The sequence below is a fragment of the Jaculus jaculus genome, chromosome 6, assembly GCF_020740685.1.
Source record: "Jaculus jaculus isolate mJacJac1 chromosome 6, mJacJac1.mat.Y.cur, whole genome shotgun sequence".
NCBI lineage: Eukaryota > Metazoa > Chordata > Mammalia > Rodentia > Dipodidae > Jaculus > Jaculus jaculus.
Genome location: NC_059107.1, coordinates 159,740,635 through 159,803,957, shown reverse-complemented (window position 1 = coordinate 159,803,957; position 63,323 = coordinate 159,740,635). Strand labels below are relative to the sequence as shown.

At 49.3% G+C, this 63,323-nt stretch overlaps 3 protein-coding genes and 1 non-coding gene across 4 annotated transcripts; 2 read left to right on the top strand and 2 right to left on the bottom strand.

The window, feature by feature from the left end:
- Positions 1-1,722: 1,722 nt before the first annotated feature.
- Positions 1,723-1,873, bottom strand: LOC123461759. Its single transcript, XR_006637831.1, has one exon. It is a non-coding gene; the product is annotated as a U12 minor spliceosomal RNA (small nuclear RNA).
- Positions 1,874-2,234: 361 nt separating this feature from the next.
- On the top strand, positions 2,235-29,604 carry Poldip3 (DNA polymerase delta interacting protein 3). The gene is made up of 9 exons (XM_004650363.2): positions 2,235-2,342; positions 11,811-12,201; positions 13,369-13,455; positions 16,646-16,741; positions 19,791-19,970; positions 22,744-22,821; positions 24,450-24,579; positions 26,809-26,875; positions 28,210-29,604. Exons 1-9 carry the CDS (start codon positions 2,284-2,286, stop codon positions 28,385-28,387), a joined length of 1,266 nt encoding a protein of 421 aa, XP_004650420.1. The 5' UTR covers positions 2,235-2,283; the 3' UTR covers positions 28,388-29,604.
- Positions 29,605-33,292: 3,688 nt separating this feature from the next.
- Rrp7a (ribosomal RNA processing 7 homolog A) lies at positions 33,293-43,257 on the top strand. The gene is made up of 7 exons (XM_004650362.2): positions 33,293-33,408; positions 33,905-34,047; positions 39,137-39,262; positions 39,812-39,929; positions 40,279-40,376; positions 40,667-40,865; positions 42,209-43,257. Exons 1-7 carry the CDS (start codon positions 33,336-33,338, stop codon positions 42,292-42,294), a joined length of 843 nt encoding a protein of 280 aa, XP_004650419.2. The 5' UTR covers positions 33,293-33,335; the 3' UTR covers positions 42,295-43,257.
- Serhl2 (serine hydrolase like 2) lies at positions 42,539-62,902 on the bottom strand. Its single transcript, XM_045153468.1, has 12 exons — positions 62,873-62,902; positions 61,534-61,683; positions 61,305-61,418; positions 60,971-61,012; positions 60,568-60,587; positions 59,986-60,060; positions 59,254-59,363; positions 58,478-58,557; positions 49,954-49,988; positions 45,362-45,444; positions 43,395-43,491; positions 42,539-42,913 (listed from the first exon to the last, which is right to left on the bottom strand). Exons 1-12 carry the CDS (start codon positions 62,874-62,876, stop codon positions 42,818-42,820), a joined length of 906 nt encoding a protein of 301 aa, XP_045009403.1. The 5' UTR covers positions 62,877-62,902; the 3' UTR covers positions 42,539-42,817.
- Positions 62,903-63,323: the final 421 nt, after the last annotated feature.

Here is a 63,323-nt window from a genome sequence, read left to right as displayed (position 1 = left end):
ACACTGACCAGCCTGCAGCCATATTTTCCTCTAGTTTCTCAGGACACCTTTATCATCAGGACTAGGCCATGCCCTGCCCTGCCAGTCTAAGCTACTGGAATTCAAGTTCTCCGTTCTGAGGACCCTCACCATGCCAGCAGTTGTCCCCTGGCCCACATCTGCGCCTACACACCACAGGACAGACAGACCGACCTGCACACACTCCCAGTGCATTATGAAGGCATGAGGAAAAGGAATTTGCAATACAGTGTATTCCTGCCCGTTAGAATTGTGCCCAAGTCCCACCGGGAGAGTGTCCCTAGCAGGGTCCCCTGGGGCAGGACCCCAGCTCTGCTCAGGGCACGGTTTCTGGTAAGGAAGGCATCCATCGGTGGGCCTCGTGGGAAGGAATTCCTTGGGCAACTACTCGGCAGCTTTGCTGCAAATCCCACTGTGTTCACAGCAGGCAGAAAGTCCTGCCTGTCTACAGGGGAGGCAGGGCACAGCCCCATTCATCAGCGACCCTGGGAGGCCTCACCCTGAGCAGCCCCGCTCAGTCCCATGCCCCAGGTCCCCGTCGTCTCCTCCAATGCCCACCGAAGTCAGAAATGCTCTGGTGGCCGGGCGGGAGGCAGAGGTTGGAGGATCGCTGAGTTCCGGGCCAGCCTCACTCTAGAGTGAGTTCCAGGTTCCAGGTCAGCCTGGGCTACAGTGATACTCCACTTGGAAAACAAAAGTAAACTAAAACTAAAAGAACCATTCCACAGTGAGATGATCTTGTGAACTGGAATAAAACACATGCGCACGCATGACACTTAGCTTCTCAGGGTCTCCTGCCTCTCTGGCTGGCCCCAGCCCTGAAGTCCAAGCCCTTGATCCTCCATGGTTCCTCCCTGCGCCTCTTACACACCTGGAGGCGGTGAGCGGTGCTGTGGTCCCGTTTCCCAGGAAAGTCAAGACCCAAGCTTGGGTGTGTGTCGGGGTCATGAGTGCCCCTCCAGGCTCTTGTGTGGTTTCTCCACGGAGTGCCTGATGCACATTTCTTTAAAATTATTTATTTATTTACGGGGGGGGGGGCAGATACAGAGAGAGCATGGGCGTGCCAAAGGCCTCCAGCCACTGCAAATGAATTCCAAACACATGCACCACCATGTACATCTGGTTTACGTGGGTACTGGGGAACTGAGCCTGGGTCCTTAGGCTTCGCATGCCACCACCTTAACCGTTAAGCCATCTCTCCAGGCAAAATTAAATATATATATATATATATATATAATATATATATATATATTTTTACTTATCTATTTGCAAGTAAAGAGAGAAATACAAGAGCTGGGCATGGTAGCACACACCTTTAATGCCCACAGAGGTCGGAGGATCGCTTGGAGTTGAAAGCCACCCTGAGACTACATAGTGAATTTCCAGGTTAGCCTGGTCTAGAGTGAGACCCTACCTCCTCCAGCCATTGCAAATGAACTCCAGACGCATCTTGACAGGCGCAGGAAGCTGCCTGTCGTTCGCTGGCGACTGAAGGGACCTGGTTCGATTCCCCGGTTGGTTCCCTCGTTATATCCGTTTGCAGGGGTCCTGCGCGTGCCTAATTGCTTATATGGGAAGGGCTACCCCCAGCGCACGCATGCCTATCGTGAGATCCGCTAGAAATGTCGTCATGTAACAGAACACTGCGGCTCAGCGATGGAAAGCTGCGCTCTTCTCTCAGTCTGTTTTTGGATCGTACGGGGACGGGCAGATCGCGACACCTAGGCATCCCACAAAGTAGGCGGGTCGCTCTTAGGGGCGACCTTTACCCGCTCAAAAATTCGTCTCACATTAGCAGTGAGGACTCGGGCGTCACCCCGAATCGTTATTTTCCTTACTCATAAGTTTAAGGCATAAAGACGTAGCCCTCTCTTCCGGTGGGTAATGAGTTCCAGACTTATTTCAGCTATGGTGAATACCAGGTAAACCCACCAAATTGACAACCTATACTGTCCAGATTTACTTTGTTTTATTCTTTCTTTTTTTTACTTATTCTGTCATTTCTCATATTGCCGTTTAGGGCAAGAAACAAAGAGTCTACGGCGCTCCCAAGCGCCGTATGCAAATAAGCGTGCGTCGCAAAGGTTCACGGGGAGCGTCCCCGCCCCTTCCGGTCGCTGCTGCGCGCGTCGAGCTGTCGCGAGACTTGGTTGGCCGCGCGCCGGAAGCTGCCTGTGTTCGCTGGTGGCTGAAGGGGCCGGGCGGGCGGGAGGGCGGGCGAGCTGAGGGCTTCCGAGCCGCCCTCGGTTGGCTTCGCGGCGCAAGATGGCGGACATCTCCTTGGACGAGCTCATCCGGAAGCGCGGGGCGGCGACGAAAGGGCGGTAAGCGGTCTGTGTTCCCCCCGGGTGTGAGTGTGTGTGTGTGGCGGGAGCGGGGGGGTCGCTGCTCATTGGGGTTCCGGGCGGAGCAGGGCGCCGCCGCGGCCGGGTGGGGGGCTGTGCGCTCCCGCCCGCGGCCGTCGGGCCGGGCGCGGGGCGATCGCCGTGGCCCCACTGTCCTCCGGCCGCCTGGTCTCCCCGCGTCTCCGAGTTCGCACGGCGGAAGTTCGGCGGGGTGTGTTTATGTTTTGGGGGGTCACGGGGCTCTCACGTAACCCACAGCGGAGACTGGCCTTGAACTCCTGTCTCCACCTCCCCAGCCCCGGGAATTTCCAGGCCGTGTCTCCACGCCAGGCTCGTTTGTTCTGTTTCCAGATGCTGAGTCGCACCGTGTGTGTGTGTGCTTGGGGGGCGGGCGGGGGGGGGCAGGCTGATTTCGAACTTGTGAGCTCAAGCGAGCCTCCTGTCTCAGCCTCGCGGGACTGCTGGTTAATAATGGGATCCGCATCTCGTCAGCGGGAAAGAAAACTGGAGGCAGACGGAAGTGGAGCGACTTCCATGAGGCCACAGGGAGCTCTCAGTGAGCTTTATTTATTACCATTATTATTATTTGTTTGTTAGTTTTGTTTTTCTCGAGTAGGGTCTCACTCAAGCCCGGGCTGACTTGAAATTCACCATGTAGTCTCAGGGTGGCCTCGAACGCACAGTGATCTCTTCCTCCCGAGTACTGGGATTAAAGGCGAGCTTTATTTTATTTATTTATTTATTTGCATGCCAGGGCTTCTCGCCTCTGCAGACAAACTCCAGCCACTTCGTGCTTTTGACTTTACCTGGGTGCTAGTGAATACAAACCCAGGCCTTTAGGCTTTGCGAGCAAGCGCCTTACCCGCTCAGCCATCTCTCCAGCCCTTCTCAGTGAGCTTTAATTGCTGATTGAGTGTCAGGGACAGAGAAACAGGGTGTATTGGCCCTTCCCTTTAGCAGCTGGGTGAGGCATCTTGGGGAGGAGTTGGAACTATGTGCCCCACACTTTCAGTAGACTTTATATTGTTAAATGTTTTCACGTTCATGAGTTTGGAAGTGGGATCTTGGCCAGTAGTTTTCCAACACACACAAATTAGTATTTGTAAACAACCAGGCTGTAGCGATGTTGGCGAGACATTCACCCAGCAGATGTTAGTCATCTCTCCTCGGCCCTAGAAAATAAGTGCTCTCCCATAACTATCTGAAGTGTGCTCCTCTCTGGCACCCAACTCATCCACCAGTGCTCCCACCACCACTCAGTAGGCCAGCTGACTCTTTCCTGTGCCTTCTGGATCATAGCACCCTCAGTCAGTGGGTTGTTTCCTGTGAATGACCCTCTGCCAGGTCTTCCCTCTATCTAGTAAATGATGTGAGGCATGGGTTTGGTGCTCTGTTCCCCACAGCTTTCCAGGCTTCAGACACACACATAATTTTTTGTTGTTGTTGTTTTGTTTTTTCAAGGTAAGAGGTAAGGTCTGGCTTTAGCCCAGGCTGACCTGGAGTTCACTATGTAGTCCCAGGGTGGCCTTTAACACACAGCAGTCCTACCTCTGCCACCCTGAATGCTGGGATTAATGACATGCATCCCACGCCTGGCTTTTTTTTTTTTTTTTTAGCTTCTTTAGCTCAGGCTGACTTAGAATTCACTATTTGGTCTGAGGGCAGCATCGAACTCATGGCAATCTTCCTACCTCTGCCTCTTGAGTGCTGGGTTTAAAGGTGTTTGCCACCACACTTGGCCCAAAATATTTTTAAATTTATATGTTTATTCATTTGAGAGAGAGGGAGAGTGGGTGCACTCCAGATCCTTCTGCTGCTGCAAGCTCCAGATGCATGTGCCACTTTACATGGGTACTGGGAAATTGAACCTGGGCCAGCAGGCTTTGCCAGCAAGTACCTTTAACTGCTGAGCCATCTCTCTACTTCAAGATGCATCCTTTAAAGGCACACTTCCACTGACTGACTGACTTCTTCCTAGGCCCCACTTCCTAATGGTGCATTTAGCTATGAACTTATCATTGGAGTAATGCATTGGTCGGGTTCATCTTTTGGGATTCAGTCACCTCTCAATAGCATCATCAGCTGGAGTCCAAGCTTTCAGTATGAATTCTTGGAGGACATTCCAGATGCAAACTGTAGCGTTTCATTTTAAAGTTTGTACCATGTTAGAGCTGGGCACTGTGGTGCACACTTATAACCCTGCATGAGGAAGACTGAGATAGAAGGATGTCGGCTTCCAAGCCAGCTGCATAGGCTCTGTCTCAACAGGCAAAGTTTATGCCGTGTACTAAGAGTTCCATAGATTGTGACAGCTACCATGAGCAGGAAACAGCATGGAGAAAGAATGGGTAAGATGGCACTCTATAGTCAGATTGCCAAGGTTCAGTTCACTGCTCCTCCCACTTTCCAAACTGTTAGTTCCTTCACATTGCTGGGAAAAAATACCTCACAAAAATCAATTTAGCTGGGTGTGGTGGTGCACGCCTTTAATCCCAGTACTTTTCGAGTCCACTCTGAGATCACATAGTAAATTCCAGATCATCCTGGGCAAGAATGCGAACCTCTGCGGGGGGGGGGGGGATCAGTTTAAGGAAGAAAGGGTTTATTTCAGCTTACAGTTACAGAGTACAGGCCACTGTGGTGGGGAACGCATGGCAGCCATAGCTCGTCATGTTCAATCCACAGTGAGGAAGGAGAGAGCAGTGAACGTTATACGGTCCAGGTGGATCTTCCCACCTCTGCTAACCTAATCACATGCTTGCCCGGAGTCTAGATAAACCCTACTGCTGATTCCTGGACCTGTCAAGTTGACAGTCATAAACTATCACACATACGTTCTTGTACAAGTTGCTTAACTTAATCTGTCTTTCCTGATGTATAAAATGTGGGCAGTTCCCCACAGGGAGGGTCCTTGCAGAGGGGGGAGGACAGGGAGGAGGATAACAATGGTACCAACTTGACTGAATACATTGAGTACAAAACTAATAAAAAAAAATGTGGGCAATAGCTATTTTGGCAAGATTTCTTGAAAAATTACCTAGGGTGCTTTGAAAAAAGCCTAAGTGCCAGTGATGCTCAGCTTCGCTCATTGTCATTGTTGAAGCTTTAAGTAAAGAAGTAACAGAAGCCTTGCGGGATGGACTGTGTTCGGGCCAGGGCTCTAAACCTGGCACTCCTTGTTATTTCCCTTTTGAGACAAAGGAAATGTAGCTTAAACACCGAAAGGAAGGAATGGGTTTTTACATAAGTCAGAGAGGAAGAATGAGGTTTTCAAGTGAAACATCTGCAGAAGATCCCACAGTACAGGAATAGCACACCTTGTCATGATTTGAGCTAAACTGTTTTCTCCACATACACGCTAATCAATACACACGCTAATTTAGCAGCCACATGGATTCAAATCCATTCATGTAATCCAGGGCCCCTCCATGGGCCTAGATCTTTTGGATTAGACATCAAATCCTCCCTCCACAGAACCAGAAGAAAGAGGCATTCATAACCCCACAAGACCTGACAGGGGGAGAGAGAACTTGGGCCCTGTTTGCCCTCTCATTGCCCTGGAGCACTTCCCAGGATTCTGTGGATCTGGAAGCTGCTACAGAAGTGTACTGAGGGCCTTGTTGCTGGGGTGGAATAGTTAGGAGACTTGTCAGAAGCCCTGCTCCCCCTCCCAAACAGTTACAAAGACAAGTGCAGAATGTTGGGGAGCATCAGTAGTTCCTGCAGTGGGAGGTGAGGCTGCAGCAGAAGTGCTCCCCTAGGGGAGGGCTTTGGCAGGGGCCTCCAGCAGTTTAGGGACAGTAGGATAACATGATTGACTAGGGTTTAAAGACTTACCCCTAGCAGGAGTGTTTATTTGAAAAATTCCTGATGACTAATGCCTGCCTCATAACCAGCGCTGCTGCCTGCTGGGCTGAATAGCTGTCTTTTCAAGTAGGAATGGGAGACGTCATTATAAAAAGCCTGAGTGCTGAAGCCCCCTAAAGCTGTTCATGAAAGAACTGGTATAATCAGGAAATGAGAAGCAGCTCCTCCACCAAGAGCAGCTCCTGCGTGTGTCACTGGCGGCACCTCCCTCCCGCAAATGCACCTTTGGTGGTGGTCACAAAAGGTCTGCAGAAAGTCCATGAAGAGTGGTCCCAGGAATATATCATTTAGTGAGGCCGGGCTAGAGTCTTGAGTATGTCACCCACCTCTCAGGCTTTATGGTACATGTCCAACAGCCTACTGCCAGATGTCCTTGGTGTGCATTCTCACCCTCTGGTCACTAGAGTACTCTGCCCTGGGCAAGATTGGAATCCTAAGAATTTGCTCCACCTGGGGACATTAGTCACCCTTTTAAAAAATTGTGTGTGTGTGTGTGTGTGTGTGTGTGTTTATTTAAGCCGGCAGCACACACCTATAATCCTAGAATTTGGGAGGCAAAGGTGGGAGAATCACGGTGAGTTTGAGGTCACCCTAAGACTACATAGTGAATTCCAGGTCAGCCTGGGCCAGAGTGAGACCCTACCTTGAAAAGCCAGAAAATCTATTTATTTATTTGAGAGAGAGAAAAATTGTGAGTATGGATACACCAGGGCTTCTTGCCACTGCAAATGAACTCCAGAAGCACCCACCACTTTGGGCATCTGGCTTTACATGGGTACAAAGGTAGGACCTCCATACCTTCCAAGGGTGGTCTCAGCGTAGCCCCAGGTTTCTGGGTAACCCCACTGTAGCCTGTTGGCTTTGCTGGTGAGGTGGATGTTGTCTGCCTCAGTTCTTTCCTTCCTAATTGCCCACGCAGGTCCTCTCCACATGCCATTCCTTGAACTCTGCTTTCTCTAATACCTCCATTTTTTTAAGATTTTATTTTTATTTATTTGTTAGAGAGAGAGAGAGAGAGAAAGAAAGAATGGGCGTACTAGGGCCTCTAGCCACTGCAAACGAACTCCAGACATATGCTCCCCCTTGTACATCTGACTTAACTTGGTACCTGGAGAATTGAACCAGGGTCCTTTGGCTTCACAGGCATGCGCCTTAACTGCTAAGCCATCTCTCCAGCCCTATTACCTCCATTTTTTAAAAAATTAATTTTTATTTATTTTACTATTTTTTGTTTTAGAGGGAAAAAGAGAGAGAGAATGGGTGTGCCAGGACCTTCAGGCTGCTGTGAACAAACTCCAGCCGTGTGGTGCATGTGTGACATTGCGTGCTTGTGCTGCTGTGCATCTGGCTACAGGGGACCTGGAAATTTGAACATGAGTTTTTAGACTTTGTAGGCAAGCGCCTTAACCTGCTAAGCCATCTATCTCTGCCCACCTCCCCCTTTTTTTTTTTAGGTTTTTCAAGGTAGAGTCTCACTCTAGTCCAGGCTGATCTGGAATTCACTGTGTAGTCTCAGGGTGGCCTTGAACTCACAGCAATCCTCCTCCTCTGCCTCCCGAGTGCCGGGATTAAAAGCATGTGCCACCATGCCCACCTCCAGCACCATCCTTTAAAAATTATGTTGGGTGTGGTAGCACACTCCTTTAAACCCAGCACTCGGGAGGCAGAGATAGGAGGATCATTGTGAGTTCAGAGCCACTCTGAGACTATTCCAGATCAGCCTGGGCTAGAATGAGACCTTACCTTAAAAAATAGGGAAAATTATTTATTTATTTATTTGCAAGCAGAGAGAGGCAGACAGATTGGGCATCCCAGGGCCTCTTGCCTCTGCAAATGAACTCCAGACACATGTGCCACTTTGTGCATCTGGCTTTATGTGGGTACTGGGGAATCAAACCCAGGTCATTTGGCTTTGTAGGCAAGCACCTTAGCTGTTGAGCCATCTCTCCAGCCCCTCATTGAGTCTCTATTTCCCCCTGCGGTGCTGGAGGTTCAACCAGGACTTGCTTGTGCTAGACAAGTGTTCTACCACTGAGCTGTGCTTCCAGCCTGATCTCATACAGTCTTCACCTGAAAAAAACCAAGCCTTCACCTTCCCTCTTACCCTACTTTGGTAACCCTCTCATCCACCCAGCTCTTGTATGAATCCACTGGAGCAAATCCTTCTCCTAGGCTTTTTGAGATAGTCTTTCTATGCAGCCCAGACTATCTTTGGACTCACTATCTGGAAGTACAGTGTGCAGCCCCGAGCCTGCTGGTATTGGTACCAGGTAGACCCACCACTGGGTGACTTCTGCTGTTCGTTAGCAGAGGAGCAGCTGGACAGTTTGACTCACTCGAGGAAGACTGAGGTAGTGGGAGGGTCCTGGTGGCTTGCCAGGAGGAGGAGGCCACCTGGGAGGTCCTGGCCCTGAGGTTGGAAATAGTAGGGAAACCTGTTTGCTCAGCACAGTTTACCTTCTAACATGCACTTAGATAGAGATTCTCAGCATAGCTTTTCTGAGGTTTACCTGGGGAGTTACAGATGCAGGTGCCCAGGCTTTGCCAGGTTTGGGCTTTAGTAGGTCTGGGGTAGGATTGCGGCTGTGAGTTTCAGAAGCACCACAGGGGCTGAAGAAATGCCTAAGTGGTTAAGATGCTTGAACCTGAGTTCGAGTTCCCAGTACCCACGTAAAGCCGAATGTGCAAAGGGCACATGTATCTGGAGTTGGTTTGCAGTGGCTGGAGGCCTGGCATGCCCATTCTCTGCCATCTCCCCTCCTTGCAAATAAAAAAATATAGGGGAGGGGGCACTGGATGCACGCCTTTAATCCCCGCAGAGATAGGAGGATCACTGAGTTCAAAGCCAGCCTGCGACTGTATAGTGAATTCCAGGTCAGCCTGGGCTAGAGTGAGACCCTACCTGGGGGTGGGCAAAGGAAGAAGTGCCACAGGAGTTTCAGAGGCTCTGCCAGCACTCAACACTTTTAGGGTACTGGGCTGTGAAAAAGCAATGGCCCTTCATTTCCTTCCCTTCTAGCTCCTAAGCTGGGAGAGAGAAAATGACACTGATGATGTAATAATAGACACAAATTGTTGTGGACAAATCCAGGAGGGTTTCCCAGAAAGGAGATGCTCATCCAGGAATCCCCAGGCAGGGTACCCGACTAATGAGGGGAGGCTTGTGGATGGTTGGGTGAAGCAGGAGAAACCTGAGCCCCCAGAAAGGACCTTGAGCATTGCTTTCGGGAGGTTCAGTATTTTACTTCAGCCACAGAAGGCCAGAGGGAGCTGGGGTCTGCATTTTTTTGTTTGTTTTGTTTTTCGAGGTAGGGTCTCACTCTGGCTCAGGCTGACCTGGAATTCACTATGTAGTCTCAGGGTGGCCTCGAACTCACAGTGATCCTCCTACGTCTGCCTCCCAAGTGCTGGGATTAAAGGCATGCGCCACCATGTCCAGCGGGCCTGTATTTTTTATTGCTGTAGTTTTCCAGGTAAGGTCTTGCTCTAGCTCAGGCTGATCTGGAATTCACAATGGAGTCTTGGCCTCCAGAATGCTGGGATTGAAGGCATGCGTCACCATGCCTGGACTTACTGTTTGTTTGTTTTTTTTTAATAAAAAGTATACTTAAGACACTCCTTTACCCCAACCCAATTTTGCTGAGGGTCCTCTTTGGTGGGGTTATTAGTATTGTGGGGACCAAGAGGCCTAAGTCTCTGGTGTTGGGGGAGAGATACAGTGCCTTGGGCTATTTCCACCCACTCTGAAGCTCCTAGAATCTTTCTGAAATATTCCTTGAGCTTTGGCTGGCAAGATAGGCATCTGATTTAGTGTTGCTTTCTCTGTAGGCTCTGGATCTGTTTTGATAAGGTTTGAGTGACCACAGGGTCTGTCATCATCTCCCTGGAACTGGTTTTCAGGCCAGCCATGAGAACAGTATTTGTGTCACTGCTTCCTCTATAGAGACTTATGGGGCTGGGCAGATGAGATAGAGGTGACCCATATCATAGTAGGCAGTCGACTCTATTCTTGATGTATTGATGTATCCGGGTTCTCCTAAGTATTTTCCACCCTTTGTAAGAAAGAGCAGATTCTGTACCCCACAGGCTGGAACAGGTGCCTCTCTGAGAATGGGCATGTGAGGCCCTTCAGTCACAGCAGATGAACTCCAGACTCTTGCACCACCTTGTACATCTGGTTTACTTGGATCCTGAGGAATTGGACCTGGGTCCTCTGGCTTTTCAAACACATGCCTTAACTGCTAAGCCATCTCACCAACCCTTAATTCATTTTTTAAATCTTAATTTCTGAATTGTACATTTTTAGAGTTTATTTTAGTATAATGTATTTATTAGAGACAAAGAGAGAGAGAATGGGTACGCCAGGGTGTTCAGCCACTGCAAATGAACTCCAGACACATGTACCCCTCATGCATTTGGCTTATCTGGATCCTGGGGAATCAAACCTGGACCCTTTGGTTTTTCAGGCAAATGCCTTAACCACTAAGCTATCTCTCCAGCCCCATTCTGAGTTTTGAAAATACTTATTTTACTTATTTTTATGTTTTAATTTTCTTTATTTTTATTTATTTATTTGAGAATGACAGAGAGAGAAAGAGGCAGATAGAGAGAATGGATGTGCTAGGGTCTTGAGCCACTGCAAACGAACTCCAGATGCAAACATCTGGCTAACGTGGGGCCTGGGGAATCAAGCCTTGAACTGGGGTCCTTAGGCTTCACAGGCAAGCGCTTAACCACTAAACCATCTCTCCATCCCTTTATTTTTTATTTATATATGAGAGAGAGAAAGAGAAAACATAGGTCTCCTGTCACTGCCAATCAACTGTAGACGCATGCGCCACTTTGTGCATCTGGCTTTATGTGGGTACTGAGGAACTAAACCTGGGCTACAAGGCTTTACAAGCATGTGCCTTAACCACTGACCCATCTCCAGCCCAACTTCTTATTTTGAGATGGGTCTTGCTATGCAGCTCCATCTGATCGTGAACTCAGTAATCTACCTCAGCCTCCCAAGTGCTGGATTCCACGCATGCGTCATCACACCCAGTCTTAATCTTATTTGTTAGTGTTTCAGCTTTAAGACCCATATGTTGGCTGTCTTGGTCTTAGCCTAGTAAGAGGCGTCTGCCTGCTTTAGAGGCACTCTTTGTTAATCAGGCAACTGCACAAGACCTGTGCCTCGCTATAAAGGCATAGTAGGTTTCCTTCAGCATCCTGGGAGGGTTGATTGAGAGCTGAACTGTGAAAAGCTTTGGGAATAAGTTGATTTTCAGATTCTATTTGGTGATGTGTTTGTTCTATTTGATTGGCATTGTTTGGAGTTTATTGACCATAATGGTATCTCAGACACATGGTCTGGGGAGCAAAACAGTCTTGATGGTAACGGAACTCTCCAAGTCCTCCTCAGTTCTGTTTGTGATGCAAAGTTAATCACCATGAGGCAGGAAGGAGAGAAGTCTTTTTTTCAGTTGTTTATTCAGGTGCAAGCAGGGTTCTGATGTTTTCCAGTGTTCCCACAGCTCATCTACGTGGGCTGCTGGTGACATTCAGGTCCATTTACTATGGCCTTGGTATTTGCAGGCTTAACACCAGACCAGGAGTTGGAGGAATCCGATCTCGAGTTGGGATTCAGCAGAGCCTCCTCAGCCAGCCAGCGCACACAGCCACCTTCCAGCAGAGATTTGATGCTCGGCAGAAGATTGGCCTCGCTGATGCCCGGCTCAAGCTGGGAGTCAAAGATGCCCGGGAGAAGCTTTTGCAGAAGGATGCTCGCTTTCGGATCAAAGGGAAAGTGCAGGATGCCAGAGAGATGCTAAACTCTCGCAAGCAGCAAAGCACAGTGCCCCAGAAACCCCGCCAGGTGGCTGATGCCCGGGAAAAAATCAGCCTGAAGAGGAGGCCCCCTGCTGCCTTCCCAAGCCCACCCGTTGGCACGGTGACCCCGGCTCTGAAGCTCACCAAAACCATCCAGGTAGGCTGTGGCTCCTGTGGGTTTCCAGAAGGCAAGGAAGAAAGGTAGATGTAGTCAGGAAAATTGGGGAGTGGGCAGGAGTATTTGGGCAAAACTGCAATTCATTCTCCCAGTTGTTACTACAGCATTTTCTTCCAAAAGCTTTGAGTACTTTATAGCCAAGTAACCATATGGGGACAGCAAGATGCTGTCCTTTATGTGAAGGAGACTGACTTCTTAACAAAGTGAGGCAGTCATGGAGGAAAAGGAGGGTAGGCAAAGCATGTTGAACACTTTGCCAACCATTTGTGATTTTATTTGTTCATCCAACTAGAATTGTCACTTCAGTGTTATAGAAAAGCATCTGCAGTCTGGGCTACAGAGTGAGACCTTGTCTCAAAAAAAAAAAAAAATTCTGAATGTCGGTGATGGGGAATAATGTGTAACATTTCATAGCTGGTCAATGGGAAGACTATGGTAAAGGGCTCAGTCAGGTCTGACTGGTTGTCTCTTGCCCTGGCCATGCCATACAACCCACCCTTCCAGAAGGAAAGTTTAGTAGTTTTTCTCATTGCCGGGGCAAAGCACCTGACCAGAAACAGTCTGTGGTAGAACGGGTTTGTTTTGAGTTAGGGTTTTGAGAGGAGAGTTCATCATGGTGGGGAGGAAGCTCTGCAGAGGGCTAGAGTACAAAATCCCAGGGCTCACCCCCAGGGATACCCCTTCTCCATCAAGGGTCTATCACCAGGGTCAAATATGAGGCTATGAGGGACATTGTCCATTCAAATCACCATATAAAGCGAATCGTATTTAACCCGTGCGTTAGCTTTGGTAGCAGGAGAGTAGCAGCAGATGTTGACTGGGCCAAGTTTATTTATTTTGGGGGACACTCCAGGGCCTCTAGCCACTGCATACAAACTCCAGATGCATGGCCACCTTGTGCTCATGTGGATACTGGGGATGGAACCTGGGCCCCTAGACTTCATAGGCAAGCACCTTAACTGCTAAGCTATCTCTCCAGTCCTGGGCCAAGTTTGTTAAGCCCCACAGGTACGTTTTTGTATGGTCTTTGGGACCGGATGCTTTCTTGCTTAGTAAGTAACTCTAGTTCCATTTCATCAAAGGTCCAGACTACATGCCAATGTATTCCAACTTCAGTGACCCTTTGTGACCCCTGACTGTTTGTAGGTTCCACAACAAAAGACCATGGTGCCACTTCATGCCCATCCTGCTGGAATGAGGATCAATGTTGTCAATAACCACCAGGCCAAACAGGTAGAATGAATATGTGTGCGTGTACCCACGCAAGTGTGTATGCATGCATGTGTTTTGGCGAGGTCTACTTGGGTGGATTGGCTGAGGGCTGGCCTACAGCTCCCAGTTTAAAGTGTTAGAGGAGGGATTATGTTTCACTTTGTTTTTTGTTTTTTCAGGGTAGATTTTCACTCTAGTCCACACTGACCTTTCAGGGTGGCCTTGAAGTCACAGCGATCCTCCTACCTCTGTCGGGATTAAAGGTGTGCGCCATTACACCTGGCATGTTTCACTTTAGAAATTTAAAGTTTTAAGAAGAAATTTCTTGCCAGGCACACTAGCTCACATCTGTAATCCTAGTAGTCATGTCGGCAGGAGTATTCCCTTGAGTTCAGGGTCAGTCTGAACTACATATTAAGTTCACAGGGAGGCCTGGGCTACAGTCAAACCCTGTTAAAAAGAAAAGAAACAAAGAAACTTCTTAAAGCTATGTGTGTTGGCCCATGCTGTAAGCCCAGCACTCAGGAGCAACCTTGGCTATAAAGCAAGGCCTTGTTTCAAAAAAGAAAGCAAATTTACTTCTCTGTATTCTTTTTTTTTTCCCTCCCACACTCCCTCCCTTTCTTTTTTTTTTAAATTAATTTTTATTTTTTTGAGAGGGAGAGACGTATTTTTATTGAAAAGAGAGAATGGGCACTCCAGGGCCTCCAGCCACTACAAATGAATTTCAGAAGTGTGTGCTCCCTTGTGCATCTGGCCTATGTGGGTCCTGGGGAATCGAACTGAGGTCCTTTGGCTTTGCAGGCAAGCGCTTTAACCACTAAGCCATCTGTCCAGCCCCCCCTTTTTTAAAGATTTTACTTTTACTTATTTGAGTGAGTGAATGAGAATGGGCATACCAGGGCCTTAGCCACTGCAAAGGAACTCCAGACACATGCACCCCAATGTACATCTGGCTTACTTGGGACATGGAGAATCGAATCGGAGTCCTTAGGCTTTGTAGGCATGAGCCTTAACCGCTAAGCTATCTCTCCTGCCACCACCCCCCCCCCCCCCGCCTTTGAGACAAGGGGTCATATAGCCCTGTCTGGCCTCAAACTTCTTTAGCTAAGGATGACTTTGAACTTTTGGTCCTTCTGCCTCTACCTCAGAAGAGTTCTGGAATTGAGCCATGGGGCTTTGTATCTGTTTGGCAGCAGTATACCAACTAAGCTGTATCCTCAACCCAAAGAAGAAATGTGTGAATGGTGAGGGAGACAGTAAAGAACAGAAGCAAATTAAACTGATTTTATTGTTTTGGTTTTTTAAGGTAGGGTCTCATTCTGGTCCAGGCTAACCTGGAATTAACTATGTAGTCTCAGGGTGTCCTTGAACTCTCAGCAATTCTCCTTCCTCTGCCTCCCGAGTGCTGGGATTAGAGGCATGTGCCACCACGCCCAGCAATGTTTTTAATTTTGCAAGGTAGAGTTTCACTCTAGCCCAGGCTGACCTGGAATTCACTATGTAGTCTCAGGGTTGCCTCAGACTCACAGTGATCCTCCTACCTCTGCCTCCTGAGTGCTGGGATTAAAGGCCTGGCTTGCAAATTAGACTGTTTATTAATTTATTATGAAAGTTACATGTGTGTAGTGTAGAAAATGTGGAGGAAAAAAAATCCCAAACTCTTCATATGCCTGCTCTAAGCCAAACCTGAAATTTGTCTTATCTCTTTCCTAACCAACCCCCCCCCACCCCAGATAAGGTCTCACTCTAGCCCAGGCTGCCCTGAAACTCACTGTATAGTCCTGGGCTAGCCTTATACAGCAATCCTCCTACCTTTGCCTCCTAAGTGCTAGGGTTAAAGGTATGTGCTACCACCCCCAGCTTTTATTTATTTATTTTTTAAGAGAAAGAGAGTAGTAGAGAGAGCGAGCAAGCAAACTAGAGTATGGTATACTGAGGCTGTTTTTTGTTTTTTGTTTTTTTCTGAGGTAGGCTCTCACTCTGGCTCAGGCTGACCTGGAATTCACTATGGAGTCTCAGGGTGGTCTCGAACTCATGTTGATCCTCCTACCTCTGCCTCCCCAGTTTGCTGGGATTAAAGGTGTGTGCCACCATGCCCGGCCTGTACCAAGGCTTCTTGAAACTGCACACAGACTTCAGATGCATGCACTACTTTGTGTAATTGGCTTTACATGGGTACTGAAGAACCCAGGTTGGCAGGTCTTGCCTTTAACTGCTGAGTCATTTCCCTGGGCCCTGAGGTTATGTTACTAACTTTGTTTTGTGCCATTCTTTTTTTACTCCAGCATTTTTTGATGTTTCACTTTTAAAAATTTTTACAGAGAGAATTGGTGCACCAGGGCCTTAGCCACTGTAATCAAACTCCAGATGCTTGGGCCACTTAATACGCATGTGTGACCTTGTGCTAGCATCACTTTGTCTGGCTTATGTGGGATCTGGAGAGATCAAAAATGGGTCCTTACTTCCAGGTCAGGCTGTGCTAGAGTGAAACCCTACCTCGAAAAACCAAAAAAAAGGTGTGGGGGGGGTGTTTCACATTTTAAAGAACTGGTTAATGCACTGAGTTGACATTCCAGTTTTTTTAAACCCTTTTTCTTGTTAAAAATCCTTTGGTATAGAATACTCTGTAGGGTTTACATTCACTTTTGTAAACCAGACTTGGGATGGACTTTGCAGCCAAATGACATGTAACTGCGCTGAGCTCAGTGGCAGGTGGTGTGTACCCCCTAGCCTGGATGTGTGCTGGTTTTACCATTCAGGGTTTGAGTAAGTATGCTCTGACGTTCACACCATGAAATGCTTAGAATAGATCTTTTTGACACTTGACTATAAGATACTTTAGAGACTCTTGACCAGTGTTTCCTATGAACAAAAATGTATTTCTGGCCAGGTAAATGGAGTTTGAGGCCAGCTTGGGCACATAGAGAACCATGTTTCAAAAAAAGCAAAAATCAGGCATTTGTGAACCTGGAGTTCCCAGGTTCTATAGATCGGAGTCACCTATTAGGACTTGAGCCCATCTGTGGTCATTCATTCCAGTAGCCACTTCCCTGTTCTTGGTCCAGATGTCTGTTGAGGGTCTATTTGCCACATTAGCATTTATTTATTTAGTGGTGATATGGATAAAATCCCTGGCTTCATGCATGGTAGGAAAGCACTGTGCCACTGAGCTCCACCTCCAGCCCAGCTTACGTTTCTTTATTCTCAGAACTTATACGATCTAGATGAAGAGGAGGATGTTGTAGCACCCATTCCTACTAAGCAGATGAAGTTTGCAGCCACAGGCAGCCTTCTCCACCACATGGTATGGCATTTTTCGTCTGCGTTCACTGTATGCATCTGACAGGTAGAGGGGAGAGCTTGTCGAGGACAGGCCTTCATTGTTGGGGTTGGATGGTTTTCAGAGCTGGAACTCCTTGGTTCTTTTATAATTGGTGGGACTGAGTGTCTAGAAATTTGCTAAAGGTCCCATGACAAGTGAAATGCAGAGCTGCGGCTTCCAGGTGCTCTGTTTGAGACTCCTAAGGGAAAATGTGAGTGACTTAATCCATTTTCTGCTTTTAGCAGAATAGCACAAGGCTATTCTGCTTGGTGCTTCTGGGTGATGGGAAGTCAAGGTGATGGGGGCTACATCTGGAGAGGGCCTTGTCACTGAATCATAATAAGGGAAGGGCAAGTGAGCATGTGCAAGTGACAGAAACCAGCCAAAAACATCCTTTCATCAGGAACCTGCTCCGGAGATAAGGGGACTAACCCACTCCTATGGTGACCTTACTCACTCGTGGGGCGGGTGTCCTGATTACTAAAAGAACTATTAAAGGTTTCACTTCCTAATACCGTTACTGTGGAAATTAAATGTCAGCATCAGTTTTAGAGAAATCATTCAAACCATAATAATGGGGAAGAATTCCACAGGAGGGAATCCTGTTTTGTGTGTGACAGACATTCTGTCTGCTCCTTGACTCAATATGGTCAGTAGCTCTGTCCCCTCTCTCAGATCCTATTCCTTGAGAGCTTAGTAGTAAACTTTATCTGAGCTCTAACAGGCCTAGCATGTATGTAGGAAAAGCTCACAGTGAGAGTGCTGGTCAGATGTCCTCAGAAGAAGTAAGGCAAGCAGCATCTGGGAATATCAAGAAGGCCCCACTGCAAGGAGTCGTTTTCGGTCACCATCTTGCAGACCCGTCCAGGTCCCTAATTCTTTTTTTTAAAGTAGGGTCTCATTCTAGCACAGGCTGACTTGGATTTCTCTATGTAGTCTCAGGTAGCCTTGAATTCAGTGATCCTCCTACTTCTGCCTCCCAGTTGCTGAGATTAAAGGCATGTGCCACCATGTCCACTCTAATAAAGTTCTTTTTTTAAAAAAAAAAATTATTGCCTGAGAGAGTGGGACAGAGAAAGAGACGGAGAATGGGCATACCAGGGCCTCTAGCCCCTGTAGACTAACTCCACACACATGCACCACTTTGTGCTTATGTGGGTACTGGAGAATTGGACCTGGGTCTTTCCAGACAAGCCCCTTAACATCTCTCCAATCCCTCCCGTTTTTTTTTTTTTTTTTTTTTTTTTTGTTGTTGTTTGTTTGTTTGTTTTTTCAGGTAGGGTCTAGCTCAGGCTGATCCAGACTTCACTATGGAGTCTCAGGGTGGCCTTGAACTCAGAGATCCTCCTACCTCTGCCTCCTGAGTGCTGCAATTAAAGGTGTGCGCCACCACACTCAGCTTTCCAACCCTTTTTAAAATATTTTTTATTTTTATTTATTTATTTGAGAGCTACAGAGAGAGAGAGGGAGGGAGGGAGGGAGAGAATGGGCGTGCCAGGGCATCCAGCCACTGCAAACGAACTCCAGATGTGTGCTCCCCCTTGTGCATCTGGCTAACGTGGGTCCTGGGGGATTGATCCTTGAACTTGGTCCTTAGGCTTCACAGGCAAGCACTTAATCACTAAGCCATCTCTCCAGCCCCCAACCCTTTTTTTAAGTTTTTTTTTTTTTTTTTTTTTGAGGTAGGGTCTCACTCTGGCCCAGGCTGACCTGGAATTCACTATGTAGTCTCAGTGGCCTCGAACTCATGGCAATCCTCCTACCTCTGCCTCCCGAGTGCTGGGATTAAAGGTGTGCACCACCACACTTGGCTGTAACAGTTTTGTTTTGTTTTTTTGAGTTAGGGTCTCACTCTATCCCAGTCTACCTGGAATTCACTCTGTATTCTCAGGATAGCCTTGAACTCACGGGGATCCTCCTACCTCTCCCTCCTTTGTGCTGGGATTAAAGGCGTGGGCCACCATTTCTGGCTGGCAGCAGACTTCTAATAATTAGGGTCTGTCACCAGGGGAGCTAATTATCAAACAGTATAGTGACTTATGTAAGCTTTCCCCTTCTCCCTCCCTGTGCTGTGGGGATGATTACACTTGATAAGGAAGTAGGCACAGAGAATATAAATAAAGGTGTTCAATGTCATCTAGTTTTTAACCAACAGATTGGGTTGTTGAGCCAAAGTCAGTCTGGTTCCCAGGGCCATGTGGGTAACCACTACACTGTTCTGGCTCTTGAGATGCAGGAAGTGGCTTGAAATGTGGAATCCGGCATGGGGGAGGATGCTTCCCCAGACTTGGACAAGCCTGATGACTTGACCCTACCCCATACTCTGATCTACCTCTTTGGCTGTGGCATCCTTCCTTTCTTCCTGGTCAGTGCCAACAACCTTTGTCCTGAATGGAAAGACCACCTTCAGTTTTCAGTGTCATGCATCTTTTCAGACACGTTAATACAGGAAATTTATGGTTCCAAGGGACCACATTCTCTGTTGAGAATGCAACTTTTTCTGGTCTGTGCATGCCAACTCTGCCAGCCTGTTCTTGACAGTCTGGAAGCTAAGGAGTCCAGGGCTGTGCATGGTGCCTTTGCATTGTCAAGTCAGAGACCAAAAGCTAGGAGTTCTCCACCTACTTAAGAGAGTTTCTGAGCCAAGCCAGCCTGCAGCTGGTGATCATTGCATTGTGGAGGAACGAACTTGACCTCAAGCTTTTGGCCTTCTGACTGGCTCAAATTGTAGGGTTTTTGTTAGGTCTGAGTGGTGTGGGCGAGCTGTTTTTGACTACAGCCTGTAGAAGCTTCTGCCAAGGGCGCTAGGGACGTGGCTTCTCTGCTTGCTCCGTGTGCTTCTCTCCCTCCTTGCTCCTCCCTAGGGGATGGCATTAATGGCCAGCTGCTTTACTTTTATTTTTAGTTTTTGCCGCTAATGGCCTTGAGCTGGGAGGCCTCAAAGGTTCTTGCATTCAGCCAGTCGTTAGCCCCTAAGATAGCAGAATATGCATCTCTGACTTCTCATGTTTCTTTCGGCCTGTTTTTGTAGACTGGGCTGAGCAGTCCCAAGCTCTCCATGTCCAAGGCCCTTCCTCTTACAAAAGTGGTTCAGAATGATGCATACACTGCTCCTGCTCTGCCGTCCTCCATTCGAACAAAAGCTTTGACCAACATGTCCCGGACGCTGGTGAACAAAGAAGAGTCCCCTAAAGAGATGCTGCCTGCTGAGGTGAGGGAAAAGGACCACCCCTGTGAAGAGTCAGCTTGTATTGGGTAGGAAGCATGCTCTAAGGACCCCAGCTGAGCAATGTGCTTTCTTGTCAGTGGGGATGCCAGACCTGTGGGCAGTCATTCCTGTGTAGTGACCACTGTAGAAGATTGTCCAGAGAGGCTGTTGGAAGCCTGGAGGCTTTAGGAAGGATGTGCAGCTGAGGCTGTCTGGATGTGTGGAGAACATTCCATGCAGAGGCCTCCAGGGCCTATGTATTTGGGAAATGTTGGAGTTGGGTTAGTGGGTCTAGGGTTCTCGTGATTTAGTATAATGAGCTCTACATGGGGTTTCTATCTTGGTCACATGTCTGGAGTGAATTTTGTATGAGTGTGTGCCTTTTTTTTTTTTCCTTTGGTTTTTCGAGGTAGGGTCTCACTCTAGCCCAGGCTGATCTGGAATTCACTATGTAGTCTCAGGGTGGCCTCGAACTCATGGTGATCCTCCTATCTCTGCCTCCCGAATGCTGGGATTAAAGGCGTGCGCCTCCACGCCCGGCCCAGCTAAATTTTTATTGACAGCTTCCATAAGTATAGACAATAAACCATGATAGTACCCTCCCTCTACTCCCATTCTTCCCCCCTCAAATTCACCCTCAATTGAATCCCCTCCCCCTTCTAATTATTATCTCTTTTATTTTGATGTCATCTTTTCTTCCTTTTTTAAAACATTTAAAGCTCATTTTGTGTTTTTTTTAAACATTTAAAAAATATTTTATTTCTTTATTTGAGAGAGAGAATGGGCATGCCAGGGCCTCCAGCCACTGTAGACAAACTCCAGACACATATGCCCCCCTGTACATCTGGCTTACGTGGGTCCTGGGGAACTGAACCAGGGTCCTTAGGCTTTGCAGGCAGATGCCTTAACCGTTAGGCCATTTCTCTAGCCCAGTTTTGTTTTTTTTTTTTAATTCAGCTGAGGATGACACTTTTAATATTGTTTTGTTCATTTTTATTTATTTATTTGAGAGCAACAAACACAGGGAGAAAGACAGATAGAGGGAGTGAGAGAGAATGGGCGCGCCAGGGCTTCCAGCCACTGCAAACGAACTCCAGACACGTGCGCCCCCTATGCAACTGGCTAACGTGGGACCTGAGGAACCGAGCCTCTAACCGGGGTCCTTAGGCTTCACAGGCAAGCGCTTAACCGCTAAGCCATCTCTCTAGCCCTAGCCCAGTGTTTTTAAAATTCATTTTTATTTGAGAATGGCGAGAGAGGGAGAGAGGGAGGGAAAATGGGTATTCCAAGGCCTATTCTAGCTACTGCAAACAAATTCCAAATGCATGTGCCACCATGTGCATCTGGCTTACATGGGACCTGGAGAATATAACCTGGATCCTTAGGCTTTGCAGGCAAGTTCCTTAACCATTAAGCCATCTCTCTAGTCCTTTTCCTCCTATTATGAAGGTCTTGTGTAGGTAGTATCAGACACTGTGAGGTCATGGATATCCGGGCCATTTTGTGAGTGGAAGAGTGCATTGTAAGCAGTTTTACCCTTCCTTTGGCTCTTACATTCTTTCTACCACTTCTTTTGCAGTGGATCCTGAGTCTTGGAGGGTATGATAGAGATGTCTCAGTGCTGAACACTCCACTGTCATTTCTCAGCAGTATGGTGACTTCTGAGTCATACCACTGGTTACTGTCATCTGAAAAGAAGCTTTTTAAAAAAAAATTATTAAGGTTTTATTTATTACTTCTTTGAGAGAGAGACAGACAGACAGACAGACAGAGAATGGGCACAGCCAGGGCCTCCAGCCACTGTAGACGGACTCCAGACTCATGTGACCCCTTGTGCATCTATCTTACTTGGGTCCTGGGGAATCAAACATGGGTCCTTTGGCTTTGTAGGCAAATGCCTTAACCACTAAGCCATCTTTCCAGTCCAAGAGAAGGTTTTTTAACCAAAAGTGAGACTAGCATTAATATATGGGTATAAACATTCAAAAACATGCTTACAGGGCAGTTTTTTGGGCAATAGGTGCATGTAGCCAGACAGCAGCAGGTGTTACTCCTCTAGGTCTCATGCCTCCCCAGCCATAGATTTTTACTAGGTTTGCAGTACCAGGCACGTACTCCCTCCCATAGAGCAGGCCTCCAGTCCAATTCGAGAGGAGTTGGTTTTCCCCAGAGCAGACATGCCACTGTTGCACCACTTGGCACATGTGGCCTGGGTGGCCAGTCTTAAGGCTTGCAGGGTCCACTGCTGTTCAACAGCACTGGTCACTTTTCTCTCCCAAAAGGCTCTATGCACCATAGCTCTTTCCAGCTTTCTGACAGCTAGGCCACAAGGAGGAATTTTCAGCTCAGCTCTATCTTAATTTCTCAGTGACCTGTAGCCCAAGAATATGGAGTTGTCAGAAGTAGTGTTACCATCTAGTTCTGGTGGACAACTGAGAGCCTTGGCAGTGACCTCTAATGTTTTCAGGGCATCAGGAATTTCCATTCCAGTGACCAGCACTACACTGGAAGGTATCCCACCCCTGCATACCTGCCTTTTTGACTTCTTGTAACATTAATTTTATTTTATTTTATTTTACTTATTTGACAGAGAGAGAGAATGGGCATGCCAGGGCCTCCAACCACTGCAAACGAACTCCAGATGCATGTGACCCCTTGTGCATCTGGATAACATGGGTCCTGGAGAATTGAACCTGGGTCCTTTGGATTTGCAGGTAGATGCCTTAACTGCTGAGCCATCCCTCCAGCCCTCTTGTAACATTCTTGTCTCTTGCAGCCTGTGCTCAGTCCCTTGGAAGGCACCAAGATGACAGTGAATAATCTGCACCCTCGGGTCACAGAGGAGGACATAGTTGTAAGTACCAAGGTCTGCCAGAACTATAAATCTCAAACTGCCCTAAGACCACGCCCCAGCTGGACGATTAACTGGCGCTCACCAGGACTTAATGTCATGCTCGGATTTATGTATCTGACACAAGCTTCTAGGAGTCACACAGGGTGCCCTTTATTCTTACAGCTTATGATGACACATGAACCAAGGACCTTATTAAAGACTAGGGGCGGGGCATGTTGTTGGTGACTGGTCACCTAGGCCTTGAGTGGTGTGCAACAGAATTGCATCCTCTGCGGAAGGAAAGCAAGCGTAGTTCGGTGCTGTGTACCACTCTGTCATGCTAGATGGCAGGAGCTGTCTTGAAATCTAAGTTGTCAGGCACCAAGGGCTCAGCTGCTGAGGAAAGATACCATCACTGCAGAGAGGCTTTGGCAAGCAGGCCTTTTAGAGGACAGCAGTCAGGCCTGCTTTGGCCACTGTGCTGCACAGCTTCTGAACCAGAGCCACTTGCTAGGCCTGCCTGTCAGAGTTAGGTCAGGTTGTCTGTGTTATAAAGGGTCCTAAGTGGTTTCCTTTGGTACTGTCATCCCAGCCATTATTTGGTTGTCATGTTCCCTTGCATCTTTGGAAGCTCCTGCCTCTTTTGGTGGGGGTGTTTATGATTCCATTCTGTACAAGGAGTGCAGTGGCTTAGAGGTGTCTGGTGGTAACCTCCAGATTCCTTCTTGGTCCATCCTGTCCTGCCCACAAGAGTTACAGACAAAATCTAAACCAGGTGCCTGGAAGCCCCCAGGACTTTTTATGTCTCATTTCCTTTTGTTTTTCTTTTTTTTCTGAGGTTGGGGTTCACTCTAGCCCAGGCTGACCTGGAATTCACTGTGTAGTCCAGGGTGGCCTTGAATTCTTAGCATTAGTCCTACCTCTGCCTCCTGAGTGCTGGGATTAAAGGTGTGTGTCACCACACCTGGCTTTTTTTTTTTAATTAAATATTTTATTATTTATTTAAGAGTGAGCTAAAGAGGCAGAGAGAGAGAGAGAGAATGTGCATGCTAGTGGCTCCAGCCACTGCAAAGGAACTCCAGATGCATACTCCACCTTGTGTATCAGGCTTACGTGGGTCCTGGGGAGTCAAACTTGGTTCCTTTGGCTTTGCAGGCATGTGCCGTAACCATTAAGTATTCTCTGCAGTCCATGTTTCATTTTCATTTAGGCATTCAGAGTATTAGACCTATAACTTAGTAAGTTGCCCAGGCTGGCCTCGGACTTACAGCAATCATCCTGACTCAGCCTTCCATGTACTAGGATTACATGTGTGTGCCATCACAGCCAGATCAAATCTCATTTAAGACATACAGGTCAGTTGGGAGTGGTGCACCACCTATAATCCAACCCTCAGGAGGCTGAAAGAGGAGGATCACCATGAGTTCAAGGCCAGCCTGGGCTGCATAGTGAATTACAGGTCAGTCTGGGTTATAGGAGACTGACTCAAAACACATTCCCCTCCCTTTCAAAGGAAGATGAAAAAAAGACCATGTGAAATGGAGCCTCCTGTAGTCTTGAGCATGGACTTCTGACTGTAACACAACCACTACAGTGTGTGAATGGCAAGGAGTCAGGAATCCTTTCCCAATCCCTCTTGTTCTTTACAGGAGCTTTTCTGTGTGTGTGGAGCCCTCAAACGGGCTCGGCTAATCCATCCTGGGGTGGCGGAGGTGGTCTTCGTGAAGAAGGACGACGCCATCACTGCTTACAAGAAGTACAACAACCGGTGTCTGGATGGTAAGTGGAGAGGGTGCCACCCCCTTACCCTCTGCATCCTGGGACACTGAATCTAGAGGCCTGCAGCGTGACGTGCACTTTCTATCTGAGTATTACAGAGCCAAGGGTTCTTGCTGGGCAAAGCTCAAGCAACAAGGGACACACCATTTCTCTATGGGTATCTCTCAGAAGGGGCCTTACCAGGGAACCAAGAGCTGTATCCTGCACTACAAATGTGGCTGCTGGCAGGCAGGACTGTGCACACCTTTAATCAGGCTGAAGAGATGGCTTAGCAGTTAAGTGCTTGCCTGTGAAGCCTAGGGACCCCAGTTTAAGGCTCAATTCCCTAGCGTATACTTTGATTTTTATTTGTCAAGTGAGCCTTGAGGTGGCTGTGCTTGTCCTCTTCCTTTGCTAATGCAAAGGGTCTTGGTCTGGAAAGATGGTCTGGCGGTTAAGGCGCTTACCTGCAAAGCCAAAGGACCCAGGTTTGATTCCCCAGTACCCATATAAAGCTGATGCACAAGGTGGCACAAGTGTCGGAAGTTTGTTTGCAGTGCTGGAGGACCTGGTGTGGCCGTTCTCTCTGTCTGCCTGCGCCATAAATAAAATATTTTTAAAAGTTTTTTTTTTTTTTTAAGTGTCTTTTGCTGCTGCAAATGAATTCCAGTCTAGCCGGCTCTGCAAGCATTGGACTCTCCTGCCTTGGCCTTCCATTGCAACTTTGTGTTCAACTTCACAGGGTGCTGAGAACTTAAACTCGGGTTGACAGACTTTGCAGAAAAGTGCCTGTAGCCACAGTTTTTCTTTCCCTACATATTTCATCAGCACATTGAGTGGCTTCTCATTAGGTAGGGTCTTCATGTCTGCTTGTCTTCTCCAGTGTGGAGCAAGCTTTGTTGACTCTTTGATTCTTGCTACTGTCATTGCTGAGGTTTCCTCACACCCTGGGATTTCCTTAGCGTCTGTTTGTGTTAGTCTTTTGTCTGTTGCTATAATGATATACTTGAGGCTGGGTACTTTATGAACAAGGGAGGCTTATTTTAACTGACAGTTTTGGAAGTTCACGACACAGCAGCATCAGTTTGGCGTAGGCGAGGAGTCACTGTTTTGCCCATTATTCAGTATGTCATATATTGTAACAAGAAAGCAAAAGATGATAAATTTACAAGACAGTCAAGCATGAAGATAGGATAGGAGTCCCAAATCACTTCAACAAAGACAGATATTTAGGGATATTTATGGGTTAAAGAAGCAAGAACTGAGGGGTGGACAAAGTGCTCCAATGGTCTGTGTTTTCACACTCAAATTTAACAGTACTTTGTAGACATGTGCTCAGAAACTAGTAGGTTCCAAGGGATGACTTTTGGACTTGTAAGATCTAAAGGTCACCCATTGGACATTTGTGCAGGCCCAAGTGAATGGTTGGTGGTGGTATCAGCCCATCTGAGCTGCCTCCACATTCCTGTGGATCATTTTGGGCAATACCATGTGTCCATATGCCAGAGGGGTTACATGTTGCAAAGCTTAGCTGTGTGACCTATAAACCTGCCAATGAAAGCAGGTGCCTAAGAGCAGGTGGAGCAAACTGGGGGAGGGGGAGGTGACACGTTCCCTATTCCAGCTGCTTGGGAGGCTGAAACTAGAAGGTCACTTGAGCCCAGGAGTTTGAGATGAGCTTGGGAAACATCACCACTACCTCAGGCTGACTTGGAATTCACTATGTAGTCTTAAGGGTGGCCTTGAACTCAGACAATCCTCCTGCTTCTGCTTCCCAAATGCTGGGAGTAAAGGAGTGTGCCACCACCCCCGGCTTCAAAATTTTTAAAAAGTTAAACTAGATGATATTTAACTGTTTCTGGGAATATACCTCCATTGACCTAGCCAACTCCCACTAGGCCCTAACTTGCCACATTTGGGACCAACCAAGCCTTCACCACATGAGCCGTTGAGGACAGACCACATTCAAGCCCATAGCACTGGGTGTGGTTGAGCCTGGTAGCACACTTGGCTGTTGAGGCAGACAGTTAGTGGCAGGGTTCCTTCATTATTTGCTTGTCTTTACTGAATGTCATGGGTTGGCTTTCAACTTGCAGTCTGTCTCGGCCTCCCTAGTACTGGTTTTACAGGTATGTGCCACCATGTTTGGCTTCATTGGTGGGATTTGACCCTTGATTACCATGGTGTTGGACCCCTTCTGGAGGATGAACTGAGGTCTTATGGCAGAACCTTTTCTCTGTGGTTTTTCAGGGCAACCAATGAAGTGTAACCTTCACATGAATGGGAACATTATCACCTCAGACCAGCCCATCCTGCTGTAAGTTCTAAAGGGAGAGATGCAGGGGTGGGACAGAGATTTGCCACTTGTTTTCTGAATGTATAGTCACCTCATTTCTTCTGAGGGGTCAACTGGCATCCTCCATTCCACTTCCTCTATTCTGATGGTAAGTGGTCAGTCAGATGTTTAAATTGCACCAAGTGGTTTGGCTCAGTCTTTCCTCAAGGGTTAATCCTGCAGGGGCTAATATTACAGCCTCTTTCTCCTCAGCCCTGTCATTTAGAAACAGCCAGAAATGGAGAACAGACCATTTAAATCCCCTTCCAAGTGAAGAAAAATTTGCTCCTCGCAGTTGACTGCTCAGTTAGTTCCAGAGCCACCCTGTTTTGTTTCACATGCATGTATTCCTGGCTCACCACTGAGGACTGTTTTGGAGTCTTTGAGATGAATAATGTTGAAGCTGGCAGGGTAGAATTTTCTAGAACAAAGAAAAAATACCTAGGGAGGAGGTTATAGTTGCCAAGATGGGTGGGTTAGTACAGGTCAGGCCTTGAATAGACTTGGACAGAATTTGAATCCGGGTAATGGATGGTATGATATGTACAAGTTTTTGAAACTATTCTAGGGATAAGTTGTGCTCTAAAAATACATTGGAAGTTTTGTGACCTGGTAAGTTTGGTAATTGTTGGGCTAAACAGTTTAAGTCAGTTGTTAATCTAGGACTTTGCAATTTGTTTAATGTGCTGTGTGTTATCATCTAGAAGGTACACACAATGTTTCCTAAACTTGCAACTCCAGATAACAATTGGCTATATCTCAGTTTTCTCAGCAGTAATAAGAAAGTGCAGGTTTCTTATAAGATGAAGTGAGGGAGCTGGGTGTGATGGCGTACGCCTTTAATCCCAGCACTTGGGAGGCAGAGGTGGGAGGATCATTATGAGTTTGAGGACAGCCTGGGACTACAAATTGATTTCCAAGTCAGCCTGGGCTAGAGTGAGACCCTGCCTTTAAAAAGGGGAGAGGAGATGGACAGATGGCTTAGTGGTTAAGGCGCTTGCCTGCAAAGCCTAAGGATCCATATTCGACTCTCCAGGTCCCATGTAAGCCACACACACATAGGTGAGGAAGCGCAAGGTTGCACATGCCCACTAGGTGGCGGAAGCATCTGGAGTTCAATTGCAGTGGCTGAGGCCCTGGTGACAATTCTCTCCCCCCTCCTTGCCTTCTCTTTAAAAAAAAAAAAAAGATGAAGTGAGAGGAGATAAAGACCTGTGGAGATCCTAGCTCATAGCAGAGGTGACAGCGCACTGGAGGCTCCAGCTCTATCTAAATAGAAACTGACACAGATTTGACCATTTTTCTGCCCTTCATAGGCGGCTGAGTGACAGCCCTTCAGTGAAAAGGGAGAGTGAGCTGCCTCGGCGCATGAATTCTGCCTCTTCTTCCAGCCCTGCTGCCGAAGTGGACCCTGACACTATTCTCAAGGCACTTTTCAAGTCCTCGGGAGCCTCCGTGACCACACAGCCCACAGAGTTCAAAATCAAACTTTGAGGAGGATCGTGGAACAAGGCAGCCAGAAACAGGGCAGAGGAGGATGGCCCTGTTTCCCCAGGCAAAGCTTGTGACCAATGGGCCATTGAACTGAAGCCCCCTGAGCGTGCGAAGGGTCGCTAGGGGTAGAGCTTCCTCGCCGGATGGGACCCACCTCTGTGTTGTGTTCTACCCTGTGCGCCTCTGTGTGTTAACGTTTCTGTAGTATGTCTCCTCTGCCCTCCACCTCATCACCAAGGTAGGCTTGTATTTCTCAGTGTGCCTCCTCCTACTCTTAGACCCAAGCTGATTTCTCTGGAAATGCTACACTATTTCCCTGGGTGGCATTCTTGGTGGCCTCATGGGATACAGATCAGGGGCTGTTTGAAAGACTTGTTTTTCCAGGACCTTTCCTTTTCTGAATTTTATGCTTTCAAACAAGCAGGGGATGAGAAGCCCAGCCGTGCTAATAAGAGCCAGGTCTGCTCGAGAGTCAGAGTAGGTCACAGGTCTTTTGTCCTGTGAAAAGAACAGGCTCAGTAAAGGACATTGAGGCACCATGAACTTCTAAATTTGCTGAAATTATTCCAATGAAGAGAACCTAAATTAATTCATGTTTCTGTGAAGTTAGATTTATTTGCCCAGCAGGAAGGATCCAGAGTTTGAGCCCAACTTCAGTCCTCTAGCTCCAAGGTGGTCCAGGCCAAGAATGTAGGAAGGGGGCCTGAGGGTGCCCACTTTCCCATTCTGTAGAGAATGCTGCTGCTTTTACCCACTTGTGTGGGTACAAATGTCATTCTTTTGGGCAGCTAGAAGACATCCCTCCTGGTTTTACCCTTGTCCCAAGAGGTCACCCAGACTTCACCAGGACCTGAGTTGTCACTTATGGGATCCACTGGGCATGGTTTGGACTTCAGGTACCAAATAGGGATTGTAGATGCCCTGCCTGATGCCCTGCTGTTCCCATGGTAGGTGTGCTGTGACCTCAGAGTTGCACTGAGTCGGCAGCAGCCTCCTGGTTATGTGGAACGTTGAGAAGGGGAAGGGACTTGTTACCTTCCCTGTGAGAGTACCATCTTTGGAAACTGGAAGAGAAGATGGTGGGCCAGCCTGGTGTCCTCTACTTCCCACTCCCTTACATTACTCATGTGTGTCTTGTTGAAAGGGAGGGGAGGAGGCATTAAGGGATGGAGGTGACCATTACTTTCCATTTCTGAATAAATGTTTGTTATTCCTAACTTTGAGCTACAATTTCTTTCTGTTTTTAAAATATTCATTTATTTATGAATGAGAGAGAGGTAGAGAGAGAGAGAGAATGGGCGCCCCAGGTCCTTAAGTCACTGTAAATGAAATCCAGATACTTGTGCAGCTTGGCTTATGTGGGTCCTGGGGAGTCGATCCGGGATTCTTTGGCTTTGCAGGCACATGCTAAGCCATCTTTTCCAGCCCTCTGTCTTTCTTTTTTTCCTGTAGCCCAAACTGACCTAGAAGAGCTGCAGTTTCTTAAAAGATGTGATAAGTAGCTTTGGTGGGACCTGATCCCAGAAAGCAGGGTTTGCCTCTTTGTTTTACAGGTCACCAGTTCTGAGCTTTGCTCTGAGGACTCACTGAACCTCAGGGCAGAGCTCAGAGGGCGTAGGGGCGTGCGTGTACGGTATGGTTGGGAAGCACCTGTCACCTCCAGTGTGTAAACCTAGACAACGAGTCATAGGGCATAAGTGAGCTGTGCCTTGCTGTGAAGAACTTAAACTCAGGAGTAATGTACCTCCTAGATGACCTATGACGTTATAAAATAAGTTATGGTTAGGCTTTTTTTTTTTTTTTTTAATGTTCATGTAGCCCAGGCTGGCATCAAATGTGTTAGGTAGCCAAGAATGATCTTGAAGTTTTGATCCTCCTGCCTTCACTTCCTGGGTGCTGAGGTTACAGGTATGTGCCACTATGCCCAGCTCTATGGGGTGCTGGAAGTTGAACCCAGCGCTTGTACATACTAGGTGAGCACTGTCAAGTATATCCCCAGCCCTGGTTGGTTTCATTGTGGTATCAAAAGGCACACACAATGGGGGGGGAGGCACACACCTTTTTTTTTTTTTTAAGTATTTATTTATTTATTTATTTGAGAGCAACAGACACAGAGAGGAAGATAGAGGGAAAGAGAATGGGCGCGGCAGGGCTTCCAACCTCTGCAAATGAACTCCAGACGCGTGCGCCCCCTTGTGCATCTGGCTAACGTGGGACCTGGGGAACCGAGCCTCAAACCGGGGTCCTTAGGCTTCACAGGCAAGCACTTAACCGCTAAGCCATCTCCAGCCCAAGGCACACAACCTTTAACACCAGCAGAGATAGGAGGATTGTCATGAATCTGTGGCCAGTGTGGGACCATAGAGTACCAGGTCAGCCTGAGCTAGAGTGAGACTCCGCCTGTAAAAAATAAAGGTTTGTGAGAATGGAACTAAATGAGTTGAAGAAATAACAGCAGAGAAAATTGATTTTCAAAGGAAAAGGGCTGGAGAGATGCCTTAGTGGTTAAGGCACTTGCCTGTGAAGCCTAAGGACCCAGGTTCAATTCTCCAGGTCCCACATAAGGCAGATGCACATGGTGGTGCATGTGTCTGGAGTTCATTTGCAGTGGCTAAAAGCACTGGTGTGTTCATTCTCTCTCTCATAAATAAAAAATTTAAAAAAAATAAAAAGGAAAAGAACTTTGGGTACCTAAGGTATTATAAATGAAAATCTGTCACCAGAATGCTTGCTTGCAGAACCTACTGGCCTGGGTTCAGTTCCCCATTTACCCACATAAAAAGTGGCACAAGTGTCTGGTATTTGTTTTCAGCAGCTCTGGTACACCCATACACAAGTTGACAAGGAGGCGAGGATGTCTCAGTGGTTGAAGGAACTTGCTTGGAAAGCCTGCTGGTGCATGTTCAATTCTCTAGTACCCATGTAAAGCTGGGTGCCAAGTGGTATATGTATCTCATACTCATTTGCAGCAGCAAGAGACCCTGGTGTTCCTGCCCACCCGCCTCCAGGCATAAATCAAAACAGGATTGGAAGATTTGGAGATCTCTCTTTCTCTTTTTTTTTTTTTTTCTTTCGAGGTAGGGTTTCACTCTAGTCCAGGCTGACCTGGAATGCACTATGTAGTCTCAGGGTGGCCTTAAACTCACAAGATTTTCCTACCTCTTGTCTCCCAAGTGCTGGGACTAAAGGCGTGTGCCACCATGCCCTGCTCAAAATCAATCTCTCTCTCTTTTTTTTTCCTTCTTTTTTGATTTTTTTAGGCAGGGTCTCACTCTAGCTCAGACTGACCTGGAATTCACTATAGTTTCAGGGTGACCTTGAACTCATGGCAATCCTACCTCTGCCTCCCAGAGTGCTGGAATTAAAAGTGTATGTCACCATGTCCAGCTCAAGATCCTTCTTTTTTTTTTTTTTTAAATTTTTTATTTATTCGAGAGCGACAGACACAGAGAGAAAGGCAGATAGAGGGAGAGAGAGAGAATGGGCGCGCCAGGGCTTCCAGCCTCTGCAAACGAACTCCAGACGCGTGCGCCCCTTGTGCATCTGGCTAACGTGGGACCTGGGGAACCGAGCCTCGAACCGGGGTCCTTAGGCTTCACAGGCAAGCGCTTAACCGCTAAGCCATCTCTCCAGCCCAAGATCCTTCTTTTTAACAGTATAACAATCAGGCAATAAGCATTGATGTAGGAGAACTTAATACCAGCAGCCAAGCTCTGGAAGTAAACATTTATAACAATTTGTGTGTATGCATGCATACATGCACCTGTATACAACAGGGTCTCTTATTGCTACAGATTAGCAACAGTCTGGCTTTATGTGGGTGGCTGTGGAACTGAACCCTAGCTGATAGACTTTGCAAGCAAGTGCCTTTAAACTGCTGGGCTTTCTTCCAAGCCTTCAGGTCTTGAATGTGTGTGTGGTGTGAGAGAGAGAGAGTGAAGAGAGAGTTTTTGAAACAGGCTCTCATTGGCTCAGGCTGACCTAGAACTCACTCTGTAGCTCAGGCTGGTGTCAGACTCATAGTAATGGTCCTGCATCAACTTTCCAAATGTTGAGATTACAGGCATGATCCTCCATTCCCAGCTGGGAGAGGTTTGTTTTTGCTCACAATTTTGGAGTTCAAGGTTGGTTACCCTTGTTCTCTTACAGTTTTAATAGCCACACACATCACTTCTGCTCCAATTCCAATTCCACAGTGATCCTCATCACAGAGTAACACTTAAGGGGCTTCCGGTGGCATTTTAGATCTTTTGGGGTGGAACAAGCTTCTGCTGGGTCTCTGGTCTCTGCTTCACTGGGCTGCAGCCACAATGCCTGCTTGTTATGTCTCTACCACGCAACACTGGCTCCAGCCTCAGGGCTTTTGTACTGGACGGTTCCCTCAGTCCAGGACACACAACAGCTTGCTCCCTCACTTCCTTTATTGACTTGAAGGCTGTGACATTTCTCTGATCCACCTTCCATTTCTGTCTTCAGCATTTTCTTTTATTTGCAAGCAGAAACAGAGTGGACATGCCAAGGCCTCTCTAGCCGTTGCAAATGAGCTCTCGATGCATGTGGTACTTTGTGCATCTGGCCCTACGTGTGTACTGGGGAATCAAACCCCGGGTCGTTGGGCATTATATTGTGCCTTTTTGTTCTTTCCCTTGTTAGAATACAAACTCCAGGTAAGCTAGGCGTTGATGGAGCTCTGCCTCCCTGTCGCTTAGAACAGTCTGTGGAGGGGGTGGCGGGAGGAAGAAAGGGAAAGTTGACTTCGCATCCTGAATAGCTCTGGCAGTCCCAGACGAACTGAGAAGGTCGGGTCCTGAGGCCGGAAGCGGGATCCCGGAGGCAGGCTTGAAGCCAAAGAGGCAGAGCGCCCACGTGACGCTGTCGTCATGGCAATGCGGCCGCTTCCGGGGTGGAACTACAACTCCCATAGCCCCCCGCGCTCTGGGCAGGCAAGATGGTGGCGCGCAGGAGGAGACGCGCGGCGCGGGATGGCGAGGACGCCGTCCCTAGTCCCCCGGGCTACTCCGGTGAGCAGCGGTGGTTGGCCTGCCCGGAGGACCGAGCTTGTCGCCGGGAGGTGGCTTGTTGGGCGGTGGCTGGGAGCGGTCGCAGGTCGGAGTCCTCGGGGCCCCGGAGCGCACGCGGCGCCCGGAACCCGCTCCGGGCTGCGAGAAGCCCCGCCGCGCCGCGGGCGTCCTTCCTCGGGAGCTTCGCGCTGCGGCCCCGCTCGTCTGAGCAATGTCCGTGGGTGGACGGCGATGAGCCATGCAGCCGAGGGTTGCGGGGGATGGTGTGAGTGTTCACGGGGGTGGCGGAGCGGAACCGAAGGTGGTCGGCCTCATTGCGCTCCCACCTGTCGCACTTACTGCTGCAGTCGGTCTCGATCCCGTCAACTTGGGCAGGCCGCCGTGAATGCTGGGTGCGTGCAGAGCACGTGGACAGGCAGACAAATGATGTGGGTGAGACTCTTCCACACTTCAAGGCCAACCTGAGCCTGAATCCCGACTGCCATTTCCATTCTAGCTCTTCCCGTCAAGTTCTCGGAGCAGCAGCGGGCTTCTCACTACCTCTACCTGAGACAGCACCGAGTTCGAGAAGGCGCCCAGTCTACGTGGCCACAGAAGCGTACGCTTTTTGTCCTCAACGTACCCCCGTACTGCACAGAGGTGGGTGTTGGGCATCTGCCAGGGAACTCAAGGATTCTGGAATCAGTAAATGCTCCCTTGGTCCCTACCAAATTCTTGGTGGTGAGGAGGCATGATAAAAGCCCAGTGGAGGTTGTCTAGAAGGCTGTCTCTTGAAACTTCCTGGCAAATCGTCTCTCTCTAGTCCACACTGGCCCCAAACTACAACACTTCTCCCTCAGCCTTCTCACTGCTAGTAAAAGTGCACTGTCACACCTGGCTTGGGAGTTAATTGGCTTTATTTTAATATTTACTTATTTGAGGGGGGGGCAGATATACAGAGAATGGGCGCTCCAAGGCCTTCAGCTGCTGCAAACGAACTCCAGGCCAATGTGCCACCTTGTGCATCTGGCTTAAGTGAGATCTGGGGAATCGAACCTGGGTCCTTAGGCTTCGCAGGCAAGCTCCTTAATTCTGAGCCATCTCTCCAACCCCCTTTATTGGCTTTTTTTTCCTTAATTTTTTTGTGATTTATTTTTATTTATTAATTATTAGAGAGACAGAGAGGTAAAGAGAGTGATTGAGAGAGAATGGGCACACCAGGTCCTCTAGCCACTGCAAACAAACTCCAGAACCTTGTACCACCATGTTCATCTGGTTTACATGAGACCTGGGGAATTGAACCTGGGTCCTAGGCGTCGCAAGCAAATGCCTCAACCACTAAGCCACCTCTCTAGCCCTTAATTGACTTTTAAAACTTTTTTTAAACTCATGTTTTTAAGTACTTTTATTCATTTGAGAGTGAGTGAGCTGCCTTCCAGCTGCTCAAACAAACTGTAGATGCACACCTCACTTTATGCTTCTGACCTTATGTGGGGACTGGGAATTGAACCCAGGCCAGCAGGCTTTGCGAGCAAGTGCCTTTAACTGTTGAGCCATCTCTGCAGCCCATCATTTTGTTGTTACTTTTTTTAAAAAAATTTTTTAATTTTTAAAAAATTTTTATTAACATTTTCCATGATTATAAAATATATCTCATGGAGCCGGGCGTGGTGGCGCACGCCTTTAATCCCAGCACTCGGGAGGCAGAGGTAGGAGGATTGCCATAAGTTCAAGGCCACCCTGAGATGACAGAGTTAATTCCAGGTCAGCCTGGACCAGAGTGAGACCCTACCTTGAAAAACCAAAAAAAAAAAATATATATATATATATCTCATGCTACTTTTTTTTTTTTAATAAGACAGATCTTACGTAGCCCAGGCTGACCTCAAACTCACTATGTAGACAAGGCTGGTTTTGAAGAAGTCTTGACCTTCTAGCCTCTGCTTCTCAAGTGTGGGATTAAAGGCATGAGCCACTAAGCAGGGCCCAAGCCTGTTTGTTTGTGTTTTGTTTTTTTTTTTAATTTTTAAATTTTTATTAACATTTTCCATGATTATAAAAAAAAAAAATTCCATGGTAATTCCCTCCCTCCCCACCCCCACACTTTTTGTTTGTGTTTTAGTAGTTTTTTAAAAAGATTTTATTTATGTATTTATTTAAGAGAGAGACAGAGGAAGACAGAAAGAATGGATGCTCCAGGGCCTCCAGCCACTGCAAACAGACTCCAGATGCATGCACCCTCTTGTGCATCTGGCTAACATGGGTCCTGGGGAATTGAACTGGGGTTCTTAGGCTTCGGAGGCAAACACCTTAACCACTAAGCCATCTCCCCAGCCCTTTTTTAATAGCTTTTAAAAAATATTTTATTTGAAAGAGACAGAGAGATGTCTCCAACCGCTGGAAATGAACCCCAAGATGTATTGGCCACCTTGTGCATCTAGCTTACAAGGGTACAGGGAACCTGTGTCCTTAACACTTCACAGACAAGTGACTTAACTGCTAAGTTATCTCTCCAGCCCCTTCCCCAGGCTTTTTTGTTTGTTTTTTTGTTTTGTTTCTCAAGGCAAGGTCTCACTCTAGCTCAGGCTGACCTGGAATTCACTATGTATTCTCAGGGTGGCCTTAAACTCAAAGGATCCTCCTACCTCTGCCTCCTGAGTGTTGGGATTAAAGGCATACACCACGACGTCTGGCTTCCTTGGACTTTTTAACGTGTTACCCAGAATCCTTTGAATTACATATGTTTAAGTGATAGATGTTCAAGGACAGACTACAGACTAAGAGCCTGTCTCAAACAAATCAGGGTGTGGTGGCTCATGCTTTTAATCCCAGCACTTCTGAGACAGAGGTAGGGGAATCATCCTGAGTTTGAAGCCAGCTGAACTAGAGTAAGTTCCAGATCAGCCTGGGCTAGAGTAAGCTCTTACCTCAAAAAAGGGGGGGGGATGGGCTGGAGAGATGGCTTAGTGGTTAATAGCTTGCCTGTGAAACCTAAGGACCTGGGTTCGAGGCCCGATTCCCCAGGACCCACGTTAGCCAGATGCACAAGGGGCGCACACGTCTGGGGTTCATTTGCAGTGGCTGGAGGCCCTGGCGCGCCCATTCCCTCCCTCTGCCTCTTTCTGTCTCTGTTGCTCTCAAATAAATAAATAAAAATAACAATAACAGGGCTGGAGAGATGGCCTAGCAGTTAAGCGCTTGCCTGTGAAGCCTAAGGACCCCGGTTCAAGGCTCGGTTCCCCAGGTCCCACGTTAGCCAGATGCACAAGGGGGCGCACGTATCTGGAGTTCGTTTGCAGAGGCTGGAAGCCCTGGCGCGCCCATTCTCTCTCTCTCTCCCTCTATCTGTCTTTCTCTCTGTGTCTGTCGCTCTCAAATAAATAAATAAATAAATAAAATTAAAAAATAAAAAATAAATAAAATAATTCTTTAAAAAAAAAAAAATAATCAAACACCCCCAACCACAAATGTCTGGGGATATAGTTCAGTTGGTAGAATGTTTGCCTAGCATGCAAGAAGCTCTGGGTTTGATCCCCAGCCAGAGATAAAACTGGGTGTGGATTACATGCCTGTAATCCCAGCACTCAAATGAAAAAACAAACACTGTATAGTTTTATCTAGACATACCTATTTTTCTTATAGGAAGTATTAAATTCATCTACTTATTTACTTTTGTGACATGGTGTCATGTAGCACAGGCTGGCTTCAAAGTCATTATGTAGCTAAGGTTGGCCTTGAACTCCTAATACACTTGCCTTCACCTCCCACATGCTGGGGTTACAGTGTGAGCCACCATGCCCATATTAAAAGCAGGGTTGAAGGTTTGAGAGATGGTTTAGCAGTTGAGGCACTTGTCTGTAAAGCCTAATGACCAGGTTCAGTTCCCTATAGTACCCATGTAAAACCAGATGCACAAACTGGCACATGCACCTGGAGTTTGTTGGCAGTGGGTTATAGGCCCTGGCATGCCCATTCTCATTCTCTCAATCAGTCATTACCCTCCTCCCCCACTTGCAAATAACTTTGTTTTTTAAAAGTGGGTTGAATTTATTTACTTTGCAGTTTGCAATGCTCGGAATGAACCCAGGGCCTTTCCATGCTAGGCAAGCCCTTTACTCCTGAGGTTCATCCCCAGCCTCAAATTAAATTTTTTTTTTTTTTTTTGGTTTTTCGTGGTAGGGTCTCACTCTGGCCCAGGCTGACCTGGAATTCACTGTGGTCTCAGGGTGGCCTCGAACTCACGGCAATCCTCCCAACCTCTGCCTCCCGAGTGCTGGGATTAAAGGCATGCACTACCACGCCTGGCTTGCAGATTTAATATTTTACCAATCTATAGAAGAGAGCTGAGTGGGTGCTCAGAGGTTAAAGGTGCTTGCTTACAAAGCCTGCTGGCCTGAGTTCATCCCTCAGTACCTGCGTAAAGCCAGATACACAAAGTGGTGCATGTGTCTGGAGGCCCTGGAATGCCCATTTTCTCTGCCTTCCCCCATATAAATAAAATGTTTTTTAAAAATCTACAAAGGAAAAATTTCTGGATTTAGATGAGTTGTTATTGTTATATTTAATTAATTTTTTTTTTCAAGATAGGGTCTCACTCTTGCCCAGAGTAACCTAGAATTCACTAATGTATATGTGTATGTTTTGTTTTGTTTTTCCTTCGAGTAGGGTTTGACTCTAGTCCAGGTTGACCTGGAATTCACTGTGTAGTTTCAGGGTGCTCTTGAACTCATGGTGATCCTCCTTCCTCTGCCTTCCAAGTGCTGGGATTAAAAGTGTGCACCACCACACCTGGGTTCGAATTATTTTATTTATTTGAAAGCAGAAAGATTGGAGAGACAGAGTGAATGGGTGCACCAGGGCCTCCAAGCATTACAAACGAATTCCAAATGCATGTGCCACTGTGCATTGCATCTGGCTTACCTGGGTGCTGGTGAATTGAACCCTGATCCTTAGGTGTTGCAGGCAAATGCCTTAACCACCACACCATCTCTCCAGCCCTAGATGACTTTTTTTTTTTTTTTTTTTTTTTTTTGAGGTAGGGTCTCACTCTAGCCCACGCTGACCTGGATTTCACTAAGTAGTCTCAGGGTGGCCTCGAACTCACAGCAGTCCTCCTACTACCTCTGTTACCCAAATGCTGGAATTAAGGCATGTGCCACCATGCCCAGCAAGATGGATTTTTTTTTTTTTGCAGAAAATTCTTTTGTGGTTGCAGTTTTGGGGATTGAACCCGGGGCTGTATGCATACTAGGCAGGCACTCTGCCTGTGATTTCTAGCCTGTAAGTTGAAGGTTCAGACAGAAGAGATCAAAAGAGAAGCAACGCTGCCTGAAGTGTAGTGTCTGTGGAGGGCAGGGCTGGGCTGTGCGGCTGGCTGCGCTCCACAAGGTGAACGTGACTGTTGAATAAACGTGCCCCCCAGGAGCACCCTCAAGCTCCTGCCAGGACTCACCATCTGACACAGAGCTGGCCAGTTCAACTAGTAAAGCTTGACTAGTCACCTTAGGAAATCAGAATGACCCCAGAAATGCCCGCAGTTAGTCTTCTGTAACAGCGACCAGAAACATCTGCCTCTGTGATGTCTCTGGGGGGCTGGTCTGAGGACAAGGCACCTAGGCCTCTGGGTTGGGCAGCCGCAGGCTCAAGTCCTTCGGGGCTGTGGCCCCTTGGCAGTGTTGCCTGGGTGTTGGGAGGCTCTGGGGAAAACTCTTATGGAAGCTCACATTCTGTTTTTTTCTGACCGTGGTAGGAATGCCTGATGCGACTCCTGTCCCCCTGTGGCACCATCAGGTCTGTGGAGCTGCAGAGGAAGCCGGAACTTGCTGAGAACCGTAAAGAGAACAAGTCTAAGTATTTTCACCCCAAGCCCGTTCCGGTAGGTCTCCAAGTGCCAGGCTCCACTGGAACGGGGCCAGGAAGTGTGGGGCCTGGGTAAGGTTGGGTCAGCAGTGGGACACACGGGCCCTAGGCTAGTCTCTGCAGTGTGTGTTCAGGAGGCTGTCAAGGTGTCTGGCATCTTCTGTTGCGTAGTGTTAGAGGTCAGTGACTGCTTTCTGTCCTTCAGGGCCTCCAGAGTCCCTGCCTGCTTTCCATTGAGTAAGCTTCCTCCTCAGAACCAGGGTCTTCCTCTCCAGGAGTCTGATTCTCCCATGTCTCTGTAGGTCCCTTGAGTCGCAGGGAAGTCTGACCTCGGGTGTGTACCTTGTCTGTGCACGCTAAGCTAAGCCCCACTTCCATGAGCCTGCTGTAGCCCAGGGTGAGCCGAAGCTAGAAGAAAGGCCCGGGGGTGTCTGCTCAGCTTCGTGGCTCAGGATCAGCCCAGCACCAGCACTGTCTCCCATGATCCAGGGCAGGTGTGGGGACCTTGTGTCAGACATGGGAGGGCTCCACACACTCTTGACATCTCTCTCCCCTCAACCCTCAGGGCTTCCAGGTAGCCTATGTGGTGTTCCAGAAGCCTGGTGGAGTGGCAGCTGCCTTGACCTTGAAGGGCCCTTTGCTGATCTCTACAGAGAGCCATCCCGTGAAGAGTGGCGTTCACAGTCAGTACCGCTGGCAGTGCCCAGCACTCCTGCCTAGGCCCTGGGTTGGTGAGGAGCACTTTATGGGACAGGGTCTGTGAATGCCACAACCCGCACCCCTCTCCTTGAGGAGCAGCCTTGGCTGGCAGGGCTGTGTCAGGGTCACATCAGAAGACAGCCTGAACTTTTGGTACCAGGTGAAAGGTGAAGAAGGCCCAGCCTGCTGCCACTAGAATGTTCTTAGAATCCCAACCTGGGCCATATGTCTCCAGTCTCTGGGTCCCTACGTCAAAGGATCATAATTTTCTCTTCCTGGACATGGCCTGGATGTCCAGTCTGAGACAGCCATTCCTCTTGTCCCCTCCCTCAGAGTGGATCAGTGACTACGCGGATTCTGTGCCAGACCCTGAGGCCCTGCGGGTCGAGGTGGACACGTTCATGGAGGCCTATGACCAGAAGATAGCCGAGGTAGGGCTCCAGCATGACCCCAGGTGTCACCCGTGTAGCTATGGGAAGGTAGGGTTACAAGTTTTATGCTGTGGCTCTCATGAGATTGGAGGCAGTGGTCTGTCTGGGATACTATGTGGAGTCTAAGTTGAATCCTGGGCCATCTGGCTGGGTGACATGGAAGAGGGGTCAGGAGGGCCAGCAGGCACTGTGAGTGCAGTAAGAGGAGGCAGGCCGTTCCAAAGCCTTCTCGCTGGCTGGGGACACTCTTACTGCCAAGCCTCGCCAGTCACCAGGCCTTGTCTGTGCAGGAGGAGAATCGGGCCAAGGAGGAGGAAGGCGTCCCTGACGAGGAGGGCTGGGTGAAGGTGACCCGCCGGGGCCGGCGGCCTGTGCTCCCCCGGACAGAGGCAGCCAGCCTGCGGGTGATGGAGAAGGAGAAACGGAAGCGTGCCCGCAAGGAGCTGCTCAACTTCTATGCCTGGCAGCACCGCGAGACCAAGATGGAGCGTAAGCCGTGGGCCTGGGGCAGGGAAGGAGGAGTACCGTAGGGTTAGTGGTCAGAGTCTCTACTCGAGGCACCGGCCCTGGGACCTGCCAGCCTCCAGCAGCAAGGGCTCTGACTGCAGAGCACGGGAGGGGAGGGCACATGGAGGGTCTGCGTCAGTGCTCCGTGTGGGAGCACCCCCTATGCTGCTTCCCTGGCTGGCGCAGCGGCGGACCTGACCGTCCCTCGGCCCTCTTTCCCCTTGTGGTGGTCAGAGGACAAGTCTCCAGGTGGTCTTTGCTTTCCACCGCTTCACCTGGAGCCGGGCTTCTCTCCGCTGCTCTGTCGGCCCCTCATCGCTGCCGTGTCGTGCTGGGATTATGGGAGGCTGCTGTGGCTTCCTGTTTGTTGGGGTGATGAGGGATTGTTTTTCCCATTTTGTGGTAGGGTCTCACTGCAGCCCAGGCTGACTTGGTGGAACTCACTCTGCAGCCTAGGCTTGTCTCACACTTACAGTGATCCTCCTGCCTCTGCCTCCCAAGTGCTGGGATTATAGGCATGCACCATCACATCCATCTTTTTTTTTCTTAATATTTTATTTATTTGAGAGAGAGAGGCTGAATGGGTGCACCAGAGCCTGCAGCCACTGCAAATGAATTCCAGATGTATGTACCACCTGTGTATCTGGCTTACATGGTTACTGGGGAGGCGAACCTGGGTCCTTGGGCTTTGCAGGCAAAATGCTGTAGCCACTATGCCATCTCTCTAGCTCAGGCTGACCTGGAATTCACTGTGGGGCCTCAGGGCAGCCTTGAACTCATGGCGATCCTCCTACCTCTGCCTCCTGAGTGCTGGAATTAAAGGCATATGCCACCATGCCAGGTGATTGTTGGTTTTTTTGTTGTTTTTTGGCTTTTTGAGGTAGGGTCTTGCTCTAGTCCAGGCTTATTGGAATTCACTATGTAGTCTCAGGGTGGCCTTGAATTCGCCGTGATCTCCCTACCTCTGCCTGCTGAGTGCTGGGGTGGAAATTATTTAAGTGGGGTCTGGGATTCTGCATGGGCTTGGTGGCGGGTGCTTTATCCACTGAGCCATCTCCCCAGTCCTTTTCCTCTTTCTGGTTTTTATCTCAAAAATACAGACCTCTTAAGCCAGGCATGTGTCCCAGCCTTGCCTCTGAGATGGCCTGCGTGTAATCAAGAACTCAGGCCCGCTTCCTTGCAGGACCCCAGTACTGGGAGCAAGGGGTGGGCATGGAGAAGTGCAGAACTGCCCTGGGAAATAAGGGTGGGGGGCGCTGCCAAGAGGGGTAGCTCCTGCACAGGTGGGCCGTGTGACCTTGTCCTGTATCCCCTCACACCCTCAGACCTAGCGCAGCTGCGAAAGAAGTTCGAGGAGGACAAGCAGAGGATTGAATTGATGCGGGCCCAACGCAAATTCCGACCCTACTGAACCAATGCAGTGTGGGACCGGCGAGAACACAAGACTGACAGGCGTGTGCCTCCCGGGAGCAGAGGCTGAACTCCGAGGAGCAGACGCTCGCCTGAGAAGCTGCTCTGTCCACCAGGCCTGCCTCTCTGTTCAGTGGAAGCCGTTGGCCTTTGGGGAGCAGCCCCTCCTCTCCTGCCTACAGACATGCCCCTGAGGAAAGCAGACGGCTTCCTCCGTGTCCTCGGCCTCCACAGAGAAGCCCCTGTTGGCAGTGAAACGGCCTGAAGAGCAGTGAGGAAGTTAGCTTTTATTCCCCCCCTGCTGCTTCAACCACCAGCAGCTCACTAGCTACCAAACAGCCCCCGGGTCTAGACACGGTTCTCTTGAAGTCACAGATGTAAGAGTCAGCAGCTCCGCCTCAGGATCCTCTGCTGCCCACCTTGTGTTCAAGACCACCAGAAATGTGCCTGGCAGGGCTGGGGCGCTCGGAAGGCGAGTGGAGCTGGAAGCACAAGGTCTCTGAAGCCGTAGCTCTGGGATCCTGTTAGCTCTGCAGGAAGCAGCTGGTGATGCCAGCCACAAGGTGGGGCTCATTCATATGCACGCAGCGACTGCCGGGGATTTGCACATACTGGAACCTCTGGAGAAGGGCATGTGATGAGGTGTGAGCAGAAGGATGGGTGCTGCTTACTGAGGGTTCCCCCACTGCTTACTGACGGTGGGCCCGGGAGCTACAGGAGCAGGTTTCAGACTTGCCCCACTGGGAAAGAACGCCACACAGAAGGGCCGCCTTTTGTAATGACAGCATGTGTGCAGCCGCCGCCAGGACCTCAGCAGGCTCACAGCCGCGGCACAAGCCCACTCCCACCCTGTGGCCATCACCCGCTCAGGGCTGGAGCTGGGAGTGGTGGAGGCAAGTGGACTGCTCTGAGAGGGGTACCACTGAGGGCAGAGATGACAATAAAACAGATTCTGCCAACCAAAGGTTTCTTTCCTGGACTCTGATTACAGGTCTCAGGTCCCCGCGAAGACCTGCCAGCTCTTAGGGGTCTGGAGCTGGAGCCAGCCCGAGAGCCCAGTGTATGAGAAGGGCCAGGTCAGGTGGGAGCTGCACCCTTCACCTCTTTTAGGACAGAGCTCAACGTGTCCTTCACGAAGAGCAGGGACTCCTTTTTGTCATCATGTTTTCTTCTCACCTCATAGAATCCTTGTGTTGCTCTGGGGGGAAAAAATGGGGTGGACTGGAGAGAGAGCTTAGCATTTAAGGCACTTCCCTGCAAAGCTAAAGGACCAAGGTTCGATTCCCCAGGACCCATATAAGCCAGATGCACAAAGTGGTGCATCCATCCTCTCTCCCTCCCTCCCTCTATCTGCATGTAACTCTGTCAAAGTATTAAAAAGAAAAGTTGGGGTGTCTTCTGGGACTGGCTCCCCACAATGCCCTCTGCTTTGCCTGGGTTTCCCATAGCTGGGTACTGAGATTCAGTCCCTTGGTGCTCACGTTCCTTAGAACTGGCCACAAACCAGGCACAGGTAAGATGGGGATGGGGCTCAGGACCTTCTTGCAGTGAGAGCGCAGAGCGCTGCCCTGTGATCTGAACAGGTCTTAAGCCCAGGCTTTTTCACTGTTCGGCTCTAATGAAGTATAATTAACACTGCAAAACTCACTCCCGAAAGTGCAGGGCTGTTTTGTTTCTCTTTGAGACAGGGTCTCATATTGGAGTTCAAGGTGGCCTTGAACTCAGCCTTAGTGATAAAGTGTGAGCTACCCTGCCTGGTGGCCCTGCGGTTGGGTGTCCTTACACGTGTTAAGTTGAAGGTAATCAACTCACTACTGCTGACCACCCTGGCAACAGCCCGTTACAGAGCATCAAGATATCAGAATCAGGGCCAGAGAGATGGATTAGCAGTTAAGTGCTTGCCTGTGAAGCCCAAGTACCCCGGTTTGAGGCTCGATTCCCCATGTTAGCCAGATGCACAAGGGGGCGCACGCATCTGGAGTTCATTTGCAGTGGCTGGAAGCCCTGGCATGCCCATTCTTTCTCTCTCTCTCTCTGACTCACTCTCTCTGCCTGTATCTCTCAAATAAAAATAAAATAATTTTAAAAAAAAGATATCAGAATCAAAAAATAAAACGTGGGATCCTGGTGTGGTGGCGTACTTCTTTAATCCCAGCACTCGGGAGGCAGAGGTAGGTGGGTCACCGTGAGTTCACAGCCACCCTGAGACTACACAGTGAATTCCAGGTCAGCCTGGACTACAGTGAGACCCTACCTCGAAAAACAAAACAAAAATAGGTGGGCTGGGGAAATGACTGCTCAATTAAGGCATTTTCCTGTGAAATTTAAGGACCCCAGCCCCAGGTCCCACGTAAACCAGGTGCACAAGAGGACACATGCGTCTTGAGTTTGTTTGCAGTGGCTGTAGGCCCCGGCATGCCCATTCTCTACCTCTTTCTCAAATAAATAAATAAAAACATGGGCTGGAGAGATGGCTTAGCGGTTAAGCACTTGCCTGTGAAGCCTAAGGACCCCGGTTCGAGGCTCGGTTCCCCAGGTCCCACGTTAGCCAGATGCACAAGGGGGCGCACGCATCTGGATTTTGTTTGCAGAGGCTGGAAGCCCTGGTGTGCCCATCCTCTCTCTCCCTCTATCTGTCTTTCTCCCTGTGTCTGTCACTCTCAGATAAATAAAAAAAAAAAAAAAAAAAAAAACATGCCAGGTGTGGTGGCACACGCCTTTAATCCCAGTACTTGGGAGGCAGAGGTAGAAGGATCGTGGTGAGTTCAAGGCCACCCTGAGAGTACATAGTGAATTCCAGGTCAGTCTGGGCTAGTGTGACCCTACCTTAAAACACTGCCTCCCCCCCAAAAAAATTATGCATCAAGCTCACTGCCACTGCCCAGCATCAAGGGACAGCCAACCAGACCACTGCATAGTGCCAGCCCAGGAAGAGTTTAAGGTTCCCAGTGCAGGTTCACTGAATGCATGTTGCTTCCTTGCCCTGGGAAAGTGGAAACGTCTGACATAGAACCACTGCCAGGCAGATTTCCCAGAGACACGCGGTGAAGGCTGTTCCGTCTACTCACTTGATCAGCAGCACACGGGCTTGCAGGCATCTGACAGAGTGCACGAATAGCTCCTTGCTGATGAAGTCAACAGTGTTTTCTGCCTGCAGAGACAGCACCAGGGTCAGTTCACGCCACACGGCATCCGGTTCATCTGTTAGGGCAGCTGAGTTCTGGTGAAGCCACCTGGGCCACCCACCCCTGGGACAGCCCAGTGTCCACCAAGTCACTTCTTCAAGACCTCTGAAACTCCCGTGGGCCAGTTCTGCCATCTCCCCAAATTTGTTCTTCCCTCTTGGCTCATGGCCATCCAGAGTTCATCACCTTATCATCATCCTTCAAACTGAGTAGCTTGGGTTTCTAGACCTGATGGCAGGACGGAGGAGCAGCCCCGCTGGCCCTTTCCTAGTGCCCAGTCCAGCCAGCAAGGGCTCTGGACTCGCAAGCAGCACCCACAACCTTCAGGAGACTTCCCATGAGAGAGAAATTTGGGGGCTGGAGAGATGGCTTAGCGGTTAAGCGCTTGCCTGTGAAGCTTAAGGACCCCGGTTCAAGGCTCGACTTCCCAGGAGCCATGTTAGCCAGACGCACAAGGTGGCACATGCATCTGGAGTTCGTTTGCAGTGGCTGGAGGCCCTGGTGTGCCCAATTCTCTATCTGCCTCTTTTTCTCCCTGTCTCTGTCACTTTCAAATAAATAAATAGCATATATCCAAAGGACTCATCTCATTTCCTTAGAAGTACATGCTCAACCATGTTTATTGCTGCTCAATTTATAATAGCTGGGAAATGGAACCAGCCTAGATGTCCCTCAACTGATGAGTGGATAATGATGTGGCACATTTATACAATGGAGTTCTACTCAGCAGTAAAGAAAAATGAAGTTATGAAATTTGCAGAAAAATGGATGGACCTGGAAAGGATTATACTAAGTCAGGTAACCCAGGCCCAGAAAGCCAAGCGCCACATGTTCTCTCTCATATGTAGATACTAGCTACAGATGATTGGGCTTCTGAGTGAGAAGGAAAATACTTAGTAGCAGAGGCCAATAAGTTAAAAAGGAGACATAAAGGGAAGAGAAAGGAAGGGAAGAGGGTAAAGAGTGAGTCCTCAGCACCGGCACCCTGACGGCCTTGTCATGACCATTGAAAGCCCTAAACCTGCAGCCACTGTAGGTATAACTACTGGTGTGAACTGTGTGCTAGATGCAGAACTAGTAGGAAAATAATCAACTTCTCTGCTGGATCACATCTTTAAATGACATCTGGATTCACTGAATTAAATTTAAAAAAATATTACAGTTGGGCTGTGCCTCTGGACAAAGAGCTTGTGTTAGTCTGTGCCAGAAAAGCTTAAGAGCACCTATCCCAAGAGTTCTTGAACTCTTAAGCTTCTCAACACAGTGACAGAAGCCCGTGTGTGCTGAATGGATTCATTCAAGGAAGCTCCTGTAAGGCCTGACACCATGAAGTCATCACACTCAGTGCTCCTTGCTCACCGTGATGGAACAGTTCCTCTGGAGGCTGAGGATATGACTCAGTGGCAGATCACCTGCTCAGCATGCTCAACACCTTGCGTTCAAACCTAGCACCCCCAAAAAGAAAAGGAAATTCTCTAGCCATGACACACACACACACACACCATCAAAAATTTACTCCAGGGGCTAGAGAGATGGCTCTTGCTGGCCTGGGTTTGATTACCCAGTACCCATGTAAAGCCAGATGCACAAAATGGCACATGCATCTGTAGTTTGTTTGCAGTGGCAGGAGGCCCTGGTATGCCAATACACTCATACATAAATAATTTCAAAAGGCTTTAAAAATTCATGCCCTGTCCTCCTCAGACTAGAATGCCCTTTGTGCTTTCTTTTCTTTCTCCTTTTTTTCTTCTTAAGACGGGCTCACTTTAGCCTAGGATGATCTGGAACTCACTCTAACCCCAGGCTAGTCTCGAACTCCCTAATTCAGCCTTTCCAGTGTTGAGACTAACAGCATGTGCTACCATGCCTGGCTTTTCGGGTGCTTTTTAAAAACATGTATTTATTTATTTGAGAGAGGCTGATACAGAATGGGCGCCAGGGCCTTCAGCCACTGCAAACTCCAGATGTGTGTACTGGGGAATTGAACCTGGGTCCTTCAGGTTTTGCAGGCAGGTGCCTTACCCGCTAAGCCATCTCTCCAACCTTCAGGTGTTTTCTTAAATCACAGGTTGCCATGCCACGTGACGCACGAGGCCCCGACGGTCTTTCACACAAGTTCCTGTGTAGGTGGGACAAAGCACTACTGGCTACCACACACAGGACACAAGGGGACCTGCATATTAAACTCTCGGACTTCCAAAAAGCCAAATAACTTGGTCAAAGCCAACAACCAACAGGAGATGGCGCCAGGACACAGCCGCTGGCCTTGCTAAACACTCCTCTAGACCTGGGGCTGTCTGGCTAGAGGGTGCAATCAGACCCTCAACTTCATTTTAAGTAGTCCCTAGGCAAGAATTAGGGACATTACCTCTGCTGCAAAGGCGTGTGCCCTAGTGTGCGTCTGCGCAAGGGCAGCGCCAGGCCATCTCTCCGTGAAGGCCCTTACAGGCCAGCCACGTGCCTCCATGTCCTCCCCACATCTCTTTTCAGCTCCTCTCGGTTTCATTTCCTGGCTTGCTTTTTTAAAAATATTTATTTATTTGAAAGAGAGGAAGAGGCAGAGAGAGAGAGAGAATGGGCGCACCAGGACCTCCAGCCACTGAAAACGAACTCCAGATGCATGCGCCCCCTTGTGCATCTGGCTAACGTGGGTCCTGAGGAATAGAGCCTTGAACCAGGGTCCTTAGGCTTCATAGGCAATCGCTTAACCGCTAAGCCATCTCTCCAGCCCTAAAAAGTTATTATTATTATTTTTTTTTTTTTTTGGTTTTTCGAGGTAGGGTCTCACTCTGGCTCAGGCTGACCTGGAATTCACTATGTAGTCTCAGGGTGGCCTCGAACTCTCGGAGATCCTCCTACCTCTGCCTCCCAAGTGCTGGGATTAAAGGCATGTGCCACCACGCCTGGCTAAAAAGTTATTTTTAAAAAGGAAAATTTATTTGTGAAAGAGACACACAGAGACAGAAGGTGAAAGTGACTATGGGCATACCAGGGCCTCTTGCCACTGCAAAGAAACTACGAACACTTAAAAAAAAAACCTACAAATTAAAAACTAAAATTATGGGGACTGGAGATGGTTTAGCACTTGCCTTTAAAGCCTAAGGACCTGGGTTCAATACCCCAGTACCCACATAAAGCCAGACACACAGTGGTGCATGTATTTGGAATTTGTTTGCAGTGGCTGGCGGCCTGGAGCACCCATTCTCTCCTCTCTCTCCTATTCCTGTCTGCTTGCAAACATTTATTTTTTGGGGGGGAGGGGCAGGTTTGAGGTAGGGTCTCACTCTAGCTCAGGCTGTCCTGGAATTCACTATGTAGTCTCAAGGTGGCCTTGAACTCATGACAATCCTCCTACCACTGCCTCCCGAGTGCAGGGATTAAAGGCATGCGCCACCACACCTGGCTTTAAAAATATTTTTTAAAAAATAAACAAAATAGCCAAGTGTGATAGCACATGCCTTTAATCCCAGCACTCGGGAGGTAGAGGTAGGAGGATCACCATGAATTCAAGACCACCCTGACACTACACAGTCAATTCCAAGTCATCCTGGTCTAGAGTGAGACCCTACCTCAAAAAATGCAAAATAAAAATAGGGCTGGAATGATGGTTTAATGGTTAAGATGCTTGCCTGCAAAGCCAAAGGACCCAAGTTCAAGTCTCCAGTACCCATGTAAAGCCAGATGCACAAGGTGGTGCATACATCTAGAATTCATTTTCAGTGGCTAGGGGGCCCAGTGTGCCCATTCTCTCTCTCTGCCCCCTTTCTCAAATAAATAAATAGGAAATAAAATAAAATTATGGCAAATAGGTCTGAAGATATGGAGCACTTGGCTTGCCCTGTATGTATGAAGCTGTGAGTTCAACTCCTCGCCTCTCCCTGACTGCCTCTCTTTCTGTCTCACTCCATATGTGTATAATATATATATATGTGCACATATATATGTAATATAGATATATATACACTCATTTTATTGATTCTGTTGTTCTGGAGAACCCTGACTAGTATACCACCCAACTGCACATAAAACAGCTAAACTGACAAATGTCATTGTGGTGGTTTGATTCAGGTGTCCCCCATAAACTCAGCTGTTCTGAATGCTAGGTTCCCAGCTGATGGAGATTTGGGAATTAACGCCTCCTGGAGGCAGTGTATTGTTGGGGGCGGGCTTATGGGTATTATAGCTAGTTTCCCCATGCCAGTGTTTGGCACACACTCCTGTTGCTATTGTCCACCTTATGTTGGCCATGGGGTGATGTCCTCTGCTCATGCCATCATTTACCCCTGGCATCATGGGGCTTCCCCTCGAGCCTGTAAGCCAAAATAAACTTCTCCCCCCCCCCACAAGCTGCTCTTGGATGGGTGATTTTTACCAGCATTGTGGACCTGACTGCAACAGTCATACATGTATTTTCAATGTATTAGGGAGAGCCCCCAGGCAAGCCGTGAAGGAACTCCAAAGACAGCAGCACTTACCAAGGAGATCCTCCGGTCTTTGTTCAGCACCAGACCTGGAGAGAGCACAGGGCGTGGCGTCAGTGTCACTTCATCACGGGAAGGGGCCTACCTCAGCGTCCCTGGGAAGTCCCAGTCTTTTCACCCACGATTCATTTCTTCCACCTGCGCTGGTGGGAGCTGCACCTGATGTCAACCAGCCCCAGACATCTGTTGGAGCAGAGGCTGGCCAGTGCAGCCAGCTGTGTGCCTCACCAGGTCCGGGGCTGGGGTGGGGTACAGGATGATGGTAGGAACAATTGGCATCACACGCCTCTCATCTAAAAAGCTTAAAATGTCCATCTGGGGCTGGAGAGATGGCTTAGCGGTTAAGCGCTTGCTTATGAAGCCTAAGGACCCCGGTTCGAGGCTCGATTCCCCAGGACCCACATTAGCCAGATCCACAAGGGGGCGCATGCATTTGGAGTTCGTTTGCAGTGGCTGGAGGCCCTGGCACGCCCATTCTCTCTCTCTGTCACTTTCAAATAAATTTAAAAAAATAAACAAAAAATTTAAAAAAATGTCCATCTGTGTGTTTAAATAAGGTAGTAGTAAATAACAAAGGATCAAGCCATTCCTTGTGGAAGAAAAACTGAGTGAAAGACATGTTAGAGGAATAGAGAGGCCTAAGCACCAGCAGCTTCAGGTGGCATTGTCCCTGTAAGATGGACAGCCCAGCCCAGCCAGGAAGGATGAGCACTTAGCCCCGCCCCGCCCGGCCACAAGGACATGGCCCGGAGTCGCTGCTGGACAGAGCGTGGGGGAGGGGAGCGGGGCACCTCCTGCTGCGTTGTGGATACTGACAACCTGGGCAGCTGCTGGATGCTGGCAGGGGACGGAGAAATGAACTGTGGGGACCTGCTTCGGTGGGGGCCGAGCTACAGGTGTGAACATGGCTAAGAAAGGCCCTCCTACGAGTCTGCCCAAACGCAGCCTGCACAGCCATCCCTCACCTGGGCCTCTCAGGTGGATTTCTCTCCATTACAAGTTTTTTGTTGTTGTTGGTTTGTTTTCTTTTTTGCAAGGGGGAAAGCGGGGAGAGTGCTATGGTTCAAACTCAGGGCCTTGGACACGCCAGGCAAGACTACCATTGAGCTACATTCCCAGGCTCCACTGCACTTTATAGCTCAGTGACACTGATGTAGCATGACCACTGTTTCTTCCCTGTGCTAGAAAGGGAAAGAGGGCTAGAGCGATAGCTTAGTGGTTAAGGCGCTTGGCTACAAAGCCTAAGGACTCAGGTTTGATCCCCCAGGACCCATGTAAGCCAGATACACAAGGTGGTGCGTGCATGCATCTGGAGTTCGTTTGCAGTGGCTAGAGGGCCTGGTGTATCCATGCTCTCGCGCTCTCTTTCTCCGCTTTTGTTTGTTTGTTTGTTTGTTTGTTTTCCCTCCCCCGTCCCCGAGGTAGGGTTTCACTCTAGCCCAGGCTGACCTGGAATTTACTATGGAGTCTCAGGGTGGCCTCACAGCAATCTTCCTACCTCTGCCTCCCGAGTGCTAGGATTAAAGGTGTGCACCACCAAGCCCGGCTTGCTCCTTTCTTAAATAAGAAATAAAGGAAGGAAGGGAGAGAGGGAGGGAGGAAAAGAGTGAAGAGTCCCCAGGCCTTCAAGCATGGGTTGAATGAGGACAGGTCCAGGAGGAGACATTTGAAAGAATGGGTGCACTCCTTCTGGCTTAATTGGTGGTAAAAAGACAGGCCCATGCGGACAGACATGATGTAGGCAGCTCAAGGTCTGTAGGAGTGGCTCGGTGGTGAAGTGCATGCCCAAGGCCCTGGTTTCCATACCCAGCACGGGAGAGAGAAAAAGGATGTCAGCCAACAGAGTCAGCCAGGAAAAGTTAATCGGATCCAAACCCCATTCCACACAGGATAGCAGTATCCAATGTGTTAAATATTTTAATGGAAATATATGAACCCCCAAACTATCAGAATCAAGCACAAGCTCTTAAACGATTCAGATTCCAGAAACTATAAAAAGTCATGTATCCCTATTGGACTTTTAAATACAATGCTAGTTGTATTTAACTCGTTTAATAAAGAACTTTTTAAGCTGGATGTGGTGGTGCATGCCTTTAATCCGAGCACTCAGGAGGCAGAGGTAGGAGGATCACCATGAGTTCGAGGCCCCCCTGAGACTACAGAGTGAATTCCAGGTCAGCCTGTACTAGAGCAAAACCCTAACTCGAAAAATTATTTTAAAAAAAAAGAACTTAAAAAACTTTTTTGTTTACTTTGTTTATTTTTCTTATTTGAGAGAGACAGATGGACAGACAGACAGAGAGAGAATGGGCGTGCCAGGGCTTCCAGCCACTGCAAACGAACTCCCAATGCATGTGCCTGCCACCTTGTGCATGTGACTCATGTGGGTCCTGGGGAATCGAGCCTCAAACCAGGGTCCTTAGGCTTGACAGGAAAGCACTTAACTACTAAGCCATTTCTCCAACCCCAAGAACTTTTTTTTTGTTGTTGTTTTGTTTTTCAAGGTAGGGTCTCACTCTGGCCCAGGCTGGCCTGGAATTCACTATGGAGTCTCAGGGTGGTCGTGAACTCACAGCGATGCTCCTACCTCTGCCTCCCGAGCGCTGGGATTAAAGGCATGTGTCACCACGCCTGGCTTAAGAACCTTTTTAATTCACCAAAAAAACAAAACATGTATCCAATAATACTTCTGCATTGCAAGAGAGGACAGGAGCCATTGGAAAGCAAAGTCAAGAGATAAGTGACAACTTGGGGGTAAGTGTTTGTCATTCAGGTCCCCAACAGTCCCCTGCCCGTCCCTTTCCTTTTGCAGTCCTCGAAGTGCATGCTGGGCAAGCACTCTACCACTGAGCTATATTACCCAACCCTTAAGCTTCCATTTTTTTATTTATTTACGACAGACAGAAGTGGCATTCCAGAGTCTCTAGCCACTGCAATCAAATCCAGACACACCATCGTGTGCACATGCATGGTCTCCTGTGCGTGTGTCACCTTGTGCATCTGGCTTACACAGGTTCTGAGGTGCCAGACCTGGGCCCTTACGCTTCATAGGCAAGACCTTAACCACTAAGCCATCTCTATAGCTCTCCAATTAAAAAAAATATATACATTTATTTATTTGAGAGAGAGAACGGGTGTGCCAGGGCCTCTACCCATTGTAAACTCCAGGCGCATGTGTCCCCTTGTGCAGCTGGCCATGTGGATATTGGGTAATGGGACCTGGGTCCTTAGGCCTTGCAAGTAAGCACCTTCACCACCAAGCTCTCTCTCTAGCCCTTAAATTTCCATTCTTTATAAATTTCCAGGTCTCGGGTATTTTGTTATAGCAACAGACAGCAGCCAGGCACGGTAGGGGCTGCATTTAGTCCCAACACTTGGGAAGCTGTAAGTGCAAGGCCAGCCTGGACTACAGAATGAGGTCCAGATCAGCCTGGACTAGAGTCAGCCCTACATCAAAGAAAACAAAAATTGATAAGTAAATAATCAAAAACAAAAGCAACGGAAAGCAGAGTAAGGCAGATGTGGAAAAGCTTAAAAGGAAGGCTGGCTAGAAGTGAAGCGATGGACAGGAACGGGAAGACCCTCCCTCAGCAAGATTGTTCTAGTCCTGTGATTTTTTTTTTCCCCTTGTTTTTTCGAGGTAGGGTCTGACTCTAGTTCAGGCTGACCTGGAATTCACTATGTTTTCTCATGGTGGCCTCAAACTCATGGCGATCTTCCTACCTCTGCCTCCTGAGTGCTGGTATTAAAGGCATGCGCCACCACGCCAGGGTGCCTGCAATTTTTTTTTTTTAAGCATGTGATTTAGCACCTGCTCAAAAAAAAAAAAAGTAATATTAAATTAAAAACAAAAACAAAATAATGACTTGGCTGGTGCCTCTGCAACCCGGGGGATGTTCAGGAAAGGGAACAGAGTGGGGGTGGAGGTGCCAGGCCTCCCCACTGGAGAAAAGCAATGTGGGAATATAGATGCGGCTCTCGGAGAAAGAAAGCAATTAGGGAAACATTAAGGAAAGCTATTTTCTGTAATTATTAGGTTTTTCCCTCTAATTAGAGATTATGGAGCTCTTAGATGATAAATTTAGATGATATATGTAATGCTTAATTGTTGATAGAAGTTCTAGCCAGGCATTTGTGACTCAGAATGCTTAGAGGACCATGTAATTGGGAGATTTTCTGGTTGCTACACTCTAGGATCACCTTGGCCTCATGGATCCAACGCAGAGGCCTCTGGACCGCCCTGGGCTCTCCCCAGCCCTCTGGCCAGATGACCCCTCCCTGCCCTGACAGGACAAGAGCCCGCTCGGGCCGGTGCCTTCCTCCTTCCAGGCCTGGGCTTGGGATGCGAGGGTGTGAACATATTTCCATAAAGGGGTTCTCTTGAGAGTAGGGTGATTCTCGAGACACTAGAGAACCCCCATAACAGTTTTCTCTGCCTTGAGCCCCCCACACACACCTGATCACATCCTCTTGCCCTTCCAAGCAGCAGCTGCCACACCGCGTAAGCGCCACACTGCACGCGAGTCCTCACCTGCTTTTCTGGGGACTCCCCACTAGACAGGGCAAGAACTGGGTCTTCGCTTCTCCGTATTTCTCAGAGGTAGGGGCTGGGCACGAACTATTCGGTTAGATTCCTATCCCATGGATACCAAATGGCCAAGGGGTTGTTCTAACTAATCTTGCCCTATTCCCTTAACTTCCACAGGACGCAGCAGTTAGTAAGGAGGAAGGGGGCACAGGCTGCACCTGAGCCAGGACCCCACACAAGCACGTTGTCACTTATGCTGATTTAGCCAAAGGTTAGGAATCCCTGAAAAGGTACAGGAAACATACACTTTCTAGTAAAGTTTTCAGTTTAGATCTCAGCAGAGTACCAGAATGCTTCCCCGCTGGCCACAGCCAGGAATTAAAAGACCAAGGGATTTCTGTCCCTAGGATCTCTGCTGGGACGCCTATTCCTCACTTCCTGGCTCCTGAGTCCAGCCCCACCCAGCTTCTCACTGCTCTTCCCCACAGCTGCCAGACAGATTATTCTAGAAGGTGATGCTGCCATGCTTTTCTCTTCCTCCACCTGAAGGCACAGCCGCAATGCCTCAGCATGGCCCAGAGCGCCTCCCTATCTTGTCCTTGGAAGACTCTAGGGTGCGGCCTCCTCCAACCCTGTGCCAGCCTCTCCTGTGACCTACGCACTCAGCACCTGAGAAGTGCTCTCACACGTGGGGTGTGGGCACGGGCACCTGTGCTCTGCACAGCAGGCATGGGCATTATCTCCTGACCTCTCTCCCTCCTCCTTCAGGCTGAGTTGCCGAGTGGTGAAGGTGTCCTCGAGCGCACAGCGTCCTACGCCAGCGGTCTTCTCTCCTCACCAGTGTGGGACAATTCCATCTCAAGACATGGGAGCAGGCCGGGGAAATGGCCCAGTGGTTAAAGGTGCTTGCTTGGAAAGCCTGCCAGTCTGGGTTCAATTCCCCAGTAGCTCCCCCCTACCCCGCAAAGCCAGTGCACAAAGCAGCATGTGTATCTGGAGTTGATTTTCTTTTTTTTTTTTTTAAGATTTATTATTTTTACTTATTAGAGACAGAGAAAGGGAGATAGAGAGACATAGAGAGAATGAGCATCCCAGGGCCTCTAGCCACTGCAAACAAACTCCAGATGCATGCGCCACCATGGGCATCTGGCTTATGTGGGACCTAAAGAACTGAACCTGGGTCCTTAGGCTTCGCAGGCATGCACCTTAACCGGCAAGCCATCTCCCCAGCCCTGGAATTCATTTTCAAGCAAGTACTGAGCAATCTCCCCAGCCCTAGAGTTCATTTTCAGCGGCAAGAGGCCTTGACATGCCTATTCTCATTGCATTCTCTCTCTCTCTCTCTCCCTCCATTCCTCACACATATATATATATTGTTTACTTTTATTTATTTATTTGAGAGTGACAGAGAGAGAGAGAGAATGGGCACAACAGGGCCTCCAGCCACTGCATACGAACACCAGATGCATGCAATCTCTTGTGTATCTGGCTAACGTGAGTCCTGGGGAATCCAGCCTTGAACTGGGGTCCTTAGGCTTCACAGGCAAGCACTTAGCCACTAAGCCATCTCTCCAGCTCAAATATATATTTTGTAATAAAGATAATGTGAGACTGGACATGGTGGCTCATGCTTTGCTTTTAATCCCAGCACTCGGGAGGCAGAGGTCGGAGGATCACTGTGAGTTCAAGGCCACCCTGAGACTACACAGTGAATTCCAGGTCAGCCTGGGTTACAGTGAGACCCTGCTGCAAAAGAAAACATAAAAAAAGAAGGAAGAGGTATGTGTGGGCCATTCATTCCCTAAAGACAGGCTTCCAGGGCTCCCTAGTAAGAGGATGCCTGTCTTAAATCTCAGTGATCCCTAAGACACCTTCAACCAGTAGCGCCAAAGGAGTAAAAATTGCTAAATAGCTCCTGATCCCTAGAGAAAGAATGGGCCTAGGCTGCACGGGTGAAAAGCCAATGGACAACACAGTGCAGACAGACACCAGCTCGGACCTTCTGGGCCCTTCTAGGTCCAGTCTCCAGCCCAGTGCCCGCCACGCCCCCCAGCTCCCTGCTGTCTCCAGGCTTCCCATTAGGTCCCAGCCACTGCAGGCCTCGTTCGCGTCCCCTCCTTGCTGACTCGGCAGGGCTCCCTGGGCGGGGAGGGGGTCACTGCTATGTTCACCCCGTCACTCGGCCCCAGCCTCTACATGGCGAGAGCAGGAAGAGGCCCACTGTTTTGCCCCCAGAGTAAGGTTGCAGACATGTTGCCCATGCGAATGGATGAAATAACCGCCCCACCCTGGATGGAAAGAAGGCCCTAGATCCTCTCTGGCCTCTGTTTCCTCTTTTGCAAATAAAGAAACTCCCGGTGAGACAGGCAAGCTCCTGCCCATTTACAGATGGTCCATTCCCTGGCCTCTGCATCCTCCTGCCTCTGCCCGGGGGTTGAGAAGCAGACTGTGGCTGGGCACAGGGGCTCTCTGACCACCACAAGGAGGCCCAGTCATCCAGGGAAGGGGAGGGAACGCGGGCATCTTTCCAACTGCGCCCTCCCTGTCTCAGATGGGGTTTCCCGAGGTTCCAGAAGCCGAGGCCAGCAGTGGGCACAATGCCAGTGCACTCTGGCTGGTGGATGCTTGTAGGGAATGCAGAATGGGTTGTTAGATCTCCCAGTTTGTCAAAAGCAACCAGAAATCTCTGCTCTTAACACAAATGCTTTCTCTTTTAAATTTGAGTGACCTGTTCAAAGGCTCCCTGTGCCAGGTGTTTCTGTTCAACTGAAAAGGCCGGACCAGTCGGCTTGCAACCTGAATGCTGCTGGGTTTGTGACGGCGATTTGAGCTTCCCCGGGTACTGGGGGAAGTTTCCACAGCCAGAGACTGGCGTGGCGCTGTCATTTTGTCCCCTGGGAGCCCAGGCATTGCTGGATCCTCCCTCCCCATTCCTGCTAGATGCAGAACACCTCCATCTAGAGTGTGTGTATGTGTGTGTGTGTGTGTTTTTCTTTGTTGTTGTTTTTCTTGTTTATATGAGCCAAGGTCTCACTATGTAGTCCAGGCTGGCCTTCACCTATCTTCCTGCCTCGTCCCCCCAAGTGCTGGGACTAGGCTTTATGTCAGCATTGGGCTATGGGCTGGGATATCTGCATCTAGATGAGAACATATAGAAGGCTGGACCTCTTGGAGATCTGTCGCCGTCCCAGAGCACGTGCCAGGTCAGTTCAAGCCTGGGAGTTCTCTTTGACCAGAAGTGGAGGCCTGTGTCTAACCCTTTATCTACTTTGCTCTGATCAGAGGTGGCTGTTTCCATGAGCCACTGATCCAGACCCGAACATTGGAAACAGCAACCAGGGGTCTGGAGAGATAGCTTAGCGGTTAAGACACTTGCCTGCAAAGCCTAAGGACTTAGGTTCAATTCCCCAGGACCCACATAAGTCAAATGCACAGGTGGCGCATGTGTCTGGAGTTTGTTAGAAGTGACTGGAGGCCCTGGAACCCCTGTTCTCTATCTGCCTCTCTCTCTCTCAAATAAATTAATAAGTATTTTTTTTAAGAAAAAAGAAGAAAATAAAAATAGTTAGAAGCCATACCACATCTAACTCTACCTGTTTTGATAACCTCTTTTTTGTTGTTTGTTTTGCCCTTTTTTTTTTTGAGGCAGGTTTTCACTCTAGTCCAGGCTAACCTGGAATTCACTGTGTAGTCTCAGGTTGGCCTTGAACTCACCGTGATCCTCCTACCTCTGCCTCCCAAGTGCTGGGATTAAAGGTATGTGCCACCACACCCACTCTGTTTTTGTTTTTTTTTTTTTTTTTTTTGAGGCAGGGTTTCACTCTAACTCAAACTGACCTGGAATTCACTATGTAGTCTCAGGGTAGCCTCAAATTCACAGCAATTCTCCTACCTCTGCCTCCCGAGTGCTGGGATTAATGGCATGCACCACCAGTAACAATCCACTGGGACAGGGACAATCCACAGCAGCGTGAACAGTGAGTCCCTTACCTGTACCCACCTTGGTGGTTCCTCTCTGCAGGAGGAGTTTCCCACACTCCTCACTCACATGAAAATTGTTCTTCAGGAACCTGGGGGAGACAGAAGGATGCTGAAGGCCCTGGTTCAGCCCGGGGCTCCCAGGGAAAGGAGAAGAGGCAGCTGGGTGTGGAGATCCTAGCCTTTGGGAGGATGAGTTCAAGGCCACCATAAGCTACAGTGAAACCTTGTCTCAAAACTAAATGATAACTAAAAACAAAGGCCCAGGATGTGGTTAAGTGGTAGGTTGATAACCCAGTATGCTTGAGGCCCTGGGTTCAATTCCAGCCCAAGAAAGAAAGGGGAGTTTGACACATGGCTTAAGTGGTTAAGGCGCTTGCCTGCCAAGCCAATGCGGTGGCTTCCAGGACAGAGGAACAAGCTAGGCGAGGAACCAAGCAGAAGTAGAGACATCAGCAAGGTGATAGGGAATACAGCTACAGGTACAAGGAGCTGAAGGTTGGTGTCTACAGGGAAGAGGTGTAGGAGATGGTGTGCCTGCTTGAGGGAAGATGCCCAAGCCCTGAGGGCATGGGAAAGAGAGGGGCGTCCACAGCCAGGGTGGAAGGAAAGGCGGAAGAACGTCCCCACCCGTGCTTTCTTTCCAGGCCTGCCCAGAAGGGCAGGTGCTCAGGACACTGTTGTAAAGAGGAGAAGGAGGAGGAGGATCGCCTCCCTGCCTCAGAGGGTTTCTTCGCAGGGCACATGTTCCCGCAGGCCCCCAAACTGCCCACTGCAGCTGTGCCCACCCCTGCAGCATCTCCTCTGGGCTGAGCACGCTCGCCGGCTTCTGGGAGTCCTCCGCCTGCAGCAGGCGCTCTATGGCTCTCCGCTTGTAGGTTAGTATATTCTCCATTTCCTAAGGAGTCGGCCACAGTTGGTGGAGGCTCCCAACCCCTCCGCCGGCCCTGCCCTCGGCTCTCCGCCCTGGGAAGCTCGCTCGCTCGGTGCAGGGGCCACACTTGCTAGGCAGCCCGGGCGCAGCTTTGATGGCGAGGGGCATCTGCCTCCGTTAACTTCCCCGGGGTCCCACAGTCAGCAGAGGGCAGAGCAGGTTGTAAGACTGAGGGAGGGGTCTGCTTGCAGCTACTGGCAGAAGTAGCTGCAGAAGTCGCATTTTTCCATCAGCCACACTCAGGTCTGCAGTACCCCCAGCACAAAGGGACTGTGTTGTGTTGTGAGCGCTGTGGCCTCTCTGGGCTGTGTGGCCCAGAAACTCCTCAACCTACAGGCTCCTTCCCTCTTCTGCCTTTTACCATTTTACAATCTACAGATTTACCAGCATTCTCGGCAGCCCAGACCACACCTAGGGCTTCCAAAGGTTCCCACACCCTTATCCCTGATAGCCCAGGGGCACAAGAGGCACAACACTGTCCTTTGTGACGATCCTTGGCTCCCTTATCTACCATCTGCCACCTCCCAGTGTCCCCCAAATCCAAGGATCCCCGGTGGGAGCCAACACAAAGAAAGCCCCTTCTTACGTTACAATCCAAGATGAATGGTATTGAGTCCAGCAAGACGAGCTTGTCCACCATCTCGGGGAACATGCAGGAAAACTGTGACGGGACACCAAAGGGATTGTGACTGGGAGGGGACAAGGTAGGCTGGGCCTTTCCCTGGGGACTCTAATGTTTCTTTAAACTTCTTTGAGGGTGGGAGAGGGGTGCTGACCAAGCGTCCAGAGCCAGGATCTGCTGTCCTTTTCTTTGAGCTTGCCCCCCTCAGCCCCAGCTGCAGACCCCAGTGACGCTAGATTCCAAGGGTCTGGGTGACGGGTGACACAGAAACTTTACCAGGAGTCTTGCTCTATCCCAGGCTGACCTGGAACTCACTCTGTAGTCCCAGACTGGCCTGAAACTCACAGCCATCCTCCTACCTCTGCTTCCCAAGCGCTGGGATTAAAGGTGTGTGCCACCATGCCCTGCCCCGAATCTCCGCTTTGATACAAACTTCCTCACAATGAGCAAACTGCTAGGCACTGGCTACTGAAGTTCATGTGAGGAAGCCCCTCTTGTCCCATGCCCCTCTTGCTCCCATTCCAGAAGCCTCTGCCAGCTACTCACTGTGCCACCCACAATGCCACCTGCAAGACAAAAGAATGGTCGTTGACGTTCCCTTGCAACTCTTTCCCAGCTCCCAACAATCTCCTCAAAGCTGATTCTCAATGGATCCCCCATTCCCAGGCTGGGGACAGCTCTTCTCTGCATCTCAAACTCAGGACCCCTCCCTGGGCCACAATGGGCCTTCATCAGACAACACTCACAAGGCCACCCCTCCCTCAGCAGGTTGGCAAACAGCCACCTTCAAGCCATGTGTCTCTGAAGCCAGAGGGGACAGTGCGTTAAGAAAAGCATTTGAGGACTCTTCTTTCTCCTTACAGGGAAGGGAAAGGCGCCACAGTGCCAACTCCTCTCACTCCGACAGCCCCCCACAGAACAAGTCAGGCCCCGGGCAAAGCAGACTCACCAAAGCTGTGGCCAATCACAGAGAACTGAGTCCACTTCAAGGCTGAAAACGGGCAGCGAGCCTGAAGGTTTGTACTGTGAAGCCTCTCCCTGTGCTCTTTCCTGAACTTTGCAAGTCCCTCCCCTCACCTGTGGGACCCTGTGGAGACCAGCTTAGGGGCCAGGCTTCTCTGCTGAGGGATCCCACTGGAGGAAGCTAACTGGCAGAACTGGGGTCAAAGCACAGGTACCCATTCCCTGACCAGCGTTGCCATCTAGATACACACCCCACTCCAAGGATGGGGGGGTCCCAGAATCTCCCTCCTCCCAGGACACCCACCCTGCCCCTTGCTCACCTGCTACCACCCTTCGGATCTCACTCACAAAGTTTTGGAAGTAGTATGTGAAACCTGGGCTGTAATGGGACGAGAGCCCGTGACCCCCAAAATCCATGGCCACATAGTGAAAGTCTATGCAGAGATGAGGGGGAAAAAATAGAGGTCTGCATCATATTTTCTGCCCTTTTCACTCCCATTCCTTGCTCCCCTCCCAACACACAAGTGGCTTTTTGGTCCCCAGTCCCACCTTGCGGGAGAAGAGGGATGAGTCTGTCAAAGGAGTTGGCATTGTCCTGCCAGCCGTGCAGACAGAGAACCGGGTGGCCCTGCGCGGAGCCCCAGGCTTTGGCAGCAATGTGGCCCCAGGGCACGGCCAGCTTCAGCTCTGAAAGCAGACCTGAAAGGCAGAGCGGGCCCCTCCCTCACTTGTTCACTCCAGAACCCAACAACTTCCTGGGCCTCTCATCTATGCTTCTGCCAGCCAGTGTGCTTGGCATCAGCACCACTGACCCCGAGCCCCGAGCCTCGCCAGACACTTCCTGCTGCGGATGTGCAGGTCCTCTGGGTAGGGAAAATCCCAGCAGTCTTTTCAGCATGTACCCTAGGGCAGGACCTGAAAGAGTGGGTTGAAAACTGGCTGGCTGGGACCCTGCCACTTGTTGGCCATATGACCTTGGACAAGCTCCTAAAACCTCTCAAGAGGCTAGAGAGTTGGTTCAGTGATTAAAGGTGCTTCCTTGCAAAGCCCGATGGTCTGGGTTTGGTTCCCTAGTACCCATGTAAGATAAAAGCATCAAGTGGCACATGCATCTGGGTTTTGTTCATAGTGGCAAGAGGCCCTGCTGTGCCCACTCCCCGCCCTCCCCTTGCAAATCAATCAATCCAGCCACTGCAAAGGAACTCCAGGCACAAGTGCCACCCACGGCTTACTTGGGTACTGGGGAATCCAACCTAGGTCCTTAGGCTTCGCAGGCAAGCACCTTAACTGCTGAGCCATCTCTCCAGCCCTCCACCGAATATTTGGCACCCTGTGTAACCGAACCCTTGGAAGGGAGTACCGACATTTTCTAAGTCTCCAGCGACGGTGCTGAGCACTTCACACATGCCCAGTCCCCACACACTCATCTGTCTCACTTCACAGGGGAGGAAACGGCACGGGGGAGGTAGAACGTGCCCACCCCCCCTCCCCCACAGGGGAGCGGTGGAGAAAGAACCTATGCAGTCGTGTGACTCTGCGCGGTGTTCCCTGGGACCAGCTCAGGTCACCTCCGTGCGACCTCAAGTAGACATGCGCATACTGCTTTACTCTGGGGGGCTCCTCCTGCAACCCCCCCCCACTCCCCGGGCTGGCTCTGCAGGCTTATTTTGAGGTCATGATTGATCTTTTCCTCCTATTATGATGGTCTTGTGTAAGTAGTGTCAGAAGACAGAGAAGGGACACCCAGGAGAGGACGCGACAAGTGTCGCCTCCCGTCCACCCAGTACCCTCCTCCACCGGCCCAGAAGCTGTGTAGGCGCGTGGGTGCCCCCGCGGGGTGACTGCCTCGTCCCACCCAGGCCTAAGGGTCCCTGCGGGGCATTTTCACCCATCGCTCGGTCCCACGGCGCTCTGCGCTCACTCCTCGCGGAGGAAGTTCCCAGCAAAGTCGCCTAAGGCTAGGCCCCGCCCACCCGGCGCCCCGCCCACCCGGCGCCCCGCCCACTCGCCCCGCCCCCAGCGCGGCCCCCACTAGTGGTTGCGGGCTTGACCTGAGCAGGCGGGAGAAAGTGGTACCCAGCGGCGACGGGCTGCAAGGGGCTCTGCTGGATGCTCAGCGGGTGGACGTCCCTGAACGTCACCAGGAGCTAGACATGGCCCAGGGTCCCTGTTTCGGTCCGTTTCTTCTCATTCTTTTCCTTTTTTAAAAAAATTTTTTTCCTTTCTTTTTTAATTTTTTAATTAACAACTTCCATGATTGTAAACAATATCCCATGGTAGTGCCCTCCCTCCCCCCACTTTCTCCTTTGAAACTCCATTATCCATACCCCTCCCCCTCT

Excerpts from the sequence above, each read along its gene's own strand:
- Poldip3 (XM_004650363.2), top strand. The coding sequence starts at position 2,284 with ATGGCGGACATCTCCTTGGACGAGCTCATCCGGAAGCGCGGGGCGGCG. Across the intron at positions 12,202-13,368 it reads AGCTCACCAAAACCATCCAG|GTTCCACAACAAAAGACCAT; the intron begins GTAGGCTGTGGC and ends GACTGTTTGTAG. Across the intron at positions 13,456-16,645 it reads ATAACCACCAGGCCAAACAG|AACTTATACGATCTAGATGA; the intron begins GTAGAATGAATA and ends CTTTATTCTCAG.
- Rrp7a (XM_004650362.2), top strand. The coding sequence starts at position 33,336 with ATGGTGGCGCGCAGGAGGAGACGCGCGGCGCGGGATGGCGAGGACGCC. Across the intron at positions 34,048-39,136 it reads TACCCCCGTACTGCACAGAG|GAATGCCTGATGCGACTCCT; the intron begins GTGGGTGTTGGG and ends TGACCGTGGTAG. Across the intron at positions 39,263-39,811 it reads TTCACCCCAAGCCCGTTCCG|GGCTTCCAGGTAGCCTATGT; the intron begins GTAGGTCTCCAA and ends CTCAACCCTCAG.
- Serhl2 (XM_045153468.1), bottom strand. Across the intron at positions 43,492-45,361 it reads GCCCGTGTGCTGCTGATCAA|AGCAACACAAGGATTCTATG; the intron begins GTGAGTAGACGG and ends TTTTCCCCCCAG. Across the intron at positions 42,914-43,394 it reads TGAGCTCTGTCCTAAAAGAG|AGGTTCCAGTATGTGCAAAT; the intron begins GTGAAGGGTGCA and ends GCCCTTCTCCAG.